Below are 72,089 nucleotides of genomic sequence, written 5' to 3'. Positions count from 1 at the left end.
AAAAATGGCCTTTCAGAATGTAGGGGCTCCAATCCAAACCCTACCTCCCCTGCGCAAGTCACAGCACACAACGTACTATCACAGCAGTCACAATTCGACTTCTGATCGGACCTAATTGCATGCAACCAAAGATGTTCAAGATGTGCGTATGAACACAAGTCATATCTATAAGTTATTGTTGTTGTTATTGATGAAATGGGGAGTGACGCTTTCGCCTGTAAGGCCAGGTGCGTCACGGACTAGAACAGTGGCTCCCAGAGTGAGCGATATCGCCCCCCGGTGAAAGATATTGAGAAACAAGGGGTCGAAAAATACCAGAGGGGTGACAGGGGGACTATGGGGTGGGCAAAAATAAAAAATATATTTGATTAGCATGGCCACAAAAATGCACGTAAAGACGGTTTATTCCGATTATAATGCGAAAAAAGGTCAACAAAACGGAAAGTAGACGTGAAAACCGGTTTTCCGAGCCCCTACCATCGCGGAAAAATAACCCTTTCTAGTAAATTCACCAGCGAACAGATTTAAGTGAATAATTGTCACGTTTATATGTCATCTTTTGCGCATCTGTAAACATGGGAGGTGAAAATTTGCTTCGAGATTATCAAGGGGGCGATGAGTTAAAAAAGGTTGGGAACCACTGGACTAGAATGTGCGCTCGGTATACCAAATATGTGGGCAAGAACCGATTTACAAATATGTACATCACGATAGAACTAACTCTGCAACATGGGATAACATTTCGGGGACGATCAGTAGAATTTCGAGCGTTGCGGGGATTTTGAGCTCACGCATATATGCATAAGTTGAGTGTGTATCAGACGTGCCGCTCCTTTTTTCTCCCAGATTTTGAGTTTTTAATCATCACCTGGGTTTCTCGTTTTTTATCCTTGAAATCCGCTTTTCTTTCAACATCATGTTTGTCTGGTCAGTTTTACGCTCGATAACTATCTATCAGATTAGTAAGATTAGAATGACGTGAAATGCACGCACTTCAGTTCGCCATCGTCGATGGATTCTGCTGTTATAATATGACGTCATAATATTGAGAGACTGTTTCACTATTAAAGTCAGAGGCCTCCGTTCGGCGAGTTGCGATGGAGCTTCATTGAATAGTAACTTTCAGGTTGCAGAAAGTCATGTACATCGGGCAAATCATTTAAAACGACGTCTTACAATATAAAACGGGTGACTAGAATGCTACTATCTCTCCAACAAATTCGTCGTGTATAAATAATATAACATCTAACTCAGGGGTGGGCAATTATTTTTCTCCGCGGGCCAAATGGGAAGCACAAATATGTTGGCAAGCCGAGTAAGAAATTTTAGAATATCCAGCGTATTGATTTTATTTCTAAATTGGAAGCAGTGTATTACACGAATTGGTGCTCATTGGATGTGTTGATATTGAGGAATGACAAAGTGTACACCAGAGTTGGATCAATTGTAATTTGTAATTGTAATTGAATGTAATTATTACATTTTTCAATGTAATTGTAATGTAATTGTTATTGAAGCATTTTTATTTTGTGTAATTGTAATTGTAATTGTAATTTGACAAAAATTTTGCTCAATTACAATTTCAATTACATTAAATTGCTATTGAGACCTGACAAGCACACCATAAAATAATTGACTTATAATGCATTCTCTTTAAATGTCGACAAGGAATTTGGTGGATCCATTCGCGGAAGCCCTTGACTGCGCCCTTACGGGCGAAGTTTTTTTTATTTTTACCGCTATGCTGGCCTCGGCTGCCATTGTATACAATTTTTAGATTACTAACCAATGGATGGATTCGCAACACGTGACTCACGATTGAATACGCCGAGAAGCGAACTGCTGAGCCGGCTAAAAGCAGCAGAATTGATAGTCCCATAGCTGGCGATCCAAGCGTCAAAATTTGATATGTATGGTCCTAATCGAAAGCTAGTGTCGCACTGATTCCGCAATAAAAGTATATTTCCAGGCAATGGTACCATCCCAAAATAGTCGTGAAAGTCTGGGAATCGGCATTTTTCTGAACAATCGCTGGGCGTAATTGGTAATTGTTGTGGTCATGCTGCTGCAGCGCTCTCACTTTTCAGAACAGTCGGCCTTAAACGGCTATTTTGGAGCAGTTACATTGCCCTGACGAGATTTTATTTTGTATTTTCGGAATTAGTACATCAATAGCTTACGATAAAAACCAGATGCATCAAATTTGGACGCATGGATCGCCAGCTCTAGGACTACCAAGTTTGCCGCTTGTAGCCGGCTCTGCAGTACGTTTGTCGGTTCATTCATCCGTGACTCACATCTTGCGCATCTATCCGTGGGTTGGCAATCTACAATACGATTTCAGATCACGATGCTGCATCGTTACTTCGTCTGGCTAACTAACCAGACCACTGGATATTATATAACGTCTTATCTGACAAAGCACAGTTTTGTTTTTACTCCTCATCCTAATTCCTACGTCCCTCGATAAAAATAGTATTATTTCTTCAATTATATACTATATACGCAAATCCAACACGTGCATATATTATAATACTTTTTCAACGACATACTGCACCCTATCCTTAATCCTAACCCATAGGAAATTAGGTAAATAACATTTTACATTTCAATAATATATTCATAGTGAAAATATATTAAAACCCGAAGCTTTTCGAGCTGACACTTTTCAAGGGCAATCGTCAGCAAATGGAGAATTTCAAAAACATGCATCTAGCTACATTGCATACAACCAATTATGACGTCATAGAAACAAACAACATGAAATACAGGCAAACCGCGAGCGCAGCTAGTGGCCAATTTTCAGATTCACTAAAAATTCCTTCTGCTGACACAAGCGCCCTTGAAACGTGTCAGCTCGAAAAGCTTCGGGTTTTAATATATTTTCACTATGAATATATTATTAAAATGTATAATAAAGTTCTGTACCCCAAAGATTCTCTTTATTTTACATTTCCAATTACGTGAGCCATAATTACCGATCATACAAAACACGATTATATTACGTCACAATGACATCTTACAAAGCATACTATGTACGCACATAAACGCATTTATTACTACACAATCTGAACTAGACTTGAATTGTTGTTAAATACGACGCTACGGTTGTCAAGGAGCACGGTTGAATTTATGATTATTCAATTACATGTTCAACAACAGCAATTGTAATTGTAATTGTAATGTAATTGAAGCATGCAAGGAGTAATTGTAATTGTAATTGTAATTTGATATTTTTAGCATGGAGTAATTGTAATTATAATGTAATTGAAACATGCATGAAAGTAATTGTAATTGTAATTGTAATTGAACTGAAATAATGTAATTGATCCAACTCTGGTGTACACACAAAAATATATATTTGCAGTCATATTTTGGAACAATGTTAAACATGATACATTTTGAACTCTCTTTAAACCCCTATCCGCGTTTTTCTATCAATACCAGCCGCCATCGAGATGCATGATGCACGAGATGTCTTGTATACACTAATCAGCAACATCTGTGCACTAATCGCGCAAAGCGCGGAATTATTTCATGATTCATGATTCAATCGGTCAATAATACTGGTAATCGCAATTATATTGCTATATTTTTTAACCTCTCTCAGCCCACGTAGTGGCGTACTCGGTTTAACCGCTAGAGCTGAATGAGCTACTGTCTTGGAAATATTCGGGAGGGTCCGTTGGTATAATTATTTCGTTACATGTTGTTATTTCGTGACCTCCCGTCTGCTATGTGAAAAGATATTGAAATCGCCGAAGTGTACCAAACTAAAAAGACGACCCCGATTCCCGATTGGTATTTCTTCACTGGCAAATATTGCCTATGGACAATTGGACTTTGTGGTTTTCGGTCAACATAAGGGCAGTCCTTTTCGGTCAAGGTTTACTCGCTGTCGAGCTTTATTCCCTTTACTTAGTTAATTTGATCAGCAGTTGCAATTGCAGTGCATTCTCGGAATCCCGTGTTGACCTAAAGTTCATTTATCTTGGTGCGTCGTGGCGCGGTAATGGCTAACGCCGAAATGCCCATTCTAAAAACCATTGAATGAAGTTGCATAAATTTTCAAAAAATACCCTATAATTTATGTTCACTCATGAATTAATTTTGGGCGCCCGTCGAGCTCGCCACGCAATTGGGGGGTTTGGGGTGCGGGAGTTACGGTCCTAAGGATAATATATAGCTTATTGTCTTGGTAGTTGGTTTCTGAGATGAGTACAGCTTGCCGAAATCGCCTTGTTGATTAGCGAAGGTTGCAGTTATAAACGATAGTTGAATTTCAACTTTCGACTTTGTTTTTGTGACATCCTTTATGGGTGGTGATATATTCATAGAAATCATTGGCATTGATTCACTTGTTTCACGAATTATGGATTTGGAAACACATCACGTAACAATTTCAAACACAGACCGTGTAATGCGTAATGTGACAATCGCACCAAAGAAGGTTTGGTGACTTCTTGTGACTTTAATTCTATCTGCCTAACTTGCTACATTGACTTTAGTTTTAATGTGGATTAGGCTGCGTAATCACGGTATGTTAATGAACAGGCTTGATAGTAAACGAATTTCCGGTTCAGTTTATATATCGTATGGTTTTAGTCCACGCAGCAACATTAAAAAGTAGGTTTGACATTTTAAATTTTAAATTTCAAGCAGCCTTTTGCGGGCCGTATAGAATCGCTCGGCGGGCCGCATGTGGCCCGCGGGCCGCACTTTGCCCAGGCCTGATCTAACTAGTATGCACAATGCACTTGGGTCGACCGGGTGATTGTCCGATTATCTGAGTATATTTAGTTCCAAAAGGCACACTCTGAGAGAGATAGCGAGAATGGGAGAGCGATAGAGAGAGAGAGAGAGAGAGAGCGATAGAGAGAGAGAGAGAGAGAGAGAGAGAGTGAGGGACACATCGGTTCAATTTAGAAGTTTAGTCAGAGGCGTGGGTTATTATTAGTACATACCCTGAATTTCATGTTTCGGTAGTTCTTTTTTCGACTAAACACAGGTCTGTGTCATTAAACCAGATCAAAGCGATTGTCCCAGGTTTATTCAATCGAAATTTACTTTCAATCTGGCCAGGTCACTGAAAATCATCGAAATCAACCGTGAAAAATAGGGAATGGATGGCATTGTTACGAACATTCGCAGCGCGATGATATAATTATTACATTGTTAAATATTGACGCCGCACACCAATTGTTTCATAGCAATGCGTCGAGCAGAAAGGAACAGATTTTTGTGCGATATGCAGTATTAACCAAGTAAAACTTATATTATGAACTGTTAGAAATCCAGTATGAAAGATCTATGATTGTATGAGTGTAGTTGATGGTGGTGACTGGTCAGGTTCTGGTTTTACAGCTATCTGACAGAAATTTCAGTGTATTATAATATATGGGTTGTTCTGGCCTTATTTGGCCTCCACGTATGGGTTTTGCCGAATATCCCAGTAGTATTGCTGGTGTGTATCTTGGCTTCTCGGAACCCAGACTGGCTCATGGAACCCCTTGTGTTGCACAAAATACCGGTTAAGAACCCAGTGGCGTAGGAGCATATGCTGCCATCCCCGGCTGTCGTTGAAAATGCCGCCCCAATTTTGAAATATTTTCAATATTATTAGCTGGAAATCTTGTTATGTTGACGCAAAAAGTCATCTGCTCACCTTTTGCCGCATCCTTGTAGCCTATTGCCAATGGCGCTGAGCCATTAGCGCCACGTGGCTGTCAAGTCATTGTAAGAACCACCGCTATTTTTTATGTTAATGGGACCAACGTGATTCATATAGAAACACATATGTAACACACACGTTCGCTATACATGGGATTTAAATATCGATAGAAAAAACGTCGTGAAAGCTTCAGACATGAATTTTTAGAGACTATTATTCTCGCAAAGAATAGAATATGACTCTCGTCCTAGTCCACGAACCGAAATAGACGAGGAGCAGTCTTGTCATCCAGGTACAGCCTCAACGTTCCAATACATCCCAATATCTTACGAACATCACCACTATAGTCGAAGGTGTGTAATAGCCGACCACGGGAAATAAAACTGTTGACAGTAAATAACGGGATTAACTAGGATTTGTCTAAAGTAGGATATTGGATGAACTGTGTCAGAAGTATTCGTGTGCAAATGTATTGTACAATTCACACACACACAGATCATCTCTATGCATTCCATACCAGTGATAAGTCAATGAATTAATGCAGCGGTCTTGGGATAATATTCATTAAAATGAACCACTGGTCCTCGATGACGATGCATTAAATATTTGTCAACGGGTTATAAAGTTTGCGGAGGCGGGTTGACGACTACTGGAGTGATCGATTGGTGTGAATCCTGTTAGCGTCGGACCAAAGAATCAACTGAATTGGCGGGCGTTCTGCACGCTAGGACTGCTCGGACTAGGAGAGCATACACCAGTGGTCGGGAACCTTTTTTGTCCGAAGAGCAATATCGGTCCTACTTTTTCCATCTCAACCAGTGGTTCCCAACCTTTTTCATTTGCAGGGCCAAATTTAGAATTTCAGAGTATGGTCGGGGCCGCACGAATACCAGGGCAAGGAAAGGAACCCAGAATAGCCACCAAAATATGAAAATTCGCATTGTTCCGATCATTCGCTTGACGCCATTGGCCATTGTGCTGCCGCGCTCCCGTTGTTCAGAACAATCAACCTTTGCTGGCTATTTCGGAGTCGTTTTATTGACCTGGCGGGATTTCAATCCGTATTTTTGGAATCAGTGCGACATCTCCTTTCGATAAACACCGTCATATCAAATTATTGGGACGCTTGGGTCGCGAGCTATAGGACTACCAATTATGCTGTTTTTTGTCGGCTAAGCAGTACGCATCTCGGCGTATTCAATCGTGAGTCACTTGTTGCACATCTATCCGTAAATTAGTTATCAATACCCAGGGCCGTAACAGCACTTCGTCAGCCCCCTCCCTCAAACGTTGCTCTTGGCCCCCTCATGCTAGATGGCTGTTTACCGCTATTTATCATCTAAATCGGGTGTCCGTTTTAGGCAGCTTCCCTCGACTAATCGCGCGAAGCGCGAAAAATTTCTATAATTCATGATTGAATCGGTCAATATAATCGGGAATTGAAAATATATTGGTATCAATTTTTACCCTATCTCTCCTCACGTAATCAGATTGACCGGTTGAGTCGAGTGAGTTGTGTTTGAAAAGGTAGGACAACTCAATAATAATAATTAAACATTTTCGGGCGTATACCCGTGGGCAGGAACGAAACAGCACTTCGTCAGGCCCTCAAAACATTTGGGTCTTGAGCTCTTATATGGTGATAAACCGACCCCCCGTACCGTTGTTCGCTTCTGCCACGAAATCAGGATCACCGTTTAGTGAGCCAGCGTGTAGGGCGAAAATTTTCGCTAATTCAAAAATAAAATAGGTCAATAAGATCGGGAATTACATATATATTGCTATCAATTACTTGTCCTCTCTGCTCACGTAATTAGATTTGCCGGTAGAGCTGAGTGACGTGTTTGGAAACTGTAGGGCCCGTAAGTAATAATTAAACATATTCGGACGGGCGGACCCGTTTGTACGACTTCCTTACATGATGTTATTTCGTGACCTCCAGTCTGCTATATCAAAAAATATAGAATCGCCCAAACGAACTAAATTAAACGATGCACGCGATTTCAAATTGGTAGTTCTTCACTGGCATATAATTCTTCCCTGCGGGATGGTAGCATATTTGTCTCGTGAGGTTCAGATTGCCAAGACAGGAATATTCGGCGCCAGTCATTTAGGCGCCTATGGTAGGGTTACCATATTTTTATGAGGCAAATTCCGGACACTCTTTAGCGCCCACTAGCGGATTTAAAAATGAGGTAACACACATTGAGTGTCAATATGACGTCACACGAGCAAAGCATTGCCAAACGACTGTATACAAGAATGGAGTGGGACACATAGGTCATGAATTAGGCCCTCTAAAATGTGAGCTCTGGTGATTGCTACTTGCTATGGTGTGCAATAGATTTCTCCACTGGCCGGATGAAATCGTCTGGCGGGCCGTGTTTGGCCCGTCTGGATTGTGTTTGACAGCCCTGCTATCTACTGTTAGGTCGGTGCGGCTATCTGATTGTGTGTTTTTATTTTAATCAGGTCCGAAACAACATTTTTTCCGCCCCCTTCCGCCCAAAAAAAGAGCACTGATCTCTAACCCAGCATAGGGTAATCGATGTAACTTTTTGGACAATTACTATATGCATTTGACTGTGAAATTTTATGAATGAATTCTTCAATAATATTGATTCTCCCATTAGGCTACCATAAAATGCACCAGCAGGTTGCACATCCGGTGATTTCCAACCTTTAATAGTCGCGACCTCATTTCAAACTTTAAAATGTTCCGTGTCCCTGCTAAAAACTTGATAAGCTGATTGCTAAAAAAATTTAACTTGCCCAAACTTACTCCCGGCCTAGGACGGTGATTACGTCCAACATCATCGCGATCCCCAGATAAAGGTAAACGACCCCAAGATTTGACCGTTTGCTTATAATTGCGATTACCATAGGACTTATTGCAGTAAATGATGGTAATTTATATTTATTTTGATTGCATTTTTTGGCGAAAGTGGTGCCTGGTGCCCACACTAATATCAATATACGTGTCATTACGTCGCGCGCAGCGCGAAGAAGAATTTTGAATATCATAAATCTGCTTGAAAAAATCATTGTTTATGTTGATTTACGAAAAACTTTTCAGCCTACTTCAACCCTTCAAAATTCCGGACATTTAGGCATATTTTAGAAATTCCTCCCGGACGCAGATTTTTCAGCGAAATTCCGGACATGTCCGAGAAATTCCGGACGTATGGCAACCCTAGCCTATGGTCAGTTATACCTATATGTATTTTGTATATACATAACGAAGTTTCTGGTCAGCGTCAGGGCAGTCCTTTTCGGCCAAGGTTTTCTCGCTGTCGATCGTTCTGGCACACTTCTTGGAGTCGCATGTTATATGGCCTAAAACTTTATATGTCTTCGTGCGTCGTGACGCGTTAACGGCCACTTCTAAAAATCTTGCGTATTTTATCTTGGTGGAAGAGTTAGCAATAATGAAGACACTTGGAAACTTGAAATCGCGCGCAGCGCGAAAAAATCTTGAAAATGTTGCATGAAATTTTATAAAATACTTTATAATTCATGCTAATTCACTAAATAATTTTGGTCCCTCTTCGAGCTCGTTCCCCCCAATTGGGTTACTTGGGGTGCGGCAGTTACGGTCCTGTCAATACCTATATCCATACCTATATCTATAGGTACTGCTCGTTCAACTGGAAAGTTAGGGCACATTGCATTGAAACAGCAGTGACGTAATCTTAGCAGTCTACTCACAACTTTCCTGCAATCCTAATTGAAAACTCCAGACTCCAAGCCAAGCGAGAGTATTTTATAAATATATTTTTTTTCTAAATCGATTTCTCAATATTTTTGTGGGGGCCGCAGAAAGGGTAGCTGGGGGCCGCATGCGGCCCTCGGGGCCGCGGTTGGGAATCACTGAATTCTCAACTCCCAAAGAGCCAGCCATACATGACAATCAAATGTTACGTCACAATTGACAATTCTTGACGTCATGGTAGCACAAATTCGAACTCACCACATGGGATTCCTCGTGTGCGCCATATTTTCTCTGTATAAATTGGTATTTATTGTTCGAAAATAAAGTTGCAGCAACCAATACGTACATATTGTTAAATTTATTCCACTGGAAGCTTTTCGACTGGCTCTCTTCAGCAGTGAACGCCAGTAAATGAGGTTAACCAAGTTCGAAATATAGAAAGAATTTTGTCGTTGTGTCGTAATAATGACAAGTACGCAAGTCGCGAACGTAAGTAAACAGCGCACGGTTACGGTACAGCACACACAAAATCAGCTGTAAAACAGTCGAATGACAAAACAACACTAATGCAAGATTCCCAGCGGGTAGAGATGTTCCTTGTGGTGGCAGAGGATCGGCTTTTGCAGCTTTGTAATGGTTGATTCAAGGCAGACATGGGGTGATTACTTCATGAATGTAATCGATTGCGATTACAATTACTTCCGAATGACGCGATTACGATTACGATTACAGCAAAATCAGGAAGTAGTCGATTACGATTACGATTACATTGGAAAAGTAATCACGATTACATTTATTTTGCATTTTAGAAGTTATATTGGAAGACAATAGCTGGATTGCGCTGAAAAGGCCTAATGAGATAACAAACTTCCTTTAAAAAAGATGCGTCATTTGTTTGTTACGTCATAATGTACCCATTGCCCATTTTTATAGAGGACGATTTATCGCAGTGTCTCCCAAACTTTTTTGAGCTACCGCCCCCCTGGACAACGAATGAAGTGCCACCGCCCCCCGACAGTCCCCTCACCACGCCTGATCGTAAAACGAAAGTTGTTCTGCATTTAATACAGCTGATTATGAGACGAATGAAGCTGGTGTATCATTATCATCATTCTCGTCATATTGGGTTTGAGTTTTGATAGAAACAATATTAGTCTAAAATCTCCAGTGTTCACTTCATGTAGGCCTATACTGGCAAGTCGGTTTCTGATGTGAGTCAGGGACTTGGTCACGGCGCTGAGGACACGTTCTATCAAATATGAGCGGGGAGGGCCAACGACGAAAAAGTCAACCCGACTCCTGTGAGAGTGTTTATTTTTTATTCAATTGTGTAGCCGGAACGATTGATTGGAGATATTGAACTTTTGATGGAACTCAAAATTGTTTACACTACAATTAGGGTTACCATATTTCATCATTATTAGGAACGGATATATTCTACCCTTAAATTTTGAGAAATACGGCCGTCAAGAAGGAGTGATGTCGTTTCTCATAACCAGCGCTGTGGAAAATCCACGATCGTTTGAAACAGATAATAAAATCACGCAAGACAGTTTCTCTTAAAAAGCCATCAAATCTTGCAGTGAGCAATAACTGCTCAAATATACTTCTTAGTTCTCACAGCGGCACACAATGAACTACGCTTTTCGGGGATGCTGTCGACTGCTAAATTAGTCTATTGATGAGCAGGAATAACATTGTCAAGTAACAATGGTACAGCTGAATAAATAGACGGACGACCCTAAATTGCCCTTACTGAATCCATTATGTATTTTTACTGCGAATCTAGCTGCTTTAATAATCAATCGTTTCAACACTATACGCAGCAGTTGCCTTCTAAACCTACACCGCCCGCATTTGCTCTCAGCGCCCCCTTACCGCCCAATTTTCTAGTCAGCGCCCCCCAATCGCCCATTTCATGGCAAGCGCCCCCTTCACGCTCGCGAACGCCCCCAGGGGGCGCTGGCGCCCACTTTGGGAACCACTGATTTATCGCACCCAACCAATTGCATTCTTGCCAGGTCCATGACTGCCGCACCCCAAATTTCACAGGGTGGGGAGCGAGCGAGCGAGCTAAATTATAGAGTATTCTCGAAAGATTCAATTAACTTGAAAATTCTCTCTAGATAAGCTTGATTTTGGAATGCATACGTCTCCTCGTCAACAAAAAAGCATACATAATTTACAGTATAGGCATGCACTTAAAACAAATGGTTGTTTAAAACACATTGTTTAGAACTTGTTTTAAACAGTGTTTTATACAAAGGCTTTAAAAAAACTAAATTGTGTTTTTTTAAGTTGTAAAATTATGCCATAATTGTGTAAATGCTTTCCACAATTACCATTCGATTTGGCCGACGTACATCGATATGAGATGGTTGGAACCCCTCAAAATAGTCGGTTCAACAGTTATAGTACAGATATTTCGTCAAAGGAGCTATGTTTACCCTATATTCTCAATTGTCAATTGGCACATTGGTGACATCAAGGCTTGAAAAAAAAAACATGTTTTAAACAAGGGCATGCTGTAAACATACTCGCTTTAAATTTATTTTTGTTTCAAATGCAACCCTAATTTATAGCAATAAGCATTTAGGTTCCAAGTCAATACCGTGCTACGACACACCAAAAGACATATGCAATTTCGACCAACACGCGACTTCACGAAGTATGCTACTATAGAAAGACCTTGGCCGAAACATAGGGTATGTGTCCATTGTCATTTGTTAATAGCCGCGCTGGGTGGACGTGACTAATAGTCCAGTCCTTCCAATCCGAGCTCACAATGCAAATGCCACCCGGACACCCACAGAGCATTGAAGACATGCCAATTTGTGTGTGCGTCACACGAAAGTTTTTCTTTTAGTCTGCTACGTTAGGGATACAACAATATCTTTTGATTATATAGCACACCGGAAATCACGAATTAACAACATACACTAAAGTAATTATAACAAGATAACAGACGTTATAATTATGAATTACGTGCCCCCAGCTCCACAGGTAAATCTGACCATCGGGGGCTGAGAGAGAGAGGAATATAAATTAATAATAATAAAATGCGATTACCATTGTTATTCACGAAATTCAGTCTTCAACTTGAAATTATCATCCTATGGGGGCCAAAGACTAACGTTTGGACTGGGGGACGAATAGCTGTTTTGGTCCTGATTTTAGCTACAACCTACGCTAACATGTTATATAAGCCCATGGCTATGGCGGCAGGTCCCAATGTTGAGTAAAGAATTATGAAATAACGATTAGCGCCTGTTTCAAGTAGAGTCATATGAGAATAAGATGAAGAGAACATAAAATGCCGCCTTCAACTTAATACAGATAATGTACTGCAAGCTGCCGCTACGAGAAACGGCAAAAACAGCTGGGTTGTGATATATATCAGCAACTGTTGATTTTTATTGCTACGTTGTGGAAACCGTAGTGTTATATTTGACGAGTGCAAAATTTTAAATCTCTGTTCGGTGTACGTACGTACTTCATAGGCCTACTGCTCGCCAAGCAGCAACGGTCAAACTGCGTTTGCATAACCAAACATCAATACACAAGTTACTTGGTAGAGTGGTGATTAATTATCCTGCTCCGGGGTACTGCCTGATATACAGCACGGCGGGTGTTCTTACAATCACACGAATGTACGTGACGTACATCCAATATCTATTTACTGTGGATACTTCTTACGCAATGGCTAGCAAAGCTAGTAGACTACTTCTGACGTAATAATGAGCAATGGCATTTAAAAATCAGACGTTTGTGTTATCATGAACCTGGTATAATACATCTTCCTTGTTCACGAATGTTCAGTTTATGTCATAGTCCTTGTACAAATAAAAAGTAATCGTTCTTTCACAAAGAAATCGATTAGATATGCGAAGTAGTCGATTACGATTACGAGTACTTCTGAATTTTTTCGAATGTAATCGATTGCGATTACGATTACTTGAAAATGCTGTAATCGTCGTAATCGATTACGATTACTAATCGCGATTACCCCATGTCTGATTCAAGGACCTTTAAATGAAAAAGAGAACGACCACGAGCAACTATGGAAAACTGATTGATATTGTAATGTTTTGCACACTCTGAGTGTTTCAATAGGTGCAGTCCGATGGCAGAATTACATGCTGTTAATTGGTCATAATCATGCATGGTAACTAGAGACTGTGATGATGAAGCAGACATGTCATCACCCTGCGAATTCCTAATTTGACGTGGGACGTGTTGACGAATTCTTTGTTGCAAGCGTTGAGATGTGCGACTCACATACCGACTGTCACATCGGCACGTATATTGGTAAATTATGTTACTCTGATCAATCGCAGGAAGCACACCCTTACGCGTTGCTGGTAATAAAGATTTCGTAGTAAATATGAGACGGGGTTCCACTTGTGGGAAACAATGACTCACGGAGGACTTATCTGTTTTTCAAACCTGTTGCAAGCTGTGCCTATCCACGGGACATGCAAATAAACTTGGCACCTTCTCGGTCCAAACGGCTTATCTTTGTGGAAATCTTGTATTTTACGTTCAATAGTTACTTTGACAATATGCTCAGGATAGCCATTGGCAAGGAAAATGGATTTGATAGTATTTATTTCACAATCCAGTTTGTCATTACTGTAAATCGTCAGGGCCCTGTGTACCAGGGTTCTTATCAAATTGATTTTACGTTTCACAGGGCAAAACGAATCCCATGAAAAATACTGACCACTGAATGTAGTCTTACGGTAGACAGATGTAACAAAATTATTGTTCATCTTCTCAACAAAGACATCCAAAAACGGTATCGAATTGTTATTCACTTTTTCAACAGTAAACTTCAAAGAAGGGTGAAGGTTATTTAATTTGGCCAGAAACAAATCACATTGAGCTTCATTATTAAACATGACAAAAGTGTCATCAACATAGCGATAGTACATCAATGGCCGATCGGCACTATCTAACAATCTCTTTTCATAAAACCCCACAAAGATGTTAGCCAAAATGGAGCCGAGTGGAGAACCCATAGCCAAGCCATCTGTCTGTTTGTACATGGTGTTATTAAAACTAAATTCAACACCGCAAGTCGCCATTCGCATAAGTTTTACGAACATTGATTTGGAAAATGGCGGAGATGGAAGCTCACCACCATAAAGTGCATTGGCGCAGATCTCTATGGTTTCTTCAATAGGGACATTGATAAAGAGGCTTGATATATCAAAGGAGCTGAGGTATACCTTGGAGGCATCGTGATCGATATTATTGATAATATTAGCAAACGTGAACGAGTCCCGAATGCAGTTGTCATCATAGAGCGCACTCACCGGCTTAAGGAATTCCACCATCCACTTCGCGAGTTTGTGGTACGCCGATCCAACCATCGATAATAGTCCGGCGAAGGGGCACGTCTGGCTTGTGGATTTTCGGGAGACCATACATTCGTGGACGGAGTGAACCAGTCGGTCTGACTTCGTCATACGTCGCCGATGAAATCTTTCCAGCCTTTTTCAAGGTTTGGAGCGCGCGTTGAATACGCGATTCGATTTTCGCCGTGCTATCATGATCGCAAGTTGGACCGATAGTTTGGAATTTTGTTCGATCGTTGAGAATAGTATTCATCTTGAAAATGTAGTCCAATTTATTCAAAATAACAACCCCGGATCCTTTATCAGGTTTCGTAATGTGAATGGACAGTGGACGCATTAGTCTTCATTGACCTGATACAACGATAGCATTCTTTGTTCATCAAAAAATCGCTCTTGTCTGTCGGTGTGCCACAGAATCCATGCGCCAAACTACTTAATTTCGCTTTAAGAGCAGCAAGTTTAGCCGAGTACTCCTTAGCTTCAGATTCATCATCATACGTTTGCCGGTGATGATGTAATTGACCGAGAAGTACTTCAAACTCTGCGAAAATCTCCTCGCGATTCACGTCATTCGGAGGGATGGCAAAATCGAGCTCAAGTGATAACAGAAGCTCCTCGGTGTCATTGAGGGTATAGTCAGATAAGTTTGTAATCACTTTCTTACCGCATAACGATTTACTGCCAAACCTGTCAGCGATGAGCAACTTAATGTTGCGTTCGTTCTTGGTAGCGATGATATTTTCTTTGCGAGAATCGATCTTCGCCATGTATCGACAAAAACGAATTAGATCAAAAAACGACAGAAAGTGGACAGCCTCCTTCTTCAATTGCGCGCAATGACGAAGTGTTGCACCGAGTGATCTAATATTACTTTCTATCTCGTCCCGAAGAAATGCGCGTTCAATGTTAGGGTTCATTCGGGCCGCGACTTGTCAATTCTTTCCTTTAGAAACTTAGGAAGTAGACGCTTGTTCAAGCATGCTTTCAAAAAGGCTATACTTGACCTCAGATTTCGAACTTTTCCTCTCGTTCTGACCAACTGATTCAAGATCTTAATCTGTTAGTCGCTGTACCTTTTGTGAAAGTACTTGAATAGGCTTTTCGAAGTACAGAACTTCAATATTGCAGCAAACAATACGTTCATATTGTTAAATTTATTCCACTGGAAGCTTTTCGACTGGCTCCCTTCAGCAGTGAACGCCAGTAAATGAGGCTAATCAAGTTCGAAATATAGAAAAAAATTTGTCGTTGTGACGTAATAATGTCAAGTACACAAGTTGCGAACGGCATGAGTAAACACTAAACAGCCGCGGTTACGGTACAGCACACACAAAATCAGCTGTAAAACAGCCGAATGACAAAACAACACTAATGGAAGATTCCCAGCGTGTAGCGATGTTCCTTCAGGCGGCAGAGGATCGGCTTTTGCAGCTTTATAATGGTTGATTCAAGGACCTTTAAATGGAAAAGAGAACGACCACGAGCAACTATGGAAAACTGATTGATATTGTAATGTTTTGTACACTCTGGTTGTTTCAATAGGTACTGTCCGATGGCAGAATTACATGCTGTTACTTGGACGTGTTGACGAATTCTTTGTTGCAAGCGTTGAGATGTGCGACCCACATACCGACTGTCACATCGGCACGTATACTATAAAGTTCGAAACTAGAGGTAATAAAAGGCACAGACGGGCCAAGCCTCACCATTGATAACGTATGTAGGCTTAGTTTAGAATTTATTATTACTGATAATAATCGAATGTGACTTTCACACTGATTCCGAAAATATATCGACTTTTCAATTCTCAAAGTATTCGGCCGCAACATAACGTTGCGCTACACGCCTACATAACATTTTATCGCCGGTACTACACAGAGCTATATTTACCGATCAAGAGCGTGGATAGCTAGCTATGGCGTGTATTTGAAATCTGTGTTTTGAAATGGGCGTCGCCATGTTTGCTATGCTCTTTGATTAATCAACGTATTGCACAATTCAAGATGTCGAGTCGGGTACATAGAATTGGCGAGTGATATTGACCGCTGGCGTGACAGTACACCTTAAATTTGATGATTTCGAAAAAAGGACGTCCGAGCGCCTAAACCTGAAGACAGGGTTGTAACCAAGTCACAAGGCTCTGAGTCACAAGTCTATCTCACTTTTATAGTTTTGACTCGAGTCAAGTCGAGTAATTTATAATTCACCACCAAGTCAAGTCCGAGTCCAAGTCATCGAGCAGAGGTTCGAGTCCGAGTCATGGTGTTATGTCTCGAGTCGGAGTTCAAGTCATTGTGTTGACTGCTCAGTTTACAGTTAAGGTCTTATTGAACCCAATTTATTACTCTGTTTGGTGACATCGAATGGTTTGAATTTATATTATACTAATAGTCCTCACATTTAGCAGTTTCTGGTCGCATTTTCAAGTACCAGTACCAATAGACGAAATCCTAATAAGGTGGTTACTTTACTATTCTTTGAAATTACAATGAAACGTCAGTCTTTGCCGTCTACGTCACGAGTCATATGACTTGGTTCGAGTCATGCGCAATGACTAGAGTCCAAGTCGAGTCAAGATACAGATTGACTGGAGTCAAGTCATTTCCGTACATCGAGAATATGACTCGAGTCAAGTCGAGTCATCAGAAAATCTTGACTCGAGTCTGACTCGAGTCGAGTCATGACTCGAGTCATCACAACCCTACCTGAAGACGGCATTGTCTTTACCTCTCAAAGACATGTTTATACTGCCACGAGAATAGTTATTTTAGCCGTGATGAAAATTTACCAACAAGTCGCTGCAATATTGATCAATTCATTACAAAAATTGATATTCGGCAAAGAGCCATATCTTATACCCAAAAGAGCCATATATGGCTCGCGAGCAATAGGTTCCCGGCCACTGGCATATACGCGGTGGCGCTGACTCGATAACCTCACCAAACGCTTCAATCGCATCACGATCATTACAGTGCCTCGATGTGACATATAAATAATTTTGCCTCTGTTCCTTTCAAACAGTGGATGCGTTATATTTATGAAATAGGCAATCTGCATGTGTTCGTCATTGGTAATGCTCGTGCCGCAAAAATTGCTTAATTATAGCAGGGATATATAGAACTCCGGGATGGCTGACTTCATTTTGGCCTTTACCTAAGTAGGTCCAGAAAGTTACCTGCAATCTGCCTCGAAATATCCACTTTTCTGCAAGCTAGCGATACAGCTATTTCTAGAATAACCATCCTCAACCTTTTGCGGAATTGTTAGTGAGTAAGCTGGACATTCTTCCTTTATCACAATCTTACTGCTGTATAGCCAACCTAGTAAAGTATGACACTGCTGTATAGCCAACCAAGTAAACTATGACAACTCTGAATTTCAGTAAATCATGGATGTGTTTAATATCTACACATATAATCTGCATCAGGCCATAAATAACAGAGTGAATAACGAATAATATCAGCGTCTTCTACCTATTTACAAGCCATTGTCGGAAACCTTGCAGCTGGGAAGGGGGGGGGGAGTAGTGTAGTAGATCGCTGGCACATTGGTGATTTTTGCATGCGGTAGTATAGGGCGGGGTGGTGATGTGCCTGAAAACCCTGGGTGGTGATGGTACCCTTTTAGACCCCCCTTGTGGTGGTGATGTGCCATGTGTTTTTATGGATGCGGTGATGATGGTACCCTTTCTGGTATAGGCTGCGGCGATGATGTGCCGTGAAACTCGTGGTGATGATGGTACCCTTTCAGACACCCATGTGGTGATGATGTGCCGATGCGGTGATGATGGTACCCTTTCCCTTTCAGATATATGCTGTGGTGATGATGTGCCCGCAGATTCTTGTATCGTAGTGAACTAATGTTGTTGGTATAGGCTGCGGTCATGAGGTGATGTTGATTACGAAGTACATTGATCACGTGATTGGTTCTTAGCTAATGTGTATATCGCAAAGTATTAAATATGACCGAATCCAGGTAATCCCAACGTTTACGGTGAGTACGACAATGATATATCGTTATTCTTATGGACGCGGCGGTGATTCGTACTTTCGCGTATAGGTTGTGGTGGTGACTCGCCATGTGTTCTTATGGATGCGTCGGCATATCATACTTTCGGGTATAGGAATCTCTCACACGGTGTTGAATATGTATCAAGTAAATAGTCACGAGTATCACTAAACAGGAAATTCACTAAACCGCAGTGCATTGTGCGATTTTGAAAAACAGATGTTTGCGCTTGCGTTTTGACATTTGTGACCCACTAAATACACCCGTTTTCGGAAACGCGACCTGATGTGAGGATTACGCAGCGCGTGCGGCCTATATTTCGAATGACCTGCGCGCTGAATTGTTTCCCGTCCAACCGTGTGCTATTATCGATTATTACACTAGTCCAGACAGTGCGAAATAGTTTGCTAAATCTAGGAATCAGTCGCATGGTGTTACTTTAGTAATTAGTTTACCATAGAGTCGGCGTAGACGGCGATTCGAATACCGACAAATTTTTACTTATTTCTGACCCAACCCTAATCCTCTGTGAAGTTGACGCTTATTCAAAAAGGTGTGAAATAATTGTAAAATCCTAATCCGAAACCGATTATTTCGACTTTGGCGTAGTGCGCATTGAAATAGGATTGACAAACATGACTAGTAACTTCCCCACAGTCCCGTATCGATATTATACACACATTGATTTGAAACAAGTAATGTAACATTACAACTCTATTCACGATCCTGCTTTCCGTTTGTCAAAGAGATATTTTAACATCTTACCATACTCAAAAGAATTATTCACAACATTACCAATTGTTAAAAATCTAGTTTTCACTTACTTGATTATATCACTACAACTCATAAATTTGAATTAATTCATCTTGGTTGTACTCGTATAATCGGTCTTTTTTTTATTCGATTGTAAAGGTCGTTACTATTCTGAAGACAAAGTATTTACTAATCGGTGCATATACGATTTTACTTGAACATATTATATTTTGAGTATACGAAATTTGAATGTCTGAACAGTAACTGAGAAATAATTTATCACAATTAAATCCGTATATTACAGCGTAAAAGATATTTGAATGTCAGCAACTCGGTAAGGTCATAGTTACTACCACATTACCTAATTTACCCGACCAACTCGTCATGATCATTCCCGAAATCAACACAAACATGACTACTGACTTGAGTTAACCACAAAACAACATCAAGTTTTAAATCAACTTGTAGCTTACGGCTTATTTGAATGCGGGTTATGTTTTGTTGTAATTGAGTGTACGGAAATAGTATTACGTCTCGACATCTCACCATCTTACCATATTCAAAGAGTCAACCACGAAAACATTATCAAGTAAATCTGTTTGTAACTTACCCGACCAACTCAAACAGTATCAGTATGAAAAACAGCCGAACATACACGAATCCATACAATCACTAAAACCTAAAATCCATAACCTAAAATCCATGGTTGTATTCATATCCCTACACATCTTTTTTTATTCAACTTGAAAAGTCGTTACTATTCTGTAAGATAGAGGAATTACTACGCGGTATATTCTGCAAGACAAACTAATTACTGCTCGGTATATTTTGTAAGACAAAAGTAATTACTTCTCAGGGTCGGCGACTTGAGATTAACATAATATGTTTGAGTATACGAGATTTGAAAGTCCGACCAACGTAGTTGAGAATTCATTTCTTACAATCGAACGATGGTGTTATATTCAAAGTTATCATGCTGTGAACATAAGGATTGACACATTGATTTGACATATGAGATTTTGTAATAGTTGATCATTACTTTATTATTAAATTATTTGCGTTAATTAGACCCGGCGTTGTGGTAAATGTTATGACAGCAACAAACTTTTCAGTACCAATGTTATTAACATATTAAGCTGTAAAACTATGTGTGTCTGAAATGTTCTTGATAGGAAAATTACTCCACCTTGGTAAAAATCACTCTGCATATCGAGGATATCAGAAAATATTTCCAGTAATCAAGACTAAAGATGAAACAGCAATATCGGTATTATTACATTCAACAATCAGTACAATTATTAAAATCTATCGTTTGCTATAACCGGTGCTAAAGATGTAATAATTCCATTATTCATACATTGAAAACCCGATACAAAATGCTTTATTATCCCGATTTGCAACGAGTAATTGAAACGACTAAGTGTAGAGTCAATATATCACAATATCGTTAGTATTGAATCCAGCAATTGATACGATTTATTGTCGGGATTTGTGACAGCGCATTGAAACATACACAACTTACAGAGTGTGAAAATATCACTTTGGTATCGAATACCCTTTGAAGCGCGCGATCAATACATAATAAGACATTGTGAAGTCTACAGATTTACACTTCAAGACTTTGATCAACACAGAAGCAATTTGGAATATCTTTACTGGATGCATCCTATTCTACTAGACTTGAGTATACATAAAACTCATAGCATTAACAAAATCGCAATAGGTGCTACACTGAAATTTACAAAATATGTTTGTATTGTTGCTCAAAGTAGTGATCATGAATTATCATTTGAATCTTCTAAAGTAATTGTAATCGTAAAACCAAACTTGCGAAAGTCATTACCATAACAAAAGAATATTGTAGGTTGCTTGCTAAATGTATGCCGGAAATATTTGTAGAACGCTCACGACCAAAGAAATCGGAAATTGTCATTCATCAAAGTAAATGTCGTCACAATACTCTGCCACTAAAAGACCATACTTGTATGTGATTGAATCCCTAACAATTAACTATTTTTCAAACGAGTAAAATTTATTACTTGAGTTTCTCCGCTTACTATATGTAAATGTAAACTCAAGCGTCATTTAACATCACAAAGACATTGATAAAAAGTAGGCAATCAAACGCTACAAGTTTAACTTTTGTAGGTTGTGTATGATTACCCCACGCAACTCATTTCTTACCAAAAGTATATGAAATATATTCATGTTACACGAAAATACTCGATATTCCCAGAAACATCCGAGTTGTTTACACAAAAGTTTGTATGTATACAGTATGCGAATACCATGTGTAAGTCCAGCACAATTGCAGTATCTATCCGAGTTTAGTTAACACAATTTACGACAGCGAGGTCGCGTCATTTTTCGTAAGAAAAACCAACCAACCAATCCTGCAGGATATGTCAATGTCATAGCAATAAATCAGCTACTCCAACAACAGAGTACATATGTTTTCTAGTTACGGTGCTTACATCTTACACACAAATCAATCTACTTTGCTAACGAAAAGCGCTGAGTCATCACATGGTTGCCCTCACAACAATACAACTAAAACATACTATCATACAAAATGGTCGTTATAGTTTGCACACCAACGGTACATCGTGCAAGTAACAAGTCTCGAGAATCCAGTTATTGAAAAAACGTGAAAGTGTTTCTCCTGCGCCAAGTCGTTATGTTGACGAAAGCGTATATTGTAATATCATGATCGATTTGCATTCGTTGGTCACAAAATGTCACTACTCTAAATAATTATTTTACACTCAAACACAAAGGCATACTAGTCACCATTCGTTTTCATCAAGCACGAGTTCAAGAAACTTACTACGACATGAATTGTTATTTCTATGTTGTGTAAATAGTTAATAATTAATTTTAGTAACACTATATTAACATCATCGAGTTGTGTGAATAGATTTACATGCGGTCTTGTGGTTTTAATCGAAGTACACAGCACGGTCTAATGTAGAGGCATCTCTATTGTACAGCAACTCGGTAATCGAAATGCATTAACATTTAAACAACGATCTTGGTTCGTCACGCGAAAAATATCTTCACTGTCCCTACACTCTGATACTCTGCACAAGATGTGTAAATCATTTTCATACTCGTAATATTACGCTAACGAGATACCGACGTCGAGCGAAAACGTTTAACAACATCAATGACACTGAACATACGATACCTACCCGAGTAAAAACATCATTTTCGTTTGGACAACTGACGTTTACCTGTGCAAAATTACCATTTTCCTTTGGAGATCTGACGTTTACCTAGAGTAAGAAACCATTTTAACTTGGAAATATAATTTTTCCCTCAGCAACAAACCATTTTCACTTGCAAATCTATTTTTTTCCTACAACAACAAACCATTTTCACTTGAAAAAATACTTTTACCTAGAGTAACTAATCATTTTCTTTCGGAAATATATTTTTTCTCTGGGTAACAAACCTTTTTCACTTGGAAATATATTTTTTCCCTGAGCAACAAACCTTTTTCACTTGGAAATATACTTTTATCCTACAGCAACAAACCATTTTCACTTGGAAAAATACTTTTACCTAGAGTAACTAATCATTTTCTTTTGGAAATATATTTTTCCCTGAGTACCAATACCGTTTTCATTTGGGGGGCTATCGTTTACCCCAAGTAACAATACATTTTCACTTGGAGATTCAGCGTTTACCTAAGTAAAAATATCATTTTCCTTTGGAGATCTACCGTTTACCCAGAGTAACACTTGGCGATCTATCTTTTCCTAGAGTAACAAAACCATTTTCGTTTGAAAAATAATTTTTTTCCCTAGGTAACAAACCCTTTTCACTTGGAAATATATTTTTTCGCTGAGTAACAAACCCCTTTCGTTTAGAAATATATTTTTTCTCTGAGCAACGATACCGTTTCACTTGGAAATCTATTTTTTCCCTGAGTAACAATACCATTTTCGTTTAGAAATCAGACAACCAATCCCGACAATTTGATATTTTTGTATATTGTTTACAGTGGATAGTGGCAAAATATACACCAACAACGAGCCCGATACATTTGTGTAATCACATATTCACTTGTTATGGTGCATCCCATCAAATTCGGTGGTTAGCCACACACACACACACAATAACAATGCGCAATTTCGATATGACTGCGATGTCCGGGTTCGTGCTTTAGATTTTCCAGAATCAATCCGTCTAAAGTTGTAATCCCCTCGACTTTGTTAACTGATTGATACACGGATAACAATCTGTGGAAAATGTAGGAACGCATGCTACCCATCGAGCTAACGATTCCAGGTTACTTGTGATTAATTTTCTTGCTCACACTATACAGATTATAGGTACAGGGATATGTAGCGGTAATCGATTTGGTCAATGCATATCGCCCCATTCAGTATGGAATTACAGACCCAATACAGGTCAGTTCCGGATATTCAACGCAAAGCGACAAAGCAGAACCAATGACCAAATGTAATTAAACATGTAGATTCACAACCCTTGATTTTTTCGTTAAAAATGCCAATACATATCGAATATACTTTACGATTGTTCAACCCTACCAAGTATTCGCGTAAATGTGGTGGATGACATTACATACAATGTGTCGGTGTACAAATGTTGGGTGTTTATGCACACATCGGTATGACCCATAGACAACATCATCATACCCTCCAGGACTTCGTTATTGCATCGCGAGGTCAATAAAATCGATTTTGTGTACTCAATCGGTGGCATAGACGACGGAAGGCTTGGAGATCCAATGTAAAATACAGACAAACAAACGGGTATATTTGTCCATCTTGGTTATTCACTCAACTACCATTGGTGCTCTCGATACAGCGAACGGTACAGTATGCAACGCATATCATTAGAGTGATATACCACAGGTAAATATGGGGCCTGGCCACAATAATTGTATCGAGATTTAACCGAGATTACTATCCGTTCACTGATTCACTCGATCGTTTTAGCAACTTGTAACATCACAAGATAGACACGACTCGAATTACTAATATTCACAATGTTTATGATAAGTGTCGTTACTGATCGTTCACTAAGTCGATATGAATATTCGAAAAATCAGATATCGCTACTCTCAGCACCAGTGATTCGGTTTAAGTTTGAAATCGATTTGGTAATGTAATCCAAGGTGTGTTTCTGAGGGATCTGCTAACCTTTACGAGAGAGTGCTGTCTCTTTGAGACATGAAACAATTATTATCAACCACACCTTGCGTGCATCGATTTGTCGGCGTCGTACAATTATTGTGGCCAGGGTTGAACAATCGTAAAGTATATTCGATATGTATTGGCATTTTTAACGAAAAAATCAAGGGTTGTGAATCTACATGTTTAATTACATTTGGTCATTGGTTCTGCTTTATCGCTTTGCGTTGAATATCCGGAACTGACCTGTATTGGGTCTGTAATTCCATACTGAATGGGGCGATATGCATTGACCAAATCGATTACCGCTACATATCCCTGTACCTATAATCTGTATAGTGTGAGCAAGAAAATTAATCACAAGTAACCTGGAATCGTTAGCTCGATGGGTAGCATGCGTTCCTACATTTTCCACAGATTGTTATCCGTGTATCAATCAGTTAACAAATTTGAGGGGATTACAACTTTAGACGGATTGATTCTGGAAAATCTAAAGCACGAACCCGGACATCGCAGTCATATCGAAATTGCGCATTGTTATTGTGTGTGTGTGTGGCTAACCGCCGAATTTGATGGGATGCACCATAACAAGTGAATATGTGATTACACAAATGTATCGGGGTCGTTGTTGGTGTATATTTTGCCACTATCCACTGTAAACAATATACAAAAATATCAAATTGTCGGGATTGGTTGTCTGATTTCTAAACGAAAATGGTATTGTTACTCAGGGAAAAAATAGATTTCCAAGTGAAACGGTATCGTTGCTCAGAGAAAAAATATATTTCTAAACGAAAGGGGTTTGTTACTCAGCGAAAAAATATATTTCCAAGTGAAAAGGGTTTGTTACCTAGGGAAAAAAATTATTTCCAAACGAAAATGGTTTTGTTACTCTAGGAAAAGATAGATCGCCAAGTGTTACTCTGGGTAAACGGTAGATCTCCAAAGAAAAATGATATTTTTACTTAGGTAAACGCTGAATCTCCAAGTGAAAATGTATTGTTACTTGGGGTAAACGATAGCCCCCCAAATGAAAACGGTATTGGTACTCAGGGAAAAATATATTTCCAAAAGAAAATGATTAGTTACTCTAGGTAAAAGTATTTTTCCAAGTGAAAATGGTTTGTTGCAGTAGGATAAAAATATATTTCCAAGTGAAAAAGGTTTGTTGCTCAGGGAAAAAATATATTTCCAAGTGAAAAAGGTTTGTTACCCAGAGAAAAAATATATTTCCAAAAGAAAATGATTAGTTACTCTAGGTAAAAGTATTTTTTCAAGTGAAAATAGTTTGTTGTTGTAGGAAAAAAATAGATTTGCAAGTGAAAATGGTTTGTTGCTGAGGGAAAAATTATATTTCCAAGTTAAAATGGTTTCTTACTCTAGGTAAACGTCAGATCTCCAAAGGAAAATGGTAATTTTGCACAGGTAAACGTCAGTTGTCCAAACGAAAATGATATTTTTACTCGGGTAGGTATCGTATGTTCAGTGTCATTGATGTTGTTAAACGTTTTCGCTCGACGTCGGTATCTCGTTAGCGTAATATTACGAGTATGAAAATGATTTACACATCTTGTGCAGAGTATCAGAGTGTAGGGACAGTGAAGATATTTTTCGCGTGACGAACCAAGATCGTTGTTTAAATGTTAATGCATTTCGATTACCGAGTTGCTGTACAATAGAGATGCCTATACATTAGACCGTGCTGTGTACTTCGATTAAAACCACAAGACCGCATGTAAATCTATTCACACAACTCGATGATGTTGATATAGTGTTACTAAAATTAATTATTAACTATTCACACAACATAGAAATAACAATTCATGTCGTAGTAAGTTTCTTGAACTCGTGCTTGATGAAAACGAATGGTGACTAGTATGCCTTTGTGTTTGAGTGTAAAATAATTATTTAGAGTAGTGACATTTTGTGACCAACGAATGCAAATCGATCATGATATTACAATATACGCTTTCGTCAACATAACGACTTGGCGCAGGAGAAACACTTTCACGTTTTTTCAATAACTGGATTCTCGAGACTTGTTACTTGCACGATGTACCGTTGGTGTGCAAACTATAACGACCATTTTGTATGATAGTATGTTTTAGTTGTATTGTTGTGAGGGCAACCATGTGATGACTCAGCGCTTTTCGTTAGCAAAGTAGATTGATTTGTGTGTAAGATGTAAGCACCGTAACTAGAAAACATATGTACTCTGTTGTTGGAGTAGCTGATTTATTGCTATGACATTGACATATCCTGCAGGATTGGTTGGTTGGTTTTTCTTACGAAAAATGACGCGACCTCGCTGTCGTAAATTGTGTTAACTAAACTCGGATAGATACTGCAATTGTGCTGGACTTACACATGGTATTCGCATACTGTATACATACAAACTTTTGTGTAAACAACTCGGATGTTTCTGGGAATATCGAGTATTTTCGTGTAACATGAATATATTTCATATACTTTTGGTAAGAAATGAGTTGCGTGGGGTAATCATACACAACCTACAAAAGTTAAACTTGTAGCGTTTGATTGCCTACTTTTTATCAATGTCTTTGTGATGTTAAATGACGCTTGAGTTTACATTTACATATAGTAAGCGGAGAAACTCAAGTAATAAATTTTACTCGTTTGAAAAATAGTTAATTGTTAGGGATTCAATCACATACAAGTATGGTCTTTTAGTGGCAGAGTATTGTGACGACATTTACTTTGATGAATGACAATTTCCGATTTCTTTGGTCGTGAGCGTTCTACAAATATTTCCGGCATACATTTAGCAAGCAACCTACAATATTCTTTTGTTATGGTAATGACTTTCGCAAGTTTGGTTTTACGATTACAATTACTTTAGAAGATTCAAATGATAATTCATGATCACTACTTTGAGCAACAATACAAACATATTTTGTAAATTTCAGTGTAGCACCTATTGCGATTTTGTTAATGCTATGAGTTTTATGTATACTCAAGTCTAGTAGAATAGGATGCATCCAGTAAAGATATTCCAAATTGCTTCTGTGTTGATCAAAGTCTTGAAGTGTAAATCTGTAGACTTCACAATGTCTTATTATGTATTGATCGCGCGCTTCAAAGGGTATTCGATACCAAAGTGATATTTTCACACTCTGTAAGTTGTGTATGTTTCAATGCGCTGTCACAAATCCCGACAATAAATCGTATCAATTGCTGGATTCAATACTAACGATATTGTGATATATTGACTCTACACTTAGTCGTTTCAATTACTCGTTGCAAATCGGGATAATAAAGCATTTTGTATCGGGTTTTCAATGTATGAATAATGGAATTATTACATCTTTAGCACCGGTTATAGCAAACGATAGATTTTAATAATTGTACTGATTGTTGAATGTAATAATACCGATATTGCTGTTTCATCTTTAGTCTTGATTACTGGAAATATTTTCTGATATCCGCGATATGCAGAGTGATTTTTACCAAGGTGGAGTAATTTTCCTATCAAGAACATTTCAGACACACATAGTTTTACAGCTTAATATGTTAATAACATTGGTACTGAAAAGTTTGTTGCTGTCATAACATTTACCACAACGCCGGGTCTAATTAACGCAAATAATTTAATAATAAAGTAATGATCAACTATTACAAAATCTCATATGTCAAATCAATGTGTCAATCCTTATGTTCACAGCATGATAACTTTGAATATAACACCATCGTTCGATTGTAAGAAATGAATTCTCAACTACGTTGGTCGGACTTTCAAATCTCGTATACTCAAACATATTATGTTAATCTCAAGTCGCCGACCCTGAGAAGTAATTACTTTTGTCTTACAAAATATACCGAGCAGTAATTAGTTTGTCTTGCAGAATATACCGCGTAGTAATCCCTCTATCTTACAGAATAGTAACGACTTTTCAAGTTGAATAAAAAAAGATGTGTAGGGATATGAATACAACCATGGATTTTAGGTTATGGATTTTAGGTTTTAGTGATTGTATGGATTCGTGTATGTTCGGCTGTTTTTCATACTGATACTGTTTGAGTAGGTCGGGTAAGTTACAAACAGATTTACTTGATAATGTTTTCGTGGTTGACTCTTTGAATATGGTAAGATGGTGAGATGTCGAGACGTAATACTATTTCCGTACACTCAATTACAACAAAACATAACCCGCATTCAAATAAGCCGTAAGCTACAAGTGGATTTAAAACTTGATGTTGTTTTGTGGTTAACTCAAGTCAGTAGTCATGTTTGTGTTGATTTCGGGAATGATCATGACGAGTTGGTCGGGTAAATTAGGTAATGTGGTAGTAACTATGACCTTACCGAGTTGCTGACATTCAAATATCTTTTACGCTGTAATATACGGATTTAATTGTGATAAATTATTTCTCGGTTATTGTTCAGACATTCAAATTTCGTATACTCAAAATATAATATGTTCAAGTAAAATCGTATATGCACCGATTAGTAAATACTTTGTCTTCAGAATAGTAACGACCTTTACAATCGAATAAAAAAAGACCGATCATACGAGTACAACCAAGATGAATTAATTCAAATTTATGAGTTATAGTGATATAATCAAGTAAGTGAAAACTAGATTTTTAACAATTGGTAATGTTGTGAATAATTCTTTTGAGTATGGTAAGATGTTAAAATATCTCTTTGACAAACGGAAAGCAGGATCGTGAATAGAGTTGTAATGTTACATTACTTGTTTCAAATCAATGTGTGTATAATATCGATACGGGACTGTGGGGAAGTTACTAGTCATGTTTGTCAATCCTATTTCAATGCGCACTACGCCAAAGTCGAAATAATCGGTTTCGGATTAGGATTTTACAATTATTTCACACCTTTTTGAATAAGCGTCAACTTCACAGAGGATTAGGGTTGGGTCAGAAATAAGTAAAAATTTGTCGGTATTCGAATCGCCGTCTACGCCGGCTCTATGGTAAACTAATTACTAAAGTAACACCATGCGACTGATTCCTAGATTTAGCAAACTATTTCGCACTGTCTGGACTAGTGTAATAATCGATAATAGCACACGGTTGGACGGGAAACAATTCAGTGCGCAGGTCATTCGAAATATAGGCCGAACGCGCTGCGTAATCCTCACATCAGGTCGCGTTTCCGAAAACGGGTGTATTTAGTGGGTCACAAATGTCAAAACGCAAGCGCAAACATCTGTTTTTCAAAATCGCACAATGCACTGCGGTTTAGTGAATTTCCTGTTTAGTGATACTCGTGACTATTTACTTGATACATATTCAACACCGTGTGAGAGATTCCTATACCCGAATTAATAGGATTGATTAAATCAACTGTTTCAATTCGCGTTAATCGACAATTACCATGGAGTATAGGGTTGCATTTAAAACAAACATGTTTGAAACCAGGCCCTTGTATAAAACATACTTTTTTCAAGCCATGACGTCAACAATATTCAATAGTAACGCCATATTGGATTGACATTGACAATTGAAAATATAGTGTAAATATATAGCTCCTTTGACGAAATATCTGTGCTATTGTTTTTGAACCGACTATTTTGAGGGTTCCAGCAATCCCATATCGTTATTAGTCGGCTATATCGGGTGGTAATCGTCCGTAGGCTCACACAACACGTACTTTGGAAAGTATTTACACAATTATGGCATAATTTTACAACTTAAAAAGAATTTTTTTCAAAAGGCCTTTGTTTAAAACACTGTTTAAAGCATGTTTTAAACATAGTGTTTCAAACACCGTTTGTTTTAAATGCACCCCTACCATGGAGCATTTCCAATAACGAAAAGATAGCACGGCCTGTAAGGACTCGAAATTGTGATAGCAGCATTGTCAGCTTCTATGTCACTCAATGAAAGTTGATCAAGAAATCAACACACCATTGATACTTCTCTTCAGGTTCAAATGTAGCCTCGGGGGGTAGAAGTTTGGTACATATCATTATCAATTTAAGAAGCATTCGGTAGACCCAGTTGTTGAATTCAGCTGATATTTTGTTCACCGAGAAATAGTTTCATGAATGCAGTGAAGAAATTACCACAACGGTACATCACGAATGGGCCTCCTGAAGCATTTCATGCCATTTATCAGTTAAGAAATATTCAGTATCATTGTCTTGCAGATTTTCCGATAGAGCGATTAATGATTCCATGTCAAAAAATCATCTCGGTGAGGAGGCACGAGATCCAAATATTCAGATCGTGGCCATCTTTGCCAAGATTTCAATGGAATGTGCCCAGTATAATATATCAGGATATCCACTGTTGACGTGATGCAAATGCTGGAACATCGCGTTTGTTTTTCCGGAATCTCCAACAAAAATGAACAAATGATGTATTTAGAGACACAAATTAAACTTAAGAATATATATAGATGTATGCAGAGTTGGTCAGTAGTGAAGAACTTCTACTTCATCGCAGTACTCAAGTAGGTGTTGCCTATTTCGAAGATACATCTTGTAATTTTGAAGCAGCCATTTCCAAACTTGAGTACCTTGCAGGCATTTCACTTTCTACAGCTACTTGAGGAAGTTTAAATACCAGTACGCCCGGGAATACGACTGTTACTTGAGTAGCAATGCAGACTGCTTTAACCACATCAGGATTAATGTAAATCGCTCATTTAATAACGTATCACTAGAATCAGCCAAACTTACCTTGGGCCGACTGAGGAGAGGTCCATGCGTTATTGCGACGATTTGACTAAACCTTGCAAATTGAAAGCAAAATTCAGAGTTTTCTCTTCCTCCATCGTACAGGCCTATAGCCTATAGGCTATAAGTGTTTATATGGTAAAGACAGGCCGTATCTCAGGGTCGTATCGTGTCCTGACGATTGTGTTGGCTTATCCATTCAAGGGAGTGGGCATCTTCATGGCTTCAGTAAGCAAATGGTCAACAAATGTTGTGGCCATATACTGGGAGTCAGCCATCGGCAGTTCACAACAGTGCACTTCTGTTGAAGTATAATTCCAGTACTGTAGCTTTGAGGTGCCGTTCATTAACAAACATATGCCTGCCTTGTTTTACCAGACATGTAACTGATGAATAGTATCTGTAACAAGAGATTGGATTCAACAGTTGTTATGGACACTTACAACATCAACGACCTTGACGTGTTGTGTTGTGTTTGTATTAGATTCAAATGTTTGGTTATTCTTAATTGAAATGCCTCTTGAATCTTGCACACCGGTGGTGTACTCAGTGGCTCCAATTCTTACTAGGAATAATCCAGCAATGATCTGGAATACCGGTAAGCCTGCAATACCAGCACTACCAGCATATTCACATATTAATCTATAGTACAAGATCTTTATAGTTGACACGGCACAGTGTAAATGTACACTTGTACTTGTACAATGTACAGCCTTGGATAGTGACATACATTCGCATAACATACCGGTAAATGAAAAACATACCGCAAGGCGTAATCAAAATCATACTGCGGATATCAATGTTAACGTTGGAAATTATTCTACATTTTGTTATCTTCTCACGATTATCAGCGCAGCAAAACATGTTACATAAGATACCACAGAAGCAGAGATATTCCGAAGGCGAGTAAATGACCGTACCGGCACACCGGTAAATTGCTGCTGAAGGAATAGGGCGGATACCGCAAAGTTTCAGACTACCTGAACATCTCATAACCTAGTTAACCTCTAGCTTTATATAATAACATAAACATGGATATTCTATGCCTTTACCGCTCTCAAAAACTTAAAATTACACACATATGAAGCGGCTGACCGGAACGTGCATCAAAACTGAATGCGCGAATCTGGACCCACTTAGGTAATACCACGATGACGCAATTGACGCAGTCAGCCATCCCGGAGTTCTATATATCCCTGAATTATAGTGATGATCAGTGACACTTTCCGGAATCGTTTTTACTTGAGTCATAAGACCATGTCTACCTGTAACATTCATAAAAGACGCCAAAATATTATTGGCACACATGAACAAAACCCTACTAATCACATGCCTATGACTTTCATTGACTAGGTGTATTTGACTCACTGCCACCACTGTATAATGGCTGTCGCAGATCATTAGCGCTTGCATCGTGATCTGTAGGCGCGGGCTCATATCGTACTGGAGGCTGACACCCTAAATCGCTGCGACTGGCAAAACTAATCCATCCCAGTGGATGTTAATGGACTGGGGTGGGGTGGAAATACACTATACACTATATTGCACATATTGGTATATAAGTAGACCTAATGGTCGCGTTATTGAGTCACCAGATAGCGTAATGGTGACGCGTCCGGCTTCTTTATCGGTAGGTCGTGGGTTCGATCCTCGACCGGGTCAGACCAAAAACCTGATTAGTAACACTGGTATCCATGACTTCCCTGCTTGGCGCTCATGCACTACTGGGATAGCATGGAGGGGTGCTGCATGACTTAGAAAGCCGTAAAGGCTACATCTGCACTTCCTTGGCCAGCGGCATATGCACATCATGCACTCATGGTATGCATATGTACAGATCGTGTGTATGAGTCGGAGTATATGCCGCAAAAAACATCTAGGACAAAAATAAACTACGTCCTTTCCCTACCTTTCCACCTCTTCGTATTCTTATTCCTGTTAATATACGTAATCATTTTGGCCCAATCCAAATGACGTAGGCTACAGTTCATGTGGATAACGGAGTAAATAGGCCTATAGAAAACGTTTCTGAATCATGATTGGGATCTATACTGTTGCTTTAGCAGTCATGGTGTTTGTGAATACTTAGGTTAGTTTACAGCTCTGCAGACCCTTCTTGCTGCATTGCAGACTTCTAGCACAGCTGACTTCAGTCCCGAGCATTTACGACACACGCGGACTGGTATCGAGAAGCGTAGAGGAACTACCAAAATTCCGGTAGGAATTCTGGAGTCGACCGCGATTGAGCTCCAGCCCATGACCAGTTGGTTTTGTAGCTATGTAACGGACCACAACGCTAACTAGACACATGGTATTGTTGGCGAACAGACGAATGTTAGTTTACATATAGGGACAACATATTTCGAAAAAAGAGGACACAAGTTATGAAAACAGACATAAAAATGGGAAAGTTATACCGATAATGCTGATCTTTTTTCCTGTTAACTATCCAGAAAAGACGACTTTTGCGTGTATCTTGTGGCGATTTGACTTTAATCGTCTCTGTATAGTCGGCTGACACTCAAAACAAAAGAGAGAAAAAGAAAACATTTGAGAGTCCTCGGATGACATTTTAGTGTGATTGAAAAGAGAGGACAAATCCTTTTATACTAGGACAAATGGTGTCCCTATTTCATCGACGTTACGATTACGGCTGAATATGGAGTATTAGTATTAGGCCTCTGGACGTGTCGAGTTACGAGTAATCTTTCATTCTGACGTCATAAGCGTATGGATGAAGTGTAAAGTTCAAATATGCACCGTCGCCCCGTATATACCTTTTATGCAACCGCAGGGAAATTAATGCCTCTTCAACACCACATAAACATAATTTGGTATCTTTGAGACCGGGGGTCATCAACACACGGCGCACAAGGTAATATTTTGCGGCCCGCGACAGGATTTCAGATTTACGAAGAAAGCTTATGAAAGCTTTTTGAAACGATGAAATTGGTAGTAGTTTAAAAATATTGTTGTTCTTGTTAAAACTAAGCTATATTCTCATGTGCCCAACATCACTATTGCTCACTAGCTGATATGGCTTCGGCGATGGTAATAGCATTCCATTGAGGGGAGAATTAGTTGATATGAATGGGCATGGTTATATTACCTGGACGTGAAATACTCCAGACACTGCCAAAAACGAGAAGCATGGAGAGCTACTTACGGGCTTCTCCCTGAGATCAAGCTTCACGAGGAGATAGTTTTCCAGCAAGTACCTGTGTAGAAAACCACAATATCGATTCTTTAGTCGCCGAAAATTGCTGTCAGATATCGTGTGCAGCTCATAGTTCAAAATAGAATTAAAGTGTGGATCATGATATTTATGTTGTATTTGTATCTCTTTAATGAGACGTTATTTCTTCCGTGGTAACTAAATGCCAGTTGCTCTTGCTAGAGAGCGCAGCGTCGTACTGATGTAAAGTTCTAAAAATGTGGATGTAATACTGTGGTCTATTTTATATCGATATTTAATTCAAGCGGCCCGCAATTGTAGTTAATATGAATTTTTGAAGTATGAGTGGTGCGTGAAAGACAGATTAATTGGTCAGTTATCTCGAATGAAATAACGTTAAATACATGCAAAAAGGCGTGCTAATAAAATAAGTACGGCTTCATGCTACAGTCTGTAATGTTCGTCCGAAATCGAGGATCGAATACGAAGTGTAGAGAAGTTGAAACAAATATATATGGAACACACACTACCCCTCCCCTATCTACACATCCTTGAGAATATAAACGCATAAACTATATCCGTTGGATTTAAATCATACCAAAGAAGTGGTTCTCAAACTGGGGGGCTCGAAAGCATCTGAAGAAGGTGCGAAACTACGGTCAACTGAAATAATTTTCTTCGCTCCGTGCGATTTACCTCTATTTCATAGTTATTTCTCTGTTAATAGTCCGAATTTCATATTTGAAAATCCTCTTATCAGCATCCACAACCTTCGATTCTATCAAACTATCCGTCGGGATAGCTAGCATTCTAGTTGCATTTGGTGATATGATGATAAGAGGCGCGCGAAATTTTTCACTATCAAAAAGGGGGGAGTATCTAAGAAACTTTGAGAACCACTGTTCTAGAGGGTCAGTAAAGGTTAGCGCGACGCAATTGAAGCATTGAGCCTTCTAAAAACAGGCATGCGTTTCTATTAGATTAATCTACTGCTAGTACGACAACAACGTGAGCAGACATCATTCTATTCGCGGTCTTTGTAATGTAGCAATGGAGGATAAGTGAAAAGTACAATTGATGCATGACTGGTTTCCCTCAGAAGTGAGACTTGCGTATGGCAAACAATCCGGACATACACAAGATACAGTGACTTAGTCGACACCGATTACTTGCTGAATTGAAATTGACTCGTAAATTTTGCTAGTCAATCCACATTTCTGAAGCGCCGAGTCCAGTCAAGTCTTGCGAAATAGTTGACTCAAGTCAAGTCATGACTCGAGTCATCATAACTCTGGTATCCAACCTGACTTAATACTGACCTCGATGTGCGTCAATATCACTTGAACAATGCAATGCCGTAAATATGCTCAAGATTGCACCGAAGCCCCAGAGGAGCGACCTCAAATGAAATCAATTGATGTCACACACTGTCCCTTTCGGTTTCGTAAGATATGCCGGTCGACCAATATTAAAAGCTGATCGACATAACAACTGTAAACAAGTAAATACAATACAATTCCTTCATTACAATTATACGAGTGATAACAATTGAGAAAATAATCATCAAATGACTCCAGAATAGAAGGTCCCATTATCCTTTCCGCATCCAGGTGACGTGACAAATAACTGGATAAGAGCATTTATATTTACAAATAGGCGAACTCGAAGATTTTCATATCAACACTAACGGATATTATTTAGACATCGGTAACATTGTCTACACCGGAAAATTTACAACACCCACGATAAGCTCGTTTGATGGAGAATATGCTATGGCCTCTTGGTAACGTCTGACCGAAGACACTAGGATAAGTCCGATTGACAATGCGTACGAGCAAAGGACAGTAAATGGATTGTACTCAAATCTTGAATATAGTTTGAACGCCGACTATAAAATGTTGTTATACCCGCACCCACCCGTCGTAATGTTAAGATATGAAAATTATAATTTATGATACATATAACTCAGTAAGAAGCTTGGAGGTTAGCCCGTTGTTTATAATCTGTCACATAAAACGAGATCAATAGACTACGTCATCGGTGTTCGTCACACAAATTAAATGGAAGAACCAAACGGGAAATATCTCAAAATATATATCATGTAATTTCCATGAAGTAGCCTACATTTCAAGATAGTATTGTCAGAATCACCACTATACGTTTTGGTTCAATGATGATCTGGCGTTTTGCACAATACGAATCACCTACCCCAGTGACGCTTCTCTACGTTTTAAAAATATGGTAATAATTTAACCCAAGATTTATCATATTGACTCCGAATTTTGCTACCCATCACAAATCGAAACCACCAAAGAAGCGGAAAACGGAGGCGAGAAAGTCCAAGAAAAGGCGCATCCGGAAAGTTAATTTTCCATAAATGTACTATTTAGGCGTAGGGGAGTTCCCTACAGACAGCAGACTGACACATGAAAACACAACTATTTATCTGCTGGTCGATATCGTTGATTTTGATGGATTCGTAAATTTCGAATACTCTCGTTGATCTCGTCATTCAGTAAAGACTTTTGATTTCGCTGTGTTTGTAGTCTTTATAAAAAAAATCAGTTAGGACACCCTCTTCAACCGAAAAATCCCGTCCGGAAGCAGAAGTAAATGTGCCTGAAAAGTAATAGATAATCTCACGATACAGCAAAGCAATTTACAGCGGCTGTGACATAATGGTTATCCATCATAATTAGGGGGCCAGCCGGAAAAAAATAATAATATTCAATTTGTACCAGGATAAAAAATTGATTTCTGTCGCTGAACGGATCGGACAGATATGCTGGATTGCGATTAAAATGAGAGTTGTCGTAACACGGTCTAAACAAAACATGCCTGTGTCTCAACCACGGTCCAAGCCGAAATAATTTTAGAACATCTACACCTTCAGTTTCATATATCTTTGTTAGTTATATTCGATGGTGATCTTGGTTCAATTGCACGGCAAGCATTCCTCAGATTCCATTGGAAATATTTAAAAATATTGACGATATTCAGCACTGGTACAGGAATAGGCAGTTCTTTGTTTTGGACCTTGATGTTTTTTGCGGCATATACACCGACTCATGTATGGCATAGCTTAGACACGATCTGTGTATATGTATACCATGAGTGCATGGTGTGCATATGTAGGCCTATACCATGAGTACATGATGCCGGACGCTCTACCACTACGTTCAGGACCGTAACTGTCACACCCCAGACCCCCCAATTTGGGGAGGCCCGAGCTCGAGGGGGGGGGGGCCTCAGATTATTTCGCTAATTAAAATGAATGTTGGGGTATTTTTTTTATAATTCATGGAGCTTTTCAAACTTTTTTCGCGCTGCGCACGATTTCATGGTGTAAAATAACTTAATTATTTGGTACCATTCCTCAAGAAATATACGCATGATTTAGGGAAATTAGCATTTAGACGTCGGCGTTTACCACGCCACGACACACCAAGACATTTCAAGTTTTAGGCCTGTCCTGTCCTGGCAATCTGAACCCCACAAGACAAATGCAACTCCGCAGAAAAAAAATTATTTGCCAGCGCAGAAACACCAATTTGAAATCGTGTGCGTCTCTTAGTATAGTACGTATGGACGATTTCAATATCTTTTGACATAGCAGACTAGAGGTCACGAAATAACATCATGTAACGAAGTCATGTTACCAACGAGACCGCCCGAATACGTTTAATTATTATTATCACTATAGTGTACAAGTACAAGTACAATACACCTCGTTGCAATTAACAGTAAAACATATAGGCTGATGCTCTGGGGAGCGAATCCCTCCCCATAAGTGAGTAAGAACCGTCCCTCATGACAATCCTTCGAGAACTTGTTGGTAAATTGTAATAGATTCGGTTAATCTCCGGCAGGTCCTTAATTCGCATTCAGAATTGTCGGGGCGCATGGAGAACCTTTGGAGGTATGAACAATTTCGCACTTCTAGTTCTCAGTATCATGCGCGATTGCATCGAATAAGTCTGATGCACTGCGAGAAGATATAGCCAGGAGGATGAATTAAAAATTATGTCGGGCATTGTATCATAGACGACGATATTCACTACTTAATATAATGCGCAAGCTATCACAATGGATTTCATGTCAAAGTGGGGAAACCAAACCTTCGAATCCTTAAGCTGAAGCGTGTCTTCTAATCTCCGAACCCCTTCACGGTCGATTTCCCAATAATAAATAGATAGTATCTCCACAGAATAGGTCATCAAGTCGCAAAGAGCTGATACATCGTCGGGAGTAGCGGTGGAATTTGGCTCTTGGATCATAAGGTTCGGGATCTAGAACACACACAGGTTCATATTTAAAGCAAATGAACGAATCCACATTACTCCGTACTTATTTGAGATATTAGTAAACCTAACATTTCGTTGTCATAAATCAAGCCTTTCGCAAGCCTTATGGAATGAAGGCATCTTGAACAATAATTCTAACAACGATTGTCAACAACCAGTCTCTGACGGTTTGATTAACCAGCTCTCTGCTAGGCTTCCCATGTCAGAAAGCTTTCAATATTTTTTGAAATTGGTAAATAAATAAAGCAGTGATTATCACTAGGGCAAGTTTTTGCAACTTTTGCAACTTTTTTACGGCGTCCGACAGCTTCCTAGATACTAAGAATCTATGTACAATGGTGTTTTAAGCTGTTTGGAGGGATTTTATATTGCAACTTTTTGTACTTTTTCTCTATTTCCATACCTATTTTTACTGCTCAAATATGGCGCCAAAATGTGAAGGAGCGATATAAAACATGCTATAAACTATATTCCAAGTAAGGTTCTATGCTCATATATATATATATATATATATATATATATATATATATATATATATAAAGAGCAATATGATGGGTAAGCTGCATCTCAGTAGGTTATCTATATGACACAATGGCTTGCGAGGAATAAGTTCAACTACCCCTGCCAAGCACGACAGTGCCCTAACAATATGTAAATAGATCGCTTTAGTAATTCTGCCATTTAAATTTGAGATAGTTTCCCATGCCCAGGTTATACCGCCGAAAATTACATTTTCACCGGTCACCTTATTCAGGCTATTGAGTTGGTTAATGTCGCCAAGAATGATTTTTTCGCAACTCCATGGGTCACGTTTGCAGACGTTTGGTTTTGGGGTGATTTATTTGACTTGTTTTGGGGGGAGGGTTATCGCTATGGTGTTTGGCCTTTTTTGGGAAAATTATTCATGTATTGCGTAATTTTCTTTCGGAAATGTCCTTGATATGGCAAAGTACCAAATTTGACAGCTTTGCAGGTACTAGGTTATACAACAGAACCTTTCGAGTATCTCATACCCATATAATAATTCAACAAAAATTATAAATGCAACTTTTTACTGCAACTTTTGTCGAAATTGAGTGCAACTTTTTCGCGATTTTAGTGCACCAAAAACTTTCCCTACTTATCACTTAAGAACGATGGAACCGCAAACTACGATAGAAGTCCATGGGATGTTAAGCGCACTACCATAGATAAATTTGTAGCGGTGATTATCAAGTTGGAGCGGAGTTGGTCACGGAGACGAAACCATCGTGATTTGTGACAATGCGTAACACTAGTTGCTATCTTCCAGATATAAACGATTGCTCGGCTCGTTGCCTGATTGGTCAAAATCATCTATCTATACCGGTGGTTCCTAACTGATCATCCACGGAACGATAGGGAATCCATGAGCATGAGCTAGTATGAGGGGTCCCGCAGAAGTCAGAGCACATACTCAACTCAATCATATATGATTTGCGATGACACGGCGGCTTTGGCCAACAATGGTTTCAGGCAATTGCGCCTGATCGAATTGTGATTTTTGTGGTATTCGGTGCAGTGACGTACAAAGGGGATATTGCGGTGCAAAATCAAGCCCGGTCGTTCTGAAATGCTAATTCCATTTGATCACTGCAATTGTTTTGAAATGCAACATCAAGTATAAAAAGGTTCTTCGTTTCGCAATATCAACAAATATATCATCTCTTTCAATTGCAAGAATTCTTGATTCAGGCTATCGCTGACATGCTGATCTCTCGATACCTTCGCTGTTGCTGTTTGTGGTATTCGTGGTGTGTTTTACTACAGGGGTCACCAACACGCGTCCCGCGGGCCGCATGCGGCCCGCAAGGTCATATTTTGCGGCCCGCGACTTGATTTGAGATTTCGCAAGAAAGCTAAGAAAACCATTTTGAAATGCTGAAATTGACTACAGTTTCAACATATCGTTGTTGTTTCAAAATAAGCTTTTCTCCTGAGCCCAACATCACTATTCATCACTAGCTAAAAACGGCTTTGGCGATGGATACAGCATTCTATCGATGGATAATGATCAGCTGATATGAATGGGCTGGGCAGTGGGCATATTTGCTCGTGGGAGCGTGAAAGCATCAGAAGGGAACGCGGGGTTGTGGTCAACTGAAAAATCTTTCGCGCTTCGCGCGATTGATATCAAGTTTAGGTTTGGTGTATAGTACGGAATTCTGTCATCAACAGTCATAGCCTTCCATGTCATCAAACTATCCGTTGGGATTGCCGGCATTCTGGATACATTTTGTGATATGACGATATAAGGGGGGAGCGAAATCTTTCGGTATAATAAAGGGGGGGGGGCGTGTCGAAAAAGTTTGAGAACCACTGGCTTACGACTTCCCACAAGATCAAGCTTTGTGGGGAGATGGCCCTTCAGCTAGTAACGTATCTCGCTAGCTCGCTCGCTTGTATTTGTATTCCTTTAAAAAATATTGCTTCGTTTGTGGTCACTATGCCCGTGGCCTATGTTAGGTAGCACGGTGTTGTACTTACGCACAGTTTTAAAACGTGAGTCTATATCGATATTGAATTCGTGCGGCCCGCGGCCGCTACGAAATTTGAAAAGTGGCCCGCGACCCATTTTGAGTTGGCGACCCCTGTTTTACTACATTGGTGTTTGAACCAGGCCGACATTCGCCATTGTGACTCCGTAGTGTTCTGATTCGTGAGGTTTGCAATGACCATTGTTAGATGTTACATTTGCAGTGACTATCGGATTTGTAAACATAAGTAACACGACGTCAGATCCTAATTACTAAGGAGGGTGTGAACGTGAGAATCACGTTCGCGTTCTGTTTGTGAAGCTCAGAAATTTATAGGTTTACGTTCACAAACGAACCTTGGTAGGTTCTGCACTGTGAACCTTTTCCATATATTACAATTTTCACTTCATTATAACATCTTTGGTTGAAAGTTATTGCATTTGGCTGCGGGCCACTCTAGGAATGGCGCTGGCAGCATAATAAAATCGTGTACATACACGTTGAATGTCCCTCAGAGTGTATTTGGGATTGCTTTGAAATAAGATCGTCTAACATAGTGGTTCTTAACCTTGTCTACAGACCCAAATGAGGCGATTTGGATTTTGAAGGCGGGCGAAAATGCTCAGGTGGCGGAATGGGGGGACCCGGGCTCAGGGGGCGGTATGGGGGGCGCTGAAGAAAAATGGCCTTCCCAGCAAACACACAAACATAAACGCGCGAAGCCAGTGGCGAGATAGTGAAGTGGCATAATCCGCGGCTGCAACACAAATGGGTGGGGGTTCAAGTTCGACCGAGGTCGACTTCAGAATTCCGATACCTAAGTATTTGAGGTTTACCTAGGCTCCTCCTCGCCACCTCATCCGCGCTAGCGGTGTCTTAAAAAAGCCTGGAGGTGGGCCGTGGAGGTGGGCCGTGCTATAAGTCGGCAGTTACGGAAAATAATGAAGAATATCGGCCTGGTTTACATGACCACAGTAGTCGACAAACACCATGAATACCACAAAACGAACAAATCCATGCGCGATCGTGCCGATCAGGTTCCAATATTATTGTTTTAATGGTATGTCTAAAATACGTAAAACTGAATTATCTTTGGTGACATTTAATTAGGAGTAATTCCATTTCGGTGATATTCGTTCACATTCAAGAATTTTGTTAGATCCGAGCGATATCGTTACTATGCTTTGGCAGTAGATGGTGTGGAAAGAACATATGATTATATAGTAGAACAATAGTTCTATATATTCCTGAGTTCTCATTGCGAACTAACATTCGACAAGATTTGTCAAATCACAACGATTGTCGTTGCGCTCATCGCGAAATATCCACCGGCGATGTTTCCATGAATGCAGTGGTTTATTTTATTTCATGCCAATTCCCCGTTAAAACACTCCCGTCACGCTCGTTACTCCAAGTCGTTTCGACACCTTCCTATCTTTTCATAGTATCGCAGTTTTGTTGTGTTTTGAAATGATGAAAATCTTAATAAACTGATATTTATGCTGATTGCTCGGGTTATTTTCCACAACATGTCTTGAATTAGGCATTGTATCCTGTAGCGCACTGCGTGTTGAAATCGAAAATGCACTATACTGTACAACATTTGAGAGTGATGCCGTTCGTACATCAAAGATGTTTTGAAGCTTTTTAACCAAATTGATCAACTAAATATATTTGTATTTGAGAGCTACAAAATTAAATCGTCCGAATATTTCTTCACCGTATCATAAAGGATGATACTGCTTAGTGTTGCTACCCCCATTCATGTTCAAGTTTAGAGCTTGATGCAGGACTAAATTCAATGTAAGCAAATCTCTACCACATTCTCAGTTGGTTTAGTAATCATATAAGGCAATAAAAAAAAACAATAAAATTAACTTCCCGCAATGCTAATCGCAGAGAAGCATTCGGAATGTGTGCATCGATCTCTAACCAAATGCTATGGGACCGTAGGCCTTACTCGATGTTTTATATAACAACATGGGTTTGATCCCTAAAATAACACATACAATTACATGGATAATTAGTCCAGTGGCCTGATCGTCCCAACCCGGAACTGTACTTCGATCACTTACCTATTATTGTTTTTTACTACAGTCCTTGAAATAGGGGGGTGCCAGACCCAGGCAAATTTTGAAAGGGGCGGCGAAGAAAAAAAAAGGTTGAGAACCACTAGTCTAAAATGATTCTCAAACGTGAAATATTTCGTTTTGTAACGGGCAGAATGAAAATGAATGTATGTATGCAAGTCCTTATTGCAACTTTATCGGATACATGGTTTCATGGGCATTTTGAATCATACGTGAAAGCATACCTGGATATTGTGAATGCGGCATCCGCGCAATAATGCACTCAATTTTGTCTTGGTAAGAAGGCATTTGTTAAATCCCAACCCAATAAAACCCGACAGCTTCACAATACAAGCTAGCTCTTCATATACACTTTCCTGCATCGACTCGTCCATAATAGTGATGATTGACAGCTGAAATGATGGCAATGTGTATCGTTATGTAACATGTCCGTTACTTGTGCAATTTGGTAATGTTCATTTTGTTTCTGACATATAGTTTAGTTCATCGACAGAGATTACACATTTGTTGCTACTTTGAAATGATGAACCTCATATACTAGAAATTATTTGGACAGGTGGAATCTGGGATAGATTGTGGGACGTAACAATTCTAGTAATAATATCCAGTAAATGGAAATGGAAACTACAGTGACGGTATTGATAGTGGCACATTGTCAACATATACCTAAATGGATAGCGACATGTTGACTAAGGTTACGACTTGAATAAAAGAATTTGAAGTTTTGTGTGTCCTGTAGTCACAACTGAGGAACTTTTGTGTCCTGATTTCAAAATTAACAAAACTTAAGACTGTTGAAACAAAATCCTCCGGCACAAAAATTTTCCAGTTTTTACTGTATGAAGGATAGGCTTTCTTCTGTAGATACTGACTCTATAATGTATATAGCTATTGATTCGAATTTAACTGACACAATTCCAATTGCGAAGATTTAGAATAGTATTTTAGTAAATTGAGATTGCCCGTATTAAATGAATCCTATTGTGTTCTTGTTTACGGTCAAAATTAAATAATTATTAAATAATTATTAATTTCGATTTTAGATGTAGACTGCATGTATCGTATAATTTCAATTTGTCTGACACAAATGAAACTTGGTGTTCGAAAAGGCGAAAGGAGAACAACTCTAGGTATTTTCAGCGGTCTAGAAAACCGATTAGAGGATTATGATGCATATGAAAATTTGAAAATGTCGTATCATATGTGACACAGCATCTGCTGATACTGCACGGCGGAATGGCGTTGTTGTGAAGCTGCAAAATGAAATGATGAGCAAGGATTTTCATAAACCGCAATATATTGGTTGCGAACAGCCTATTATCGATTCCTAAAGCATATATCAGAGTTCTTTAATCCAATGTATTCAGCAAATTCAACTCTCATCTACAAATTTGGAGATGATGTAGAAAAACACTATGAAAACTTGGTACAATCCACAAGCCCGAATTTCAGATGAAAATATTAGAAAACCGAGGATGGAGGGATGACTTTAAATTAATCTATGAGTTGTACAGAACCCAGATGATGCCGTTATTTCAAAGAAAATAGTAGATTACCACTAATCAGATGGTAAAAACTTCCATCTCTACGCAATACGAGATGGAGCTCAAGGGCCATGATTGCGTAGCCTACTTGCAAATCCCCAAATGGAGAGTAACTCTGGAGATATCATGCTTCATCATCGCAAATGCGTGTCAGGAAGCCTGGTATTCTAACCTGATGTCTAAAGATGAAATATACTAGAGACCGACCGATTATTATCGGTACGCCGACAATATCGAGACGATATCATACTTTGAAAGATTCATCGGTATCGACCATTGGAGCTGAAAAATAATCGGCAATTTTCATGACGTCACAATATGGCGGTAGGAAGTCAGGACACCGTAATCTTTGACTGCTGGGCTGAGAATATTGATATATTTCATATAGCTTACACTTTACAGGTGTCCAGATGCAGGTTTTCTAGTTTATTTCATGTTCAAGTATAGCAATGGCTGTAACGATGTTCAAATAAATGATTTGAAGCTTTGAAAATGTGCTTATGTGTATCCAACTTCTTTATAATATCGGCTGAATGTATTGGGGTCATCGGTCAAGGTGTGAGATATCGGTTTTATCGGTATCGACCAAAAAATTCAATATCGGTCGGGCTCTAGAATATACCAAATATTATTTGCTGCTATCTTTGCGCTCGAATGCCCGGCAGCGATAAAGTGCCTTAAGACTACACGGGAAGTCGGATATGTCCGTTGTAGATGTCTCTGGCACTAAAATAATAACAGAAATGGAAGTCATATTGATGGATGAAGTTTACCAGAAGTTCAATAGGACATATATTCGAAGATAAAATTTGTAGCATAGAATACCTTTCAATTGTAATTTTTTTTAAATTTTTTAACCAGTGTCGAAAATTGAAGTTAGTTTGTGCGGGACATCTTTTCGATTTGATCAATTTTTTTATAATTTTAATAACTTATACAAAAACGTTCATTAATTCCTGCTACAGGTGATTATTTTCTTGTTAAGTCATAACCCTAATGCAGGGGCGGGCAACTTCTCCATCCAGCGGGCCGGATAGAGGAACATGAACACGAGGCGGGCCGGATCCATGAATTGTGATTTCAGGGTAACTCCCCCCGTGAAAACGCGCCACAGATCATCCCATCCTACCCTGCACTACCCTTTGTACATACAATGCAGAGACGCACACATTCCTGCAGTTAGGCGGCCGATTCAAGGGCGAGTCCAAATCGGTGATATGATCAGAGTATATCTGGCAGATAGTCGCGCGAAGCGCGAAAACCTTTTGCATAAATGAATGAATTTGATCAATGACATTGGTGAGTGTGGATGAGCAAGTGGTTTCTTCGAAAATTTACAGCACGTATAATTATAATTTTGAACATTGATCATGGCACAAGAATATACATTAATGAGCAGATTACTCACGTCGGGTGGGTTCGTTCTTGATAATTACTTTGTTGAAAACTCCTGCAACCCACCAGCCTCGGGCTATTCTAGTGTATTTATGATACTGTATTCTCATAATCAAGACACGCACGTAGAGACACTAAACCGCGCCCAGCGCGCGATTTTTTTTAGCTTGAATCCATCTGCCCGAAAATATTCCACTATTTATAAATATTACGAATATTCTCGAACATTTTGGGAATGACATGGTCCCATTCGCCCCTGGCTACGTCAATGCGGTGAACATCAGTTGTATTGGAAGATCGCTTTGATGTGCTAATGTTCATGCTTGAAATTGTTTGCGCATAAATGCCTGTAGACGGCGACGCGTGCCTCATCATCACGTAAGACCGAAAACTGTCGGCGGGCCGCACAAAATCCCGTCGCGGGCCGGATCCGGATGTTGCCCGCCCCTGCCCTAATGTGAACTTGCAAATAAATCTATTCAAACAAATCCGTCCTGGATTTTCAGTGGGAGGACAAAAGCGAGATTGTGAATAATAAATAATGATCATCAAGTATTGATCTGTAACTTAGTATCTGAAATGTGACGGATTTTACGTCAAAACGCACCTGGGTGCCATGATTGCGGCAGCCTCGCAATAATCCTTGCAACTTTATTTTTGTTAGACAACTGTCTTGTATGAATAACTGTTTGCATTCCGAGACCTTTGCGACGTGAGCTAATACTTCATACCCATCTTCATTCATCGATTCGTCAATGACGCCAATAAAATAAACCTGAAATGGCCGGGTCGACATTTTAGGTTTAAAATGTCAGGTTTAGCTGATTCACATCGCGTTTGAGCTCGACGTAGAAATACATTCAAGTTTTCAATTGTCACAAACACACGGCCAGCTATTCATAGATGTCGATTTTGCGCTGCATTGGTTGTAAAACTCCATGAGTGTTCGAACAGTTTGCAGTATGCATTGGTACTAGCCTCTCCGAAAAATTCGAATTCCAAATTGGTATTCAACGAGGGGGCGTGTTGATCCCTCTGCTTTTCAAAGCAATGACGAACGATCTTTCGCAGATGTTGTCCACGAAAATCCGATTATTTGCTGATGATATTGCTATATGTCATGGGAATCTGGGATATCTATAGGAAAAGTGGCATCTGAGCTGCAATCGGGACTTGACATAATAAGTCCATGGTATGATACTTGAGGATTTACCATATCCAAGGAATACACTCAGTGGCTTTGCTTTTTACGAAGAAATGACAAATAATGCATCCTGATTCAGTGGGAGGACAAATGCAAGATCGTGTATAAAAACTCGCACTAGGTATTGATCTGTGTCTCAGTATCAGAACTGTGGCGGAGTTTACGTCACGACGCACCTGGGTACCGTGATTGCGACAGCCTCGCAATAATCCTTGCAACTTTGTCTTTGTGAGACAACAGTTTTGCATCACTAACTGTATGCATTTTGAGAGCTTCGCAATGTGAGCGAATACTTCATACCCGTCTTCATTCATCGATTCGTCAATGATTCCAAGTACATCAAGCTGAAATGAAGCATAAAGCTGATTCAGATCGCGTTTGAGCTCGACGTAGAAAAGCCTTCGGGGCTTCAATTTTACAAACACCCGATAAGCTAATCATCGATGTAGATTTTGCGCTTTATCAGTTGCTACCATTCATGCTCTATCATCGAAAATGAAAACCCGGAAAAAATGCCCAAACTGCATTAACTTCTCTTTTGTTTAAGTCTAAAGTTGAGGTTTCGATTGAATGCATTCTTAGTCAGTTATATTTGGAATAAATGGTCTTGTTGAGATATCGAGTTTTGTAATTCTTATGCATCGCAATTGTACTTATACCGGACCATGCTCGTGTCATGCCCGCATGTCTCATTGGGAGAATTAGATTTCCGAGTTATAATTAGACTGTAATATTAACCGTCGTATTCAGGCTCAGTCAGTCGGCTTCCACCCGTTTCGTGCTCATCATCAGGTTTTTGATGACTCCAGTTATAACTGGACTCGAGTTAATTTGTGTACTTAATCGACTTGTACTCGAATCATTGTGCCTGACTCGAACGAAGTCCTATGACTCGAAACTAGGATGGCCAAGACAGGCATTTCATTGTAAGATCGAAGAATAGTAAAGTCACCACCTTATTCGTATTTTGTCTATCAATCTTGATACTTGGGAAATAGGGCCGGTAGCAGTTAGGACTGAGGAAAACTACGAAGTTTATTTTAATATGAATGTGAGCAATTCTATATCACTCGAGCAGATTCGAAAAAGTGAGTTAAACTGAATTGAACTCAAAACTGAACAGTGAAGACAATAACTGGGACTCGGACTCGAGTCAAAACACTGTGACTCAGACACGAACTTCTAGTCCCTGAGTTGGACTCGGACTTGACTCGGTGGTGTATTTTATATGATTCGACCTGACTCGAGTCAAAATTATAGAAGTCAGATTGACTTGTGAATCGGAGAGAGAGAGAGAGAGAGAGAGAAAGAAAGAGACACACAGAGGGAGAGAGAGTAATAAAGAGGTAGTAATAGAGAGAGAGAGAGAGAGAGAGAGTAATAGAGAGAGAGAGAGAGAGTAATAGAGAGAGAGAGAGAGTAATATATATATATAGAGAGAGAGTAATAGAGAGAGAGTAATATATAGAGAGAGAGTAATAGAGAGAAAGAGTAATAGAGAGAGAGAGAATCTTTATTCTTCAATTTTACATATCAATATTCCACCACAAATATGTAACACAGTGACTCGATATGACAAAGTCTTCTGAGCCGAGCCACTCAGGACAGGAGCAATTTTCACAGTTTATAACTAATAAAAACATTGAAAATAACTAAGGAACAAAAAGAAAAAAATACACACCATCGTGGAACAATTCGAAATACAATGCAAATACAATTTAGCGATACTTAGAGATCAGAGGATAAAAACATTGAAACAAAACATTTTTAATTGCACAAGAGTCTATGTTACGGAGATTAGGTGATAGCTTATTCCAAATATTGACACCAATAAGACTGATTGAATTGTGCATTAGACTGGTAGAGTGGTGTTGCACATACAGAGACAAGTTAGCTAGCGGTAGCTACGTTGAAACGAATGCCGCCACACCAAATTGTTTGCATTTTTGTTTGGTCAACGAACGTCACATTGACTACGTACACGCATTATAGTATATAATACACATATAGCTGATGCGGTGACCAATACTTTTTCAAATATATCCACTATTGCAGTTTTTGTAAAAGTTATATATTACAGTTCTTTATTCCTGTCATACAGGCTATTAGACGTGGAATTCAATATGTATGTCTAGGATACCTCAATGCCAAGCCCATTCAAGACGTGAGTAAAGATTTCATCGTCTGCTTGGTCGAGATGACATTGAGCCAAGATCAGTTCCTTGCTTTGAAATAACCGGAAAAGCTTCAAGTAGTCTGCGAGTTTTTTTTTCGTCAAAGATGAATCGAGTATAGCCACCGTCTTAACCTGAACAAATGATACAGCCGAATAGTTCTTGAAATAGGATGGTGAATACGAACCATGTCACCACAATCAATTGCGAATCGAATATATTGATGAAGATGGAAGAAATTGATTTCTTCACGGAAACATATTGTAGCGAACTTGGGATTAAAATACATCACAGTGTTTTCAGAAACATCATCCAACGTAAGAATTTTCAATTTCTCAAGTCTTGATGAAACTAAAAATAACTCTCTAAGGCAGTAGTTCCCAATATTTTTCAGTTTGTGGCACACAAGCAGAATTATGCTCGCGGCACACTGCAATTATTCGTTTTACATTTTTATGCGACGGATTTTCTTGTGTATACGGCCATGTACAACTGAATCGAGTTTCCATAGTTGACAAACATACCAGCCTCTCGTCGTTAATTACAAGCATTATCTCTCATTTACAGCCAATTTCAGTCGAAACATAAAAGTCATGTTCACATAGCCATGAAGATACAAATGCCAATATAATGTGGATTGCTTTGCGCCTATCACGGAATAGCATTTGGAAGCAAACAGCCAAAATTCACACATTCAATTATAACATAGTATTACGACTAAGCAATTATCCTACTCTATGGGCCAGGGGTTGGGATACTTTTTCGCCAAGTAAGCCATATTAGCACTTGTAATTCCCAATGAGCCATATAACAATGGTAATAAGTTTTGACGTCACAATTGAAGATCCATTAAGTTATTGTTCAATGTAATCTAAGTTCATTTCATGGGAGTCGTCCTTTGCGCTATATTTTATGTAATAAAATAATACGACGTTATCATATCCACACTAATCAAGTACCATCATAGTATCATACAGTGTTGTTGACTCAACCAAATCGGACGACTCACTGAGATTGTGTTACGTCATTCTGTGCATTTGACCTTGAGACAATTTAAGGCACTATTATATTGGCTTGTTGAGCCCGAAATTTGATAAAATTGGTGGTTGCCCGACATATGAGCATGCGTCACAATCAAAAACTACAGATCCGGATGCGACAGTTGATCATGCGTCACTTTGGCATGTGGTGTCACCAGAGGAGGTCAAAGTAGTCAAGAAAGCTACTCAAGTAGAAGTAGAAGTAGCGACGAAAAAATCTACTCAAGTACGAGTAGAAGTACTTCTTCCGTGAACAACCTAAAACTACTTGAAGTAGAAGTAGAATTTACTGAATTTAAATCTACTCAAGTAAGTAAGTAGTTTTGAAAACGATCGTAATTTGTTCACATTGATTGTCATAAGGTGCAAATTGAGCTATGCCAAAGGTGCAGAGATTGATTCTTATTGATGCATACCAGGAGGTATCCAATTTTTGACAGCATAAGCATTCGTCCGCATCATGAAAATGATAGTATTGATATGGAAATGTGATACTAATCCTCTGTTTACTCGAACAGCACGTTTTAAAAAAATATCATGGTATGGCGCCCTCCCCATATTATAAGGTCTGTAGATTAGTCGAAGAGCAATACGGAGAAGTTGTATAGGATACGGTGTAAACACTTTGCGCGATTAGTAAACATTAGTAAAAAAATATGGTGGATCGTAAAAATGCCATACTGTGTAGCTTTATTTCCGGAAATTATAGGCATTACCAAACATGCATGTTTTTATACTTCAATGTATGTTATCCAGACAGAAGAACTGCTATTAATTAGAACTCAAAGTATATGATGGGAATTGAAAGTGAAATAGAATATAAATACTACTTCTAAAAGCGGAACATGTATTTCATGTCTTTAGTCCAGAAACTTTCGAAGGTAGGTATGCTAAAACTGCTCTAAAACTAAAAAATTCAGAGTCCACTTTTCTAGATTGAAACACGACATGGACTGCTAGATTACGATATGACGAGTAAATACTAGATTGCGAAACATCAGTTTCAAACGTTATGATGAGCCATAATATTATGTACTGTGATGAAATATTTGAAATGGCGAAGGGCGACAATGCGGTGTGAACGCAACCACGCCTAAATTATATTCACCGATACTATTGTGAAATCATACTGGTAACCCCGTATCCACTGCGCGCGAAGCGCGACGAAAATTCTGGGCTTTACTCAAATTTTATGAAAATTAAATGTTGATGCTCCGTGAAAACAGCCCCGAAATTCATCAGGCTATCTTCCCGATTGGAGGATTAAACTACTTCTACTTGACAAACTGAAAATAGTGAAAAGTAAGTAAGTAGATCACAAAATATTAAGAAGTAGAAGTACAAGTAGCGAAAATCAGATCTACTTGACTAAGTACCAGAAGTAGAAGAAAACTACTTGGGTACTTCGAAAAAGTAGAAGTACTTCGTTACTGACCACTTCTGGGTGTCACAACCCCAAAACTTACCCTAACCCCACCCTGATCCCAAAATCAACACTTATATATATCTTAAACTAAAATCCAACCCTAACCTAACCGAATCGTGAAGCTAAACCGGTGGTTTACGACGTGGGCGACATCGCTTCCAGCGGGCGATTTTGACAAAAAAGGGGGTGATAGCGTGCGAAATGGTAAGAGCATCCAATGAGAGACATTTAATTAAAACGGTAAAAAATGTACGCGAAAATGGATTATTCTGCATCACCGAAAAGCCGACGCGGCAACCGGATTTGCGAGCACCTAACACCTCGGAAAATATTTTATTTCAATAAATTACCCAGATATCAGAGTTAGGTGAATAAATTTCCGTAAATATGGGGGGGGGGGGCGAAAATTTGTGTCGAGATTGATAAGGGGTCGATGAGTCGAAAAAAGAATGAAACGACTGATCTAAACCAAACCCGGCCTCGACCCCAAATTTTACCCACATTCACAATTGTTGCATGCCCAATTGTCGCATGCTAAAGTGTTGCATGCTATCATGTCGCATCCTCAACTCATCCGTCCACCGACCCAAATTGGTATCAATCGAAGGCTACCGAGGTACTTGTTACGGAAATACATTGCTTCACCGACGATTGACCACTCTCACTCTCGCCACGGAACACTACTCACATAATCCAGTATAAAAGTGACCATATTACATTGTGCAAGGACATGGATGTGAAAACGTTAATACAGGTTACTCGAGTTATTCTCAAACTTTTCCAGCTCGTGACACATTTAATAAATTAATGAAACGCTCACAGCACAGGTACAATAAAAACTAAGTGCTTTGAAGACATTTAGTTACAGGGTTGTAATGACTCGAGTCATGACTCGACTAGAGTCAGACTCGAGTCACGTTTTTTTTGTGACTCGACTTGACTCGTGTCAATATTTGGATTGACTCGACTTGTACTCGAGTCGTTACGCATGACTCGACCCAAGTCAATGACTCGGCTTATTTTATATGACTTGAAGATGAATACATTTGCGAATCGTAATGCCTAGTTCAGCACATCTGACGAATTCTGCCGACATCGCTATTTGTCACCACTGCTTTCGTTGCACTCGTCTGATATCAAATATGCCGCCGCAAAAACGACAGACAATGGTACCATAGTGTCCTATATGGTGTCGACACAACCAAATCTCACGCCTCAGAAATTGATTCACGTCACAATTTCGATTTGGCTACAGGCAATTTGAAGGTCATTTTTGACCGACTTGGCGAGCATTAAATTTGGTAAAACGGGTATCAATCGAAAGCTGACTCTGCACTGCATACGAAAATATAAATGTTGCTCTGCTCGTGGCCTTGGAACCCCCACAATCGGCCTCGAATTTTTCATTGTTATGGAGATTGGCATTGGGACGCAACAATGCTGCCTGGCACTTTTGCTCTTGAACTACTCTCTCGTTTCGCCAGACAGCATTGTTGCGTCCCAATGCCAATCAGGGTCGTACCAACCCTGCTCTCACTCAACAACCATGCGATTAGGCACATCCTCACTGTCAATTACTTGCGCGCATTAGTTAAAGCATTAAAAAATTCTATTTTAAAGCGTTTTGCAGGAGTGTTTGTAAATGTGAACATGATCACAACCGATGAGTCTTTGGATTGGCCTATCGGTAATCCCAAACCGTTTGGTGAAACCATTTTCTTCACATCATGCGTGTTCGATCCGAAATTTGCTTTCCATTAGCTTATGGATCTGATAAGAGACTGATAAGCTCATGTGTAAATTTGAAAGCGATGATTCTTTGCATTTTTGGGCGACTCGAAAGAATGAGTATCCTATGCTCTTCAGTGTGGTTCAAAAATGCTTATCAATTCCTGCATCTAGTGCACCAGTGGAACGTGTATTCAGTAGAGTTGGATTTATTCTAAGGCCATGCCGCTCTAATATATCTGAGGATCTCCTTTCCACTTTGGTATTTTTACAGTGTAACTCATCATCATTGATGTGATCTGCTGTCTGTGAAAACACACAATACCCTCTGTCAATTTGAGGTTTTGTTAGGTATGTGCATTCTGCACGTGAGTAATAATGAATGGCTAATGCTGCGTGATGTTTGTAGAATAGCACTGTTCAAAAGTAACTTCCTTTTTATTTTACTCGGTGGCTACTTGATGAAATTATTACGTTGCATAAAAAGAACATTTAATCTGGCTCAATTTTAAAAAGTAGAATCAATGATATGATAGGAAAAAATTTTGGTTTTGAAAATAAATGAAGTATTTTTAGTGAGAAATTCTTTCATATAATATAATTACATACTAGTAGTAAGCCGACTATTTTTTCATATCCAAAATATTCTACTCTAATAACTTCATTTCTTCTAGTTGGAATTTGCTATGAATCATATTTTTACACAATGTAACAATATCATGAGATAGCCGGTAAAATTCGAAAATCTCTAGTTGTAATTAATCTAAAATTTTCTTTCATAGCATTGCTTTTTACTGGTTGGAATTGAGCCAAATTTGATTTTTTTAGGCAATCTAACACTTTTAAGAAGTAGCTAATACTCTGATAGGGACAAAATGAGCATGTTTGGCAAGCTAGGAATTCGATATCACCCAAGCAGGATTGAAAACATGAGCTGAACATTACTTCAATACTGTGACTTGGACTCGACTCGAGTCATAACACTATGACACGGACTGGACCCTTTAAACGGTGACTTGGACTCGGACTCAAGTCGGTGATGAATTGAAAATGACTCGACTTGACTCGAGTCAAAACCACAAAAGTAAGATTGACTCGTGACTCGTAACCATGTGACTTGGTTACAACCCTGTCTAGTTACGGCTATTATTGCGATGAATTTGCTTTTTCAAATAAATATATTAGTGTGATGAGGTTGCATTGCTATGTTAACGAGCGTAATTATCGCTGTACTGAAATCGACAATTGAAGACCATTAGTCGTCAGCCAAATGCCAATCTATGACACACGGGGTGCCATGTGAAAGCAAATGCAAATATTAGACTCCCAGCAGGCGCGAAGCTAATTCGTTGCCCTTGTAATTCGAATAAGTGTATTTTAGGATGACAGAGAAATGATTATTAAAGAATATCTACGAGGAAGCACTAAAATTTTACGAATAGCGTAGTAATAATAATCATTTATCCTTAGCGATAAATGTAATTAGATTTTGCTCGATACTGTGATCAGGTGTATCAGTAGCGCACTCGGACGCGTTTGAGCATGATGCTCGACTTGTGTGCGGTATTTTGTTATTACCTTGAATATCTTGACAAATGACAGAATTTGTATGAAGTGTTCAATCACGAATGGCTCCAAATTTAGTTGTCGACAGTTCACTTCTTGAAGCGGGGATAACCGTTTTACCATCGTCGCTAGCAGAATTTGACAGTTCAACATCACGGGTCCAGTGAGTACGATACTATGAACGTTCTGCTTGATTTTTTGAATCGTTTCATATCCGCAAACTCTCAAGATACTAATGGTCTCAATATCTCGTATGGTGCCCTTTTCCATCATGCCATGAAGAGATTCCAGCATTATCTCCCGGCACTCCTGGACAGATGTTTTTCTATCTGTTGAAGATAAGTCATGAAGAAATAAGTGTGAATTCTTTACAATAGCTAAGTAGCATATTGAGTTCATGAAGCTGCACTTTCAAGAGCGAATTCAACCTCGCCAGCTAGAATCGAAATGGAATTTTAACGCGATAAATGTACGCGAATTTCAATTTTAATTATATACAACCGAATCTTCCGGATCGTGACGTTTCCTACGCAGACTGTCCACGCTTTCTCTCGATTCCTATGTTTTGGTGTCAATCAACTGCATCCGTTAAAGGGCCGTTGGGGGTTTTACTCGTGATTTTCCGCTTCTCTCGAAATGTGGTGTTACCTGTAGACCTTGCAGTGCGGTGTCTACTATCATGATTAAAGCCTTCGATGGAACCTTTTCAACCCAAACGCTAGGATGCATTGATGATTTGCTCAGAGGATAAATTGAATTCGGAACTTAACTGCATTCCAAAATATTTACTAACAATAAGTAACCAGAGTATTTCATCAAAGGGGCAACAGATAAAAAGTTACGTAATTCGACTGACTGCAAGTTAAAAGAAACTTCCGAGGAAGTTGGTCACGTAAGTCATGATAAATATAGCATCCGTCTACCTTGGATCGTCTCAGTTTCTTATGGATTTGTGAAACAACTGACCTCAGCTATGCACCGTCGGAATGCAACAGTGAAAACCAATGTTATTCTTGCTATACCACCAATGCTTCCTGAGACTCGAAAAGACGTGTTCCATGCTTCACAATAAAGAAACGTAATTTATGAAGTCCAGTGCCACTGCTATTGTCGGTACGTGGGCAGAACTATACTCAACGGTTACAGGTCCATTTAAATACCATACTCCAACACAGTGGCGGCTCGTGACAATATCGGGTGGTGGGGCAAGGGCCGCAAGCGACTTGTTATCAATATGACGTCACAGTAGCGTTTTTCAACGTTCATGATGGCCACATGAATTTCCCGTAAATAATGATTTTTAACGTAGGTGCCGCGAGAGGTTTGCCGGTGGCGTGACTTGAAGTGCGGTAACAAATGTTTTAATAATTGTTTTTTATTCAAATGATTATTTTACAAAATGTACGCGAACTAAGAATCGTTCCCATGCCACGAATCAATCATCAGGTTATCCTTAGTAGCATGCGTTATGATTTCGTGGTAGAGATTACGCAAGCGCCGAGTAAGACTATACCAAAAATACACAGACCAACTACCTACAAAGAGCATTCGCATGACACCTTGTGGTGTTTTAATCGTTCCATGCTCAGCAATTCTGTAAAGTGCTGCAGCGCCTCCGACCCGATTTGTATATGGATTCTCGTCCCGAAAGCGAGTCAAATCGATTTGCCCTCGTCAAAAAGTGTTTTGTACACGATCCTGATGCGTTACGACCAGGGGATAGGCAATCAATGCGGTGGCACCCATAAACGTAAAACATTATAAAAAGCCAGCTGTTATCCATGGAAGATTAATTACGAGTCTGCCTGCCATCATTCAAGCAGGAATCAAAGCATTGTGGTAAATTGAAATGCGAGCACATATCGCAGTAAACAATTTCATGAATAAATTATTTCATCTTGATGAATTTTTCACTTTTTTTCCATAGCCATAACAAAATATATCGGTAAATTAACTGTCAGTGTGCCTCGAGTAATAAGGATGAAAACCACTCACTTTTCCTTAGCCATAGACATGGTTGAGTTACCTGGGCTTACTTGATTGAAATTATTCGGAAAGAACATGATGTGTACAGTCGTCCGCCCACCAGCATTAATTTATGTCTTGTATAAGTATTGTGCGCGACGTGATTTCTTATTAGCAAAATGTTCAATAACGAGTTTATTGAAATCTGGAATTCCCAGAACCACGTCGTTGTGAATCGAGAGAACAGCCAACGCATTAAGCCTATCTTGGCCCATCCTGTTTCTGAGAAAGGTCTTGATACGTTTCAATGTGCTGAAACTGCGCTCGGATTCCGCGGATGAAATCGGGGTGGTCAAAATGATATTCAGAAAGCTAGTTACTGTAGCAAAGTTGATCGAAAGCGAATTTTCAACTAGGAATTTTGAAAGTTCACTAGTGGTTTTAATTTCCGAAAAGGATGTGTTAGAATACAAACAAGTCAACTCGCTCTCCAACCGAGCAATGTCGATCATCGGGTAATAACGAGGCACGCTGCGCAGTAGTCCAGAAGGAAAATGAATTTTGTAGGAAGGGAAATTTCTCGGATTTAACAGGGCGAAAGTAACCAACTGGTCACTATTCAGACGATGTTGGATTTGGGACATCAGTATATCGCAACATTCGTAAGCCGCAACAAGCAGGTTTTGCACACTTATCCCACGACGTAAAAGCGCTGTGTCACCAGCGAAGTGTACATTCGCCCGGATATGCGAAATTGCCTCACAAAAATGTGCAATACACAATTGCGCAGTAGTACCATCGGCCATACGCGACTGAAAAGTGCTGTACAGTGTATCGACGTGCATGAAGATGTCACAAAAAAGCTTCAAAAAGAACAAAAATTCTTCGTCTTCCAGGAGTCGTTTAAGCCCCGCCGCTTCACGTATGGAAGTATCATCCCAGACAGGAGAGCTCTCAATCACTGAGAAGCATTCCAGAAGCTCCACCCTACTCTCTGACACTCGTTGCACAACTCTGGATTGGAAGTTCCACCGTGTTGATACGCATCTAGGTAACCGGTGCTTGCATATGTCGCGCAATAGATCAGATCGCTTTGGCGAAATAGAGAAAAAGGAGGAGAACCCTGAAAGATTTGCAAAGAATATCTTGACAGAAGATATTCCTAAGCACATTTTTTTCACTACAAGATTGAGCTGATGCGCGTAGCAATGCAAAAAATGCGCATGCGGGTAAACTTCTTTCATTAAAACTTGTACGCTATGTCGCGATCCGCTCATGACTGCTGCGCCGTCGTAGGTTTGCGCAATAAGTTTCGACTCAACTGAATAGGGCTGTAATGTTTTTTTTAATACGTAAGAAATTCCGACAGCAGTGCGATCGTCAACAGCCACAAAGCTGTGGAATCGTTCGACTGGCATACCAAATTTCGTGAACCGAAAAATCACGACTAGTTGTGACAAACACGTAATGTCAGTTGTTTCGTCAGACTGAATAGATAGAAATTCAGCGTCAACAATCTCGGTAAACAAATGCTGTAGATAGATGTGATATATCGAATCAAGCACATCATTTTGAATAGTCTTTGAGGTACCCTTAGCTACTGTCGCGGTGTCGGGATGTTCGCGCAAAATGCTATCAATGGAAGCCGTGTATTTAATTAGATCCAAAAATACCCCCCTATTGAGAGAGCATTCCTTCTCATCGTGGCCTCGAAGGGGCAATTCATGAACTCCAATAAATTTAATGGCATCAATCACCCGAGAGAGAACATGCCTATTCTTATCTACAAGCTCATTGTGCTTGCAGACTGATACGCGATAACTTTCATTGAGCTGCGACATTACATTTACTCTGCCAAACAATTTATATTTAACTGCACTCGCCAAGTGCACTTGGGATTTTTGGTGCGTTTTCAGACGCTCTGACAAATGCTTCAGATCGCGATAACCAATTTTGTTCCAACAAGAGCCACTGCTTCCGGTACCGGCACTGTCGAATAAAAGACAGTAAAAGCAAAACAAGGCGTTTTTATCCTCGCCATAAGTAAGCCATTCATTTTTATCGAAATGCGCTGAAGAAAAGGCACGAGTGCGCTTTCCTCCGGCGTACGATTGGATCAATGGGCAATTTCTAGGCTGATACGGACCTAGTCGCTTTACCTCTAATTTTTGCTCTAAAGGCAGCTGGCTAAACGGCGTACGGAGCAAAGATTCAACACGATTCATGTTCGCACTTGACCTGACTACTTATCTGCAGAAATGGAAATGACTATAAATCGAGAGATTGCGTATGCCTAACTGGAAAGGTCAACGAGTTCGGACACATACGCAATTGTTATCTCATAGATTGGACAAGGAAATGTCATATTGAATCCAAAACATCATTCTGAAGAACTACGGATAGCAGCCTCGGAAATTCGGTCCCGGTACAGCTTGGGAGATTCTGGCCTTGAGGCTGGAGACTGTCACACAACACATACGGCTTACGGTCTATAGTGTCTATATGTCTGCTGCAAAATCGCCTTCGGAAAATATGTTACCGAATAAATACGTGGATGAAAGCCGAAAACTTGGTACACTGTTACATGAAATCATCGAGAAGTATAGCCTCAAGACCGTTTTCGGTATGGTACACTGTCAAAATTAATACGAACAGATCAACGCCGAATTTTGCGTAATATTTACTGAGGAATCGGCTGATCAAGCGATCAGCTGTTAGCCGCCATCGAAAACGAAACAGCTATCGCGCTTGACAGGGGTTGTAATTGTGAGCAAATGGCCCGAAGGCCACCATTCCACGGTGAAATTGACATTGGAGAATATAAAATAAAACTAAATATTTGAATGCAAACCGAGGATGTTAGTAAACTGTTTCATGATATCATCATCTCATCACCTATCTCAGTATGGAACACAGATACACCGGCTTTTGCGTGAAATCCGCAATGCGTTAGGTAGGCTAAGTGTCAGATCAGCGCACATCTCTACCATACTCGAACTTAATAACGAAATTGCTGCCCTAATCATTGAGTGTCAACCTTGAGACTTGGCACAGCGTTCGATACTAAAATCAAGACATACCATGTAAAAGTTCATGACGGATCTAGCTAAGGAGCATCGTTAAAATCAATGGAGACCAATACCGGCTTTGCGTGAAATATGTTTGCGATACATGACCGATCCGCACACACTCGACTTTGGAAACGGAATTACTACCCTAAACTTTGAGTAGAAACCCTGAAACTTAGGACAGTGTTAAATACCACCATCACGACATGACATACCAAGTTTCAAGAATTATCATGGTGTGAAACACCATCAAAATCGACCTGTACCAGCAACGGTCGACTCAACGCATATCACGGTATCCGAGTTCAGATATAGATACGATTGTTACATCACACCTTAGGGGCGAGCAAGCATATTTGCCCCGGTTGCTCGGCCATTTTACGAATAGGAGAGAGTAAAGCAACGTTTCTTAATTGTGCGCAGCTTTGAGAGAATAGATAGTGAAAGCTTGTTATGAGCGCTACCGGGGCAAGCCCCGGCTAGGCATTCACAAAGCGAAAACACAGAAGAGAATTCGATTTTCGCGGAGACTTCGCTATGTATGGGCATTTGCAAGCGAAAGCACAAGAAGAACGCGGGTTTCGCTGTGATCTCGATATATATTGAGCGCTGTGCGTCTATAAATGGTTAAATTGTTATTGAACAGAATTTTAGGTGGGGCAATGCCCCAGTTGCCCTATAGGACGAGCCGCCACTGCTCCAACATCCATAAAATTATATATCTTGAAGTCATTCTCGTCCGTCTTTTGTCTAGTACGGATGTCTATCGAGCGCTCGTAATGTTTTTGTTGATGTCGTGGGAGGTTCTTGGCATATGGTGACGTTTCACTTGTAGCTATACCGATCTTGAAGAAAGACAAGAATCCTACTATTCCGACGTCGTACCGCTCTATCTCTCGCAACAGTCATGTGTGTATGATTATGGAGTTTATGGTGAGTCAAGAATTTCACTGAACGACTAGGACCAAGTCATATGACTCGAGATTTGGACCGTCAAGTCCGGCATTTCATTGCGATATCGAATAATATTAGAGTTACTCACTATTGGTATTTTGTCTATTAGTACTTGTACTTGAAAATATGACCAGAAACTGGTGAAGTGGGGAAAATTAGTATCTTATGAATGCGGAGCATTCGATATGACCAAGAACCGTTTCAAAAAGTGGGAAGACGTTAACTCGAATAACAGTAAACACAATGTCTTGGACTCGGATTAGAGTCATGTCAATGTGACTCGAACTAGACCCGCCGCTCGCCGACTTGGGCTCGGACTTAACTCGTTGGTGAATTGAAAATGACTCGGCTTGAAATGAGAATGACTTGTGACTCGAAACCTTTGGACTTGGTTACAACCCTGCTGGTACCTAACATCAAATAACCTACTAAATAAGTCTCAACCTGGTTTCCTTGATGGACGCAGCACTCTTGACCATATACTATGACTTCACTATGCAGCGTAGAATGGTATTCACAGTCAGGGAACTGTAGTTTCAGTGTGTTTGGACATTAAAAGAACATATGACATGGCGGGGCGCAGCCGTCTTTTACCTAGATAAACTTAATCACTTCGGTATACAAGGGCAAATTCTGTCCTGGATCGCTAGCTTCCTTTCGAACAGATCATTTCAAGTCACGGTGTAAAATAAAATCAGAGGCGGTCAAAATAGTCAAGAACGGTAGGCCTACTCATCTAAAAGTAGCAACGCAGAATTCTACTATGATACCAGTAGACGTAGTGCTTATTGAAGCAGCACAAAGCTACTCCAACTATAAGTCGATTTGCTGTATTTTAAAACAACTCAGGTAAGTACGTAGTTTCGAAAAGCAATCATAAACACGCCTTCATGGAGCGCCAAAATCTGGAGACTGGTACATGCGAATGGTGCAGAGAGATGGCTTTGTGCTGCTACATTCCTTGCAGGACATCATATTTTCAACAGCATAAGGTTTCGATATTATCGTGTCATTTCTGTATATCTTATTATTTTTATTCTTATATTACACTTTAGAGAGGCGATATGTATGTATACTCAATAATCCATAATAACATCAACAAATCTAGTGATACTAAAATGCGAGTAAATTATATATTCCAAGAAATAAACGATCTGATACTTTCTTTATGTTTTCATTACGAATTCTCACACAAAACTGTAATATATTCACGTTAGTTATCATATTACACGGTGGACAATAGTTCTAATGTTGATAATATCATTTCAGAAGCGACACCTATATGATTTAATACATCACGCACTTCATGAGTACTTGCTCAGCAGTTTCCTCAACATATAAGAGACACAGTTAGGCGCAACATATATGCCGCAGTGGATGAGACTCTTTGAACTGGAATGTCGTGCAATTTAGTCATACAAACATCATTCAGCGCCGTCTGCTGCATTATTCCCTCCTGCCATATAGGCTACTCATATATAGCCTACTCCTCATGATGATGAAACTAGCCTCTGTGATTCGATGGAATCTCTCGCAGAATTTTATATACATTTGTTGGGCATAGTAGCCTAGTAGCTGCTTATGAGGATGAAATGACGATTTTTATTACTGGCACTATAAGAAATACGAAATTCTTACCTGTTAGGTACTGCTGCATCGATTTAGTGACTTCATCATTCAAAATCAAGCCATACAAGAATCTTCTTGTCCGCTCCATTTTTCTGTCGTTCAGTTGGTTGTTAACGAATTCCTTTATTTCATCAGCGGTCAGATTCAGGACGTGCAGCGCGCAGAAAAATTCCTGGGAATGAAATATATTTTGCATATAGGTATTGTATATGTATTATATACAGAAGTGGTCAGTACTCAAGTAGTTTTTACCCAACCATACTTACACAAATGACTCTGTTTCATACTCGATATCCTTCTACTTCACATTTCTTCATCCAAAACTACTTGCGTTTCGTACTATAAAATTTGTTGAAGTAGAAAGTATAGTAGGGGATATGTTTGTATCGGTTTCATGAACGAACTTGTCAGAACAACTGTGCGGAACAGCCGAGTAGATTTTCGAACATTGCACCTTTTTGTGTAGTGCCATTGGCCCTTTTTCGCTAGCAGCGAACATCGAAACTGCGATTTAAAAAGTAACCACCTCCGATTAGCGGTCGAAAGTATTCGATGTCAAGACGAAATAAACTTTTTGAAACCATTTCAAAGCATAGAAACTAAGACTGGCTATGATATAATGATATCTATAGTTGATAAGAATGCTTTTGGTCTCAGGTTGATCAGTCAATGCAAGTAAGGTAAGGCGAAATAACTGTCTATAACCGATGAAAACCGTCATTGATTCGCTGGATATAGCGTAAATATATTATAAGTATAATTCTATATCAAATCATTCAAAATTGAATAATTTCAAACTTGTGCGTCAAATAAAACATGGTATAATGATCAACCTGCATCGTCTGATGTGAGAACTTGGAAAGTTTGTCGAAATGCGAAGGTATATCCTGACCATCCTCGAGAATTGCTCCGGTGGACAGTAAATTATTCAGAACAGTTGGATCGACAGCCTGTTCTTTCAAATAACTGTGCGAGAAAACAAATTTATTTTCCCTCATTGCATTGTAGGCGAGTCTTGTGATGTCAATATAATTTTTTTCAGATAATGGACAAACACATGCTCGAAAGAATGCCGAAATAAGACCAGAAAGGTTAGCAGGTAGTGTGGAAGGATCTTTCCTAAGTACTGCCGTCGTGTAATTGAAAAACATGGGATGGCGATACAAATTCAGCAATTCGGGTGAAGCAGTTTTCATTGCATCGACCACCTCATCACAATCAAGGGATTTGGAGAATGCTATCTCTCTCATGTTTGCATCATCTAGTCCCCTCAATCCTACTACTTTGGAAGGCTTCTGGTCAGCTTTTATTTCCCAATATGTGTTCCACCTCGTTGTAGTGAGAACACGGGCACCACGCCATATTTTCTTGGACATAATGTTGGCAATAATATCATTTGCTTTTGCATGTGTGGTTGCAGTGACTATAGGGTATTTTTCACGACCGAATTCTTCCAAGCATTGATCGAGACCGTCAATAACTATTAGCATTTTCGTCGAATTAATCTTCAACCGTTTTTGACCAGCCTCCTGTTCATGGAAACTCAGATCGGTATCAGGATCATGAGCCATTTGCTCCGTGAAAAGAAGATTGAAGGCAGTGGTCGTACTTCGATGTTGAAGCGTAGAGGCTTGGACGAAATGAACAAGCTGGATATTGCTAAGTGTCTTGACATTTCCCTCTTCCACTGCCAAACAGTATGATTTTGAAAGTGTTGTCTTTCCTGCTCCAGCTTCTCCAAGAATCATGACGTGATTGGGACATTTGTCATGTTGGGCATCGTGAATCTGATCGAGGCTGATCTTTTCAACGTCACGACCGAACGGGTTACCAGAAATAAATTCCGAACGACGAGCATCGCTTCCCTTCATATCAACCACCATTATGGTTGGGTAACCGGGAGGCCTTTGATTGGGGCCGATTTCTCTTCGTAGATGTAGCTTTGTCTTGGTCAAAAATCCTTTCTCTGAAAGCATTAATATAAATTATTTCTATAATCATGTTTCATCAAGTAACACGATACTATGGTATGCCAATGAGGGCCATGATCGAAATATTTTGATAGTTTTCAATTTCTCGAGACCACCAGCCAACTATTAAATTTCTGAGGCGTACTGTAGGCCTACATACATTTTTCCACAGTTGAAGAAAGAAGACCTCTCAACCGAGGCTACTCAAGGTTGTTTTATCTATCGTTTTATCGATTGATAGCATGATGAGATGCAGTCGAGCCCGAGTCTTTTCCAGTATTACTGTTATCTATGCTTCCCATCATATAAAACTGTGGATTCTATTTCAAGTCATCAACATAGATTAGAATACGTGCGTCATTATTATCGTGAGAATCTGATTGTTCATTGCAATGTTTTAGTATACATGTTCAATTAAATAATACAATACTATTGGAATAAACCAATGTTTCCGACTAACACAAATGAGGGGTAATGGTCAGCATGTACGGTGCTGTTCATTAGTTAACATTGATTTAATGATGGAAACCCTGGATATCAGGGGTTCGAAACCTGGGAACACTTTATTTACGTCTTTATTCCGATATAAAGGGGAGACCATAAATATAACGAGGCAAATATGCGCCGAAGATCATAGGTTAGAAATCACCGGTTTATATCGAGCTAATCCATTTAAAATGGACCTCGTTGTGCGAATCACCACGAATATAATATATTCATGACGAGGTGTGCGTCAAGAGTTCTATAGGCTGGTACGTATGGTTAGGATCACCGTATACGTAATACCGATTCACTCACACATATACAGATGGTGATACGATTGTTGATGTATGATGGCCTTATTAATTCTCTACTTTGGTGACGATTACCCCTGACGAATGTCAGCCGAAAATATTCGGATATCTTCAAATATGAATATATTATGCAATTACATCTCGAAGTGCTGTACCTCCAATAAGCCTTTCATACGGAGTGTTTTATTATATAGGAGTATGCAGATTTCATAAGCTAAGGATGAAGCCCGTATACGCACCGAACTTTTGCGTTTGGGTGTGGGGAGTAGGCTAACTGCTACGTCATTACCCACCCTTAAAATCTGTACAGCTGTGTACCAATTGCGGGATGTTTTGACTCCAGCACTCTAGTCATTAATATCGATTCAGTCGTGAAACGGTGTGAATATTCAGCAGCATTATATGCAATATGGGGGCATGTTGTCATCTAGTCCCTAGAAATCCTGTTTCTACAAAGTACCTATAGTTGTTTGAAATTCGATATTAGTGGAACCGTTAGCAGTCCAGAGGCGATCAAGTTTTTTTGAAGATATAATGTAAATTGAGAATCTGTGACATTGAGACACCAGCGTTGCATCCCTATTCGACTGATCATGCTACATTTTACTAAATCCGTGCACTTCACGATGCGTTGTGTGAGTAACGAGTTAAGTAAGCACTGACAAGTGACATTACACGACAACTGCTGAGTAAACATGAACCATGCAAAAATCTAATCAGTAATTCGTCCCGTGCGCTAACACATTGCGCTCTGACAACGCACCGAGTTGTGCGCATCGCAACAATTGTTTGATTGCTTGTTATCCCGATTCATGTTCCAAAAGCCTTACACCAGACCTGGGCAAAGTGCGGCCCGCAGGCCAAATGCGACCCTCGAAGCCATTCTGTGCGGCCCGCGAAAAGTTGCTTGGAATTCATAACATAAAACCTGCTTTTTGAATGTGGACGCTTGGACTAAAACCATAGGCTGTATTAACTAAACAGGAAATTCGTCGACTTTGAAGTCTGTTCATTAATAGGCCACGATTACGCTTCCCACGTAGCCTACCTCGCATCCATATTAATCCAGATTGAAAATAAAGGCAACGTGGCAAAGTATGAGTACCAATTAAAGTCACAAGAAATCACTCTTTCCATATAGTTTAAGGTCCAAGCTTCTTTGTTGCCATTGTTGGATTGCGCATTATACGGTATGTGTTTCAAATTGTTACGCGAGGCGATTTCAAATCCCTAATTCGTAAAACAAGTCAAACAGTGCTTGGAATTACTATATGACTCATCAGTCACCATATATATCACCCATAAAGGATGAACGGGCATGTCAAAAAAGAAAGCCGAAAGCTGAAATTGAAAGAAGGTTTGAGCAGTACATATTTGTATACTGGAGTTAGTGGTAAACCCGTCCTTTCAGTTTTTGCCGGGCTTGTTGGCGATATTAGGGATTTTAATTATGGCAAAAACACGAAACACTCTGTCAAGGGAGGGCGAATTTCAGAAAAACTGCAAGCTTCGCTCAACAAGGCTATGTGAGCAGCACACTGCTCGGAAGGCAGCGACCGATACAAACTTTTTTGTACTTTGCCATATACATTTCCGTGCTTGACGAACTGGAGGGCGTGAAAGCATCTGAAGAGCGGCGCGAAGCCGAAGTTGAATAAAAAAAATTATGCTAATTATGCTAGATATACCCCGAGATTTTGCTAATATAGTTATAACTCTGTGTATTGTCTGACTTTGATATTCCAGAATACTCTCATCATCAACCATAATCTTCCATGCCATCAAACCATCCGTTGGGATTGGTAGCATTCTCGCTGCTCTTTGAAAAAATGATAGGGGGTGGTCGCATTTTTTCACTATCATAAAGGGAAGGGGGCCTAAAAATGTTTGAGGACCACTGTTTTAGTGTCTTAATAGTGCGGTTATCCCGAGATTACTCGTCTAATTTCTGCAGTAGAAGAACGTGGATAGGGGTGTACACTGTAGGCTACATAGAGTTACAAATGCATCATGTTTCACATTTCTTCAAGTTGTGACGACAAATAGATATTTTCTTAATTAGTACCATTATCTCATTACCTAACATCAACACATTCACTGACCAGCATTAATAACAATGTAATTTAGAAATAAAATGAAAATACGCTGAACAATATAGCTAAATTTTTTCACTCGGCCCGCCAACGTATTTTTTACTTCTCATTTGGCCCGCGGAGGAAAATAATTGCCCACCCCTGCCTTACACGGATTAAAGACCACACACATGAGTAAATCTATCGACAGGAATGCACAAACACACAATGCCCATTGTGTAATTTCGCGCTGTGATCCAAATGACTATAACGAACATCTCTCATGAATTGTCGGGAACTCGGGAATAGCAGCCCACACAATTTAATTTAGAGAAAGAGAACGTGTATTTTATCGTTTAATCGAGAGAGATGTTGTTTTCCGAGCCCAGGTATGGTAATTAGCGATTATTCAGTTTTTTTGTCATTCTCACGAGTCCCTTCGCCTGATTGGGTGATTACTAGGGCAAGTTTTTACAACTATTTCGACATTTTATACACCTTCCCGAAGCTTCCCATATATTCAGAATTTATGTAGTATGATATTTCAAGCTGTTTGTGGGAATTTCTACTTTCTACTTCCAATGGATCCTTCCCACTTACCTGCATCCAGTTCTAAATGGTCATTAGTTGACTGATATCCAAGACTTTCAGGATGCTGCATATGATAATGCTGTTCTGTAAAATGAATAAGTTTCATGAAGAATTAGCTCATATTACTGCCATATATCATATATGACGGCATAATGTGATATCGGTTAAAATTGCGTATTGAGTAATGGTACTGACCATACTTTCCATTTGTGTTTCATTTCTGTTTGGCCATTTGTTACTTATTTTTGGCCGTTCAATGTAGTGTTAACCTGAAATCGATGGAATCATGATCGGATCCGTTTTGATAAAACGGAGATCCACTTGTCTTTCATAACCTATCTCCGTCAAGCGAATCAAGGTAATCCATCATGTATAGGTTGTTATGCTTGGCGTCAGTGGTCGTCTTTGGTGGAAATTAACCAACTATCAAATAGCAATTGGAATGAAGTGATGAAGTGAGACTATAGGCATGGAATATCATATCCAGCTTCAGGATGTAGGTTAATGTAAAGTTTGGGGTCGGGGTAGCGTTAGTTCCAGGGTTATTGTTTCGAGAAGGGTTCAGCATTTTGGGATTAAGTTTGATGTTGCGGTTAGTTGTGAGGTTATAAAGTCACATGCTGAATCGTCCTGTGCTCATTGCTCAACTGTCGTTTTTCATTGCCTAGCATGCTTAAATGTCTAGCAACCTTTTCGTCAGAGTCCATCTGGTTTATATGATAACTCAAGACATCATAATAGAATGTAGGCCTAAACGGTGTAACTTTATGATATCATACCTTCATCTATAATGTATATGTACGGTAGGGTTACCATACGTCCTCATTTAGGAGGATTTGTCGTCCTTTTTCGGGTTTTTGAAAATGTCGCCTAAATATCCTCCTTTTTGAGATTTTGTCCTCTTCTTTTATAATTTTGGTTAAACAATGGTCAAAATTCGACCGAGATACCATAAAATAGCTCATGCGGGTATATCGGGAGCCGAGCGAAAGTTTACCTTTTTTTTAGTCAACCGACTACGAAGTGGGAAAAATTGACAAACTTTTCAGGATTTTCCACCGGTATTCTGAGTTTGAAAATTTTGACAAAATGTCCTCATTCCCCGTTTCCAAAATATAGTATCCCTGATGTACAGTTATATAACACCGTTCTAAACTCGAAGACTATAGTGGAAAAGCAACGAAAAACATAGCGCAGGAGGTTCGATATGTGTAAGTCAAGTAAGTTTTTAACAGTTATATTCCAACCAAATGCATGGCAGCATAAATGTTTTGCGATTATGAATAAATTGGTACAGTGAGAGGACTGGAAGTCAAAACAGGTCGTTTATGATACTGGCTACGATTTATCTCAAAGTCTATTAAGTATAGTCCTTGTATTAGCATGGTGCACGCACATTTAAACCTTACCGTTGATTGTAATGTTTGTTTGGTCCCCCGCAACAACGTTTACGGTGGTGTTCTCGAAGTTCTGACTGACATTATCAGCCTCGGCCAATGTAGCGATTCCTGTGAAAAATCAAATGGGCTGATTTGATGACTTTTTCGAATCTGTTAAAATCATGAGATGACCGCTAAAATACGGACTGTAACGGAGGCTCATCGGGAAGTTTGCGCAGCGCCCGCAGTGATTATATCCTACTTGACAAATATCAGTGAATTTACACGGTATTTGCATTTGCAATGCAATTCTGAATGACGAGCACACCATTCTGAGCATAGGCCATATATTCTAAGGTGTTGTTACTGTTTAGTATCCATTGTGTTATGACTACGTTTATCATTTCTATTCGGATTAATATTCTGTATGATGATATCACTCAATTTTGATCGAAGGTATATACTATTGTATTGAAAAGTTCTGTCGGATTCCAATTCCCAATGGAAGTATATGAAGACCGGAAAAAACGACGCAATATACCAGAATTTTTGGAAGGAGTAAGATTAAAGAATGAAGAGAATCGACGCATCAATAACGAAAAAACCATCCTATCGGTATACAATAGTGTAAAGTAACAGCAACAAGTAGCCTTTCAATTAATAGATGCTCACAAAACGCGAAAACATAATATTAACATAAGATCAAAGCGACTGCTCTTGGGCACGGGGTTACCGCATCGGATCACAGGACAGTGACACCCATCAATATTGAGATGAGGTTTAGGTCTGGAGGGGTGTGAGAGAGGAACTGTTTTTCTCGTTCGTGTATTAGTTCTGAGAGACAGCGAGCGAGTTTCGGCTTCAACACTGAACTATTGTATCACAAGCTTATTTACCAGGTAACGACATACGTCTCCCTGCATGTGTGCTACTATCTGATGCAAACAGCCATGTCGGCGCGGCGTAATCTTGCCTGCAGTTTTGTACGATACAGAGTATAGTAGGCTATTTGTGCAAGATCAACTTATTGGTGCAAAGGCCGTTAGTAGTTTCCGCTATCCCCTACAACTTTTGGATGAAGACTCACCAGCAATAATTGGTTCCAGCGATGTGTTTCCATTCCGACCACCTGAATCCTGACCTCTTACAGCCATTGAAACCTTTGTATAACTTCTATTACTGTAGGCTAGTAGTCGATTGACAATCACAAACTAATTAACTTATAGTTGACGAAAATAAAGGAGTATCCTCGTCAGAATCAGTCGAAATATTTTAAGGCAGAAAGTAATTACAAATTCAAATAGTCACCATTAATTCTATCAATTGAATTCGAGTATGGTGAAAGAAGATTTTCAGACATACATGCTTAAGTTGTACTCTACTTGCCACTACGATTTATTTTATCAACGAGAATTATAGGTTCCGTGAGACCAGCCGATATCACCATTCAAAACATATACCAGAAGGCTGCTTAATGCGCGTGTTATCGGAAGCGTCAATCATGCAAAATAATCCTTGACTGGCAGAGTTGTTCACATATTACCTATGGCCTAATATTCGATTTGGAATCGAATTACTCGGCTATGCGCCTATGTTACTTTGACCAGCACTACTTAAAGACGACTAACCCACTTGCGTCCAAGGGTTTTTGTTGTAATGCACAACTTATACCGATAGGGTTGTGGTTGTGGGTTGGAGTCCGACAGAGGTCCACTCAAGAATTCCTATCTTAGTGTTGAAGGTTTATCTAGGCTCCTCCACGCCATATCATCCGCGTATAGACGGTGTCGTATAAAAAGCCTAGAAGTGGGCCGTGGTACAAGTCAGCAGCTACGGGATAAAAATGAAGAATATCGGCCTGGTGTAAATAGCCATAGTAGTCGACAAACACCGTGAATACCACAAACAACCCGATAGGATAGCGACGAATAAACTGACCATGGAAATCTGCAGTCGACCTTTGGTGGCCAGGCAAGTTTGTCTTATCAATGTTGTGGCGGTAGAACATATCGCTTGATACTCGATGTCTCCATAGTAATAGTTTCTTTCGAGTACATGAACTTCGAAAATATAAGCTTCTCGCAATACATCCTCATTTGTGTTAGTCACTAACTACTGCAAAAGTTATCAAGACAATGCGAATGCTCGTGTTTAGTATTTACAATCAGTGAATTGAAAATTGGCCGAATCATTGT

The 72,089-nt window shown here is 39.5% G+C and overlaps 1 protein-coding gene across 1 annotated transcript; it reads right to left on the bottom strand.

The window, feature by feature from the left end:
- Positions 1-35,528: 35,528 nt before the first annotated feature.
- Positions 35,529-71,716, bottom strand: LOC145436575 (uncharacterized). Its single transcript, XM_080313942.1, has 12 exons — positions 70,982-71,716; positions 69,925-70,023; positions 68,525-68,599; positions 63,922-65,054; positions 63,098-63,260; positions 55,485-55,801; positions 49,679-49,846; positions 47,715-47,882; positions 46,942-47,109; positions 43,620-43,787; positions 38,625-38,795; positions 35,529-37,125 (listed from the first exon to the last, which is right to left on the bottom strand). Exons 1-12 carry the CDS (start codon positions 71,046-71,048, stop codon positions 37,072-37,074), a joined length of 2,751 nt encoding a protein of 916 aa, XP_080170068.1. The 5' UTR covers positions 71,049-71,716; the 3' UTR covers positions 35,529-37,071.
- Between the last annotated feature and the right edge of the window lie 373 nt (positions 71,717-72,089).

The sequence above is a fragment of the Botryllus schlosseri genome, chromosome 3 (assembly GCF_051294905.1).
Source record: "Botryllus schlosseri isolate E-star chromosome 3, Bs_hap1, whole genome shotgun sequence".
Classification (NCBI taxonomy): Eukaryota; Metazoa; Chordata; class Ascidiacea; order Stolidobranchia; family Styelidae; genus Botryllus; species Botryllus schlosseri.
This window is presented reverse-complemented; position numbering and strand designations above follow the sequence as displayed.

Bases quoted from the DNA above. Each gene is read 5' to 3' on its own strand.
- LOC145436575 (XM_080313942.1), bottom strand. From the start codon at position 71,048: ATGGCTGTAAGAGGTCAGGATTCAGGTGGTCGGAATGGAAACACATCG. The intron at 70,024-70,981 runs GTGAGTCTTCAT...GATTTTTCACAG, and splicing joins GCTGGAACCAATTATTGCTG to GAATCGCTACATTGGCCGAG. The intron at 38,796-43,619 runs GTATGCTTTCAC...TGTGTGTTCTAG, and splicing joins GCCGCATTCACAATATCCAG to ATCCCGAACCTTATGATCCA.